Consider the following 66,494-nt stretch of genomic DNA (forward strand, 5'->3'; position numbering starts at 1 on the left):
TATATTGTTGAATTTTAGAGACTTGCAATAATGGTCATCGACCTCTCAATGGATCAAATGGTCATGTTGTTCATACAAGGGTTGTTAGAATCGTTGTGCGATTGGGTCAGATCCTACCAAACTGTGACCTTGCAATATGCAATTAGTAGGGCAAGGGCTATGTAAGATGTGTTACCCAAGGCTAGATTCCTACCCAAACCGACTATTCCTCAAAGGGGAAAGGAAGTCAAGTAGCAGCAAAGGGAGTCATCAGGGAAGGGAAATTTCGATGATGAAACTAGGAAATACCTTAGGAGGAGAAAGCTATGCTTATCTTGTCAGGAACCTTGGGCACCAAGGAATTGATGTGTGAAGGGAAATAACCACTATATTAAAGTATTATCTAAGAGTAAAGATGAAGAAAAGCAGCTAGAGTCGGATCAGGGAGAATCATAAGGTATGGGGGAAATACAGGAAGAGACCGAGGAATGTGTTGGTGCACTAAGATGTCTTTTTACAGGCAATCTTAATTCCTACATTAATTGTCAACCCAAGGTAAGTCTTTTTATCTCAAGAGTGTCAGTACAATATATGCAATGAATTCAGAGGTTATCTAATGATAAATTGTTGCAATCACTAATAACTATTTCTTCAACTCACTCCAAACAATTCTGAAAGAAATAAATATGAAGGAAAGAACTCTTAACACACTCTACAACTCTATTTAACTTATTCCGAAATCAAATGAATCTGAATGTAAGTGCAAAGAATCACGCTCAACAATCTTCAAATAGAATTAAGATTAACTCACTTAATCAAGAAAGAGAACTATAACAACTGAACAACAATGGTAATCTATAGCAAATCCAAATTGAATAGCAAATCCTAATTGAACAGCAATCCTAATTGATCTGCAATCTCAACTAAACGACAACTGACAATTGAATAGCAAGCGAGCATATAGTGATAAATGATCTCTAAACAGAAAATAATCTATATAAGAAAATTATGGAAATCGATTAATGCTATCTCTAATATCTATGATAACATAACTAAGAATGAACAGTGATCTACTATTGAAACTAATATAACCAATCCAATCAAAGCATCACTGAGATATGTCACATAGCTAAGTCTAAATCTAAATGAAAAACAGTATGAATCGAAATCGTCAATATTCACAATAAGCGAAATGATATTAACTAAACATTAACAATCAGTAAAGACTAAGTAGAAAATATTATAACACAAGAAAGCAGTAGAACTTCTCTTGACCGGGCCCAGAGTTGCTAGAAGTCTCCGCTAAGAAATACTAAGAATATAAGTATGGATCAAATGTAGTTTTTCTTCATTAATATATGTAGCAAGATTACAACATCACTAAGATAGTATTATTATATGTCTCAAAAGGAATAATTACAAATTATGAAAGTCTGAACTCTTTTTTCGTTTGCCTTCCGGCCTTATATATATTAACATTAAAAGAGTAAACTAGATAAAAGTGAATCCTCAGGATCAGGGCATCCTGAGGATTTTGCACTACATGATTTGATTATGTCATGAAATAGCATCGCTCTGCCTAGTCTCTTGATGTCTTGCCTACCTCAGACATTGTCTTTTTCCTTTTACGGCTTGATGTTGCTCGCCTAATCCTGAGGATTTCGCAATACATGATTTGATTTTATCATGAAATAGCATCGGTCTGCCTGGTCTCTTGCTGTCTTGCGTACCTCAGACGTCGTCTTTTTCCTTTTACGGCTTGATGTTTCTCTGTTGATTGAACAATTATTGACCAATCTATGTCTTCTACACACAAGGATAGTAAGAATTCAGTTTCTTGTACTAGATTTATCTAATTTGTTACCAAGTGATTTCATCCAACTTTAGTTGTTATTTCCTTTATATTGATCCATAAACAAAGATAATCATGTAAATATGAATGTGAAATAAAGAAATTACCAAGGAGAAAATATACCTTTTTCTTGACCCAACATACTCCCCAACTTACATTTTTGCATGTCCTCATGCAATTAAATAGTTGATATGTAGCTGAGTTAGGGAGTAGGAAGGATATACCTCCTCCTTATAATTTATGAAGCCATTTTTCTTCTTTAGTATAGAAAAATCTTGGGTAATTTCTTGATCCTTCAAGGTGTAGTCACATTGATACTTATCTGGAGGATACCATATGATTCAAGTCCTATAATGACATCCTATCCATGTAGGCCCCATGGTTAAGACCATGTTATTGTACTTGTGGAAATGAGAGGAGGAAGCTTTAAAGTTTCGGTATCCAAATGGTTCTCGATTTCTAACAGTAATGCTAGAGACTTCCCACCTTTGTCTGGCTACCGACAAGGCTTCCTTCTTAATCTCTTAGAAGTACTCCTCTCCAGCTTGTATAATATCCATGTGAAATGGCACTAGTTGACCCACAATGCCATCTCACTTCACGAATTGCTTGTTTCTGACCGGGAGATGCAAGAGTTTGGTTGGTTCCCCTCTCACCCATAGGTCAATTCTTCACACCTCCTAAGAGTATTGTGAGCCTTCGCCCACTTCAGTTGATTAGTAGCAAAAGAGAGAAATGCCTAGAGTTGTACATCCCCTATAAAGGGGCCAAGGTTGTTATCACTATCATCTTCCAGAAAGAAATTGTGCATATAAATTTCACAGAGGAGGCGATGTACCTACTCGTCCTATTCTCTAAAGCATTTGACAAAGTCCGGGGTAGTTTTGATTTCCACAAACTTCCCAACCTTAACAGCTTTGACTTTCAGCAGGAGGTATCTCTCCAGGAGGAATAAGTCATAATTTGTAGCAGGGACTCTGCATGACAGGGTGTCTAAATAAAGAGAGCAGACAGTGTCCAACTGCTCTTTAGCCCTCTGTCATTTGTCTTGTGCTTTCTCAATCTTTTTCTTTTCAACCTTGTACTGAGAAAAAGTCTCATCCTCAGTTACTATAAGTGCCTCAAACTTTTTCTTTAACTCTTGATGTATTCGTAGGGGAACTACCTCCTCCTTGTGTTGGGTTAATTCATACTGGAACCTTCAGTAGTTCATTCTATAGTCTGCTAAATAAATGCCTCTCTCGCTAGGGGAATATAAACAGGTGTCTCTTCTGTTTGGGTTTCTCTATCCTAGGTCTCCATGGGATGGTTTTGAACAGCAGCTTCAACCGCCTCTTGAATCATGCAATTACCAATTTGAATGTCCTCTTCAACATCTGTTTGAACAGCAGTATCCACGGTAGGGTAGTCTGTTTGGGTCTCTTGTGAGAAAACAAAGGGGTGCTCAGTCTGCATTTCAATGTCTGAGTTTCCTTCGGACAAGCCAAAGATCCTCAGTTTGGGTTCCAACATCCTTTCGAGAACAATGTTTTGTCTGTGTGCCTATGGTCTCTTTTTCTACTTTCAAATTCCTAGCTCTAATGGCTTCTTTTAACCACTGCCTTAGCTGCCCAATTATTTGCTTATGTTTTCTATACTTCTTAAGAATTTTTCTGAGCCTATCCTTATAGGACTTCTTTATTACATGACTTCCAACCAACGGTGGGTTGACTACATTGTCCTCTGGTTCCTGTATAGGTGGTATTGTGTCAGCATCAAGGAGGGTTCCAACTGGAACTATATCTCCCAATGGAGCTTCACCTTCTAGCTCCTCTTTGTCATGGATTTCTTTTTCAAGAGATCCCAATACAATGGTGTCTCCTGAAAAGATTTCATTCTCCTTGTTTTCTTCTGGGTAAGCCTCATCCTCAAGGTACACAGAAAAAATAGTATTACTTGGTTGATTTACATCTCCCAGGGTTTCATCTACAGGATTTTCTTCAGCTGGGGGGTCCACTGGACCGATGTCTACTGTCTGATTTTCTTCTCTACTGACTTCCTCTTCTTGTACCTCCGCTTTAAGGGGTTTCCCCAAAAAAAGGATTGGTTTCCTCTGTTCCTCCATGGAATCAGTGAATGGAAGGGTTTGCTCATGACCAGGGCTATCAGCAGGGGTAGACTGGTTGGGGGTACAATTATGTTCTTCAACATTCTCAGATTGTTCTCTACCGTCACCAAATATTCCCATGTTTTCCGATACCCTCACCACTTCCTCCTCATAGCTTTGCAAAGGGGAATTTTGCAGACTTAGAGATGGTGTGCAGGATGGTCCAGCCTCGTCTATTTGAATTGGGATACATTTCTAGGCTCTCACTTGCATAGAGCACCTACGTTTTGTTGGGTTCAGGGGCACAGAGGAATTATTTCTTTTCAATGTCCTTCTTGGCCCTGGGGTTCTGGGCCCTCGTTTCTCTGTTACTGTGTTTTCTGGAGGTGGAGCCAAAGTAGGATTTACAACATTGTCCCAAGTTAACTATTGTTGGGCCAGTCCATTCATGATAATCAATTTAATCAATCCATGATGACTTATTACTTTGTGTGGGTCCTTAGCTATCCTAACTTGACATGCAACATCATGTAATAGGGAATTCAAATAAAATGACAGATTAACTGAAATTTTCTATTTTAAAATAGCTAGAAGTTTCAGTTGGCAGGGCTTTACCACATTGTGTCAACCATAGTAGGTAATGCACCTTTTCACGATGATGGCTAATTCTTGCCATGGCTTCCTTAACGTCGAAGCATGAATCTCTTTTCCTGTGCGCTCGCCTGGATCCTGGAATACTTCAACCGCATTGTGCAGAAGGATGTCTTTTTCAGTCCATTTCATTCACTCTACTGGAAGTCCAGTGACTTCGGCTATGACCATTTCAGAAACGATTATAATTGTGCCTCTTACCACTGTGTTGTCGTTCTGCAAATTCTCCAGAAATTCCAATGTCAAATTCTTATGAAATACCTTCAATCTATTCAGATATTGCAACCATCATGTGTGCTCTTCCTCCCATGGTTGTTTTACCTGTGACTGGTTCACTTGTATGCAATTGTTTTACACTTCTAACATTCAAAACAGTAGCAGAGAACGTTACAGCAATTCACAAAGAAATGATGATGTTTTGAGAATTAATATCATATTTAGTTAAGCCATTTGTCCCATCAACCACACTTAACGCAGGATCATGATTTTGCATGCCAGCCATAATGGTTGTCATCCTTTCCCCAATTAGAAATACTTGTTAATTATTACGCATTCATAATCATCATGATGTCCTTACCCGGAAGTTAATTCAAATGATTATCACACAATTATCATGAACTGTCACACATGTCGTGCATATGCAGGCCATCCCCCTTCTGATGAGAAAAGGGCGTCCAAGTCCTTTAATCATGTGAAAAGCAATCGAAAGCATTGACAATACATAAATGGCAGAAACCAATCCCAAAAGCATCATGCTAATCGGTAAGGAAATTAAATCATTACACATCATCGCATGTCAAAAGGACGAAAAAATCAAAATAGAGATTTTAATTCATTATGTCAAAATATTTTCACCGTAAGCGGTATTAATAACAAAGTCATAATTAGTGGGATGTATTAATGACTGTCATAAAATGATTGGACAATTAGAATATAATGAAGATATAACATAAATTACTGTGTAGTTCAGATTGTAAGAGTGTTGTTCAAATGGAAAATTCCCTTTAGAAATAGATCCATAGGTGGTAAGATCTAGAGAACATTTGGCAGTGTAAGATTATACTCCAATACCACAAGCAGAGCTGCTGCTGTCAGCAGGCATTCATAGCCTCAATAGGGTTTCTTTTTAACCCCACAAATGAGCCAGAGTCCTCCTTTTAGTATGTATATGGTTCTTATTTTCTTATCATAAAGAGACCACTATGTTGGCATGGTGACCATATGACCATAGTGCCATTCACTAGGATATAACAAAGTGATCAGGCTGGCCTGTGATGAGACGCCTCGTCCTTCTGACAATTTTAAGCATCAAGAAGGCCATTACCTTGGTTTGGTGGCCAAATTGGAATGTCACCCATTACATCCTTATGATCATGGTAGGCTGGCTCGAGATGAGACCCCCTATCCTCTTTAAGACAATGCTTGATGCATTTTCATATCTCATTATTTCCAATTTTTTTTTTATTGTAAAAAGAGGGAGGCTCATTTGCTCCTTAAGATTCAGGGATGGTGTAAGAAGTAAAAAGATGCCAATGAAATTTTATACTCTTATCCCCATATCATCATGTCAGTAAGATTTATCCATTTGAAAGTATAAACATAAGCCAACATGGTTTGAAAATAATGAATCATTTTATGATGTGTCCAAAGAAGAGATGTTCAGCCAGTCATTATAAAGATACATCATATCAACTTTTGAATAAAGATAACCATCAAAAGGTTTCATAGGTCATAATGGTATTGTCATTATTGTTTTTCCTTATATTAGGCACAAATCCATTCAAATGGTGTTCATTCACAATATGAAGGAAAAAAAAGGAGATGGCATAATGGTTGTCCATTAAAGAATTCACAATTTATCCTATTTAAAAAGACAAAAAGTGTTGTTCAATGGATTGAACAGCAACCATTCAATGGATTGAACAGCAGAAATTAAAAGAAAATAAGAAAGGCACACACACAAGTGTTTTTCAATCGATTGAACAACAATTGTTCAATTATTTAAACAGCAAAAATCACAAACGTAAAACTGATTGTCAATCGATTGAACAACAATTGTTCAATTTTTTGAATAGAAAAAATTGCAAACAAAAAGTGGTGTTCAATTGATTGAACAACAATCGTTCAATCATTTGAACAACAAAAAATGCAATTGTAAAGGTGTTTTTCAATTGTTTGAACAAAAAAAATGCAAACATAAAAGTGTTTTTCAATCGTTTGAATAGCCAAAAATCGCAAAAATTTAAAAGTGTTGTTCAGTCGATTGAACAGAAATCGTTCAATCGTTTGAACATAAAAACAAAAACCGCAAAGTGTTATTCAATCGATTGATCAACAATCGTTCAATCGTTCGAATAGCCAAAGAAACAAAAACCCAAAAGTGTTGTTCAATCGATTGAACAATAATCGTTCAATCGTTTGAACAACGAAAACCAAAATGCAAAAGTGTTGTTCAATCGATTGAACAACAATCATTCAATTGTTTGAATAGTAAAATCTGTTGGAAATAACACTAAGAGGGGGGGTGAATTAGTATTATCAAATCAAACACTTTTTCATTTCCATACTCAGATTCATATACGCTACTTCAGTTAAGGGAAACTGCATGTATACGCAACTGTGTCTAATGCAGCCAGTGTATATCCAGTAAACTTATGATTCAGTTAATTCATTAAATGTTTATATTTAGTTAGTTCATCAGAACTTTATTAACCATATGAACAATAAACAGGTGTAGTAAAACAGAACAAATCATCACACACAAGAAGCACACATGAACACCATAATGTAAGGTGGAAACCCAATGTTGGTGAAAACCACCTGCTGCAAGTCCTCTCTATCTTCTTTTAATAAGAAACTTCTTTTTACCATATTTCTATACTGGTGCAGTCTTATACCAGTACACAGGCTTCTACCTACAGAAGGCTACAACCTTCTCTCGTTCTCCAGCTTCTCCTGGAAGAGAGCTACAACCCCCTTAGCTCTTATACTAGCCGATGTACTAGTACGTAGGTGCTAGCCTACTGAATGCTCCAACCTTCACTCATTTTCCAACTACTACTGGAAGGGAGCTACCACCCCCTTAGCTCTTGTACTAGCTGATGTACCAGCACGTAGGTGCCAACCTACAGAAGCCTACAACCTTCTGTTTCATCCTCAAGGTACCATGTTTCATAAATTTTCAAACTGGATACTCCTGAAGCACAACACCATAATCTGAAGGCCACATTTTATCCAATTTTCATACTGGACCCATCAATATCATTGAAGCACACAATCAATCAACACTAGCATCATAAATCTTTGAATCACCCAATACTGAATCACTGAAACCCTATCAACAAACTGTAATCACCAAAAATCATAGCAGAACATAGAACTCTGCAACAATGTTCAGATCTAGCTGTATCATCAAAAATCATGCATCATAGTGCATACGCTACTTGGAAGAGCTGAATTAGCATGTATATGCAACTTCACCAAAGATAACCAGCGTATATGTCATTAATTACTTACTTATGTCTTCGCTACACTCCCTGACTTCAGACATAACCAGATCATTACATATACAAGGATAATACGTATCTTAGCAACCAAATCTAGTCCATCACATAAAGATAAGTCATTAGGATCCTGATCCATTATAGATTTCATCCATCAAAACTGAAGCTAAACATAATCAACCAATATGAATATGTAGAATGCTAACACCAGTAAACAGTCATCAGAACTCAGACTTTGCTTCAACAACCAGAACCACCTGTAACTTCAAACATCATAGTTCATATTGTATACGCTACTTAGATGTATCTAACCTGCGTATGTACGTGCTTTTATCAAATTCAACCTGCGTATACATATGTAAATATTCATTCATGATTTGCAGCTATTTCAAACTTAAGTTATACCTAGATCAGAACATTACATGTGTTAGTATACAGATCTAGAACAAGCATGATCAAACAATATAGATATGATTCATTCCAAACTATTTGATCTCGATCTACCCTTAGATCTTGTTCTCCATCAACTGCTGAGATTCCTCCTTAGCTTAGATCAAGCAAAGCATCATGAACCCATAACATCCATACTGGATCTCATACTTCATCAGATATTCAAGACTTTCTAAGTGCCCTTGCCTAATGATCTTCTCCTCCTTTTATAGTCTTAGGCCTTACTCAATACCATGGTCCAAAACCATAAAGAATCAATACCATGGACCCAATACCTGGGTTCAACATTTTGGATGAGATACAATGGTCCAAAACCATAGGTTCAAATACCAAGGACTAAATATTACGGACCAAAAATAAGTCTTCCCGCATGTATGCGCTTTTCCTTGCATGAAAGTGCGTGCATACATATAAGCACCTTTTGAACGTCTATCCCGCATGTATATGCAACTTTATCAAGGGTAACTTGCATATATCCCTTTTTCTTCATTCTGTGAGCCTGAACTGTGATCTGTCATCTTAGTAAGTTGCCATCAAGGACAACACCTATATCATAATGCCAACAATCTCCCCCTTTGGATTTGATGGCAAAGTTAACTTTCCATACTGAGAACTGTCATCTACTAATTCCTTTGAGTCGCCTTGCATCACATGTATTCTGATCTCTCTTCTGTAGATTCATCTAGTTATATATAAGTGAGATGTTCAGCTACAAGTGGGTTGCCATCAAGTACAACACATGCATCATAATTCCAACAATCTCCCCCTTTGGACTTGTTGGCAACAACCATACCAAGTCACTTTCCCCCTTTGACATCAAAGGCAAAGGGTGGACCAAGATAATCTCTTCATTGATATACATTTTGTTGTCCATACTCCCCCTGAGTACCTGCTAAAATCTCTGATCTGCTGAAGTGTACTATTCATGCTCCCCCTGACTGTAATCAAGGTCTACAAAAAGATGTTCTACAAGAAGAACATGACTCTATACATCATAAATGACCTTCCTATCACCAAAAACTCATACATACATCCATCTGCCAACCAAGTGGCGATATACCAATATTGACTCATCCACCCAACCAAGTGGGGATATACCGGATACCAATTGTTTATACATGACTGAAATATTACATCATCCTTCCCATGCATACAGGGGGTACAAATTACATCATATGACCAAAAGGGATTCATCAAATGACTACAATAGACAGAGACAAACTATTACATCACGAGTCTTGATATGAACTTTAAATTGAATGATATACATGACATTTATAACATAAACCAACCATCTAAATAAGACCATGATAGTCATCAGCAACTATCATACACATTGTATGATCTGCTCCATAAACATTTATCAACAACATCTAGACCAGCAATCTGTATATGTCGATTAGTGTAGATAACATAAACCTGTGATAAAGTATGTCTGCATATAGATATCAACTCATCCTTTTGAACATTATCATATCCTTTCATGAATGAATTCTTCATATGACATACAATATCATTCACATTATATCATATGTGAAGAACACCATAGTCATCTCATCATCATCAATATATGCATGATCTTATATTATATCCATGTATCATCCTCGGGAACATCCCTCATCTGCATCAATCAACATATATAAGTATCAACCTATCATCATATAGGGAAGAACTCATCATCATCATGTCTCCAACAATGAAACTTTGAGTAATCATCCATGTATCCAGCATACTGTATATAGCACTATGTATCTTGAGCTCAAGATCTTTTGTCAAGACTTCTTGATATCATCAACAGCCACAATCCTCATCCATGTGAGCACCAAGAACTATAGGAATCCTGCATCTTAACTGTATTATATGTCGATAGCAGCATATGAGTGACTCATCATCAAGTAATGAAATTGTGTATTCAAGTTTTGTACTTCTCCTTATCCTTATGAAGATCACCATGTAAGCACCATATATGCATCATCAGAGGATCAAACACAAATCTGATCTGAACACCAACTATGTAACCCCAAGAATCATATGAGATTTTATCATGGACAACTCATAACCATATCATAGCAAGATGTATCATTTAGCCATATAAGCATCATTACCAAAGACTACTAACCATAATGCCAACAATGCATTATTAAAAATATATGCTCCCCCTGAACCTGTGCCATCTTGTTTACTGTCAGATCTGGTCATGCATATATCAGCAAGAAGTATAAAGGCATCATCATCATCAAGTTAGGATCAAAACACTTCTAAACATCTTACAAGTATCAAGACATTTCCACACATCATCAGCAAATTGTAACCATTATCAGACAGAGCAAATAATGGACTGAATCATCTCAGACCCTTTTCCTGAGCCTGTCCCACTACTTTTCTCAAACTAACATATACACGATTGTGCATTGTCTAACTCATGTATATATGCGACTTCTCTTTATGAAACTTGCTTATGAGATTGAGAACACTGAAGTTTTACATTTTCAGCTTCCTCTGAGTCTGTTATGTCTATACATTATGTCGTGCCACATCTTTCTGACTGAACTTCCTTCTTCTTCCATATCTTCAAGTGTGATGATGTTTTCTTCTTTTGGTATGGTGCCTGTACTTTGTTCCTACATTCCTTTGCTACATGTCCAAGCTTGTTTCATGCATAACATCTTACATGTTTCATATTCATTCTGTAGCAATCAACAACTTTGTGACCAAACATATTGCAAGAAAAACAATATCCATTAAAGCACCTAGAACGAGATGATATTTCTATGTGATGGTCTTGAACCATGCTACTTCTACATCTCGCTGCAACATGTCCAAGATTATGACATACATAACATTCAACATTATTCATCGGAGGAGTAAAAGATTTTCTTTGAAGAATTTCTTTCCTTGGTTGTTGATGAGATTGACCTCTCATCTCCTTATTGAGTATTTCAGATTGTGCATTAGAGTTCCTTGTCTTATTTTGTGAACTAAATTCACCTTCAACAGATTCATGAAAACCAAGACCAGTTTTGATATTAGGAGACCTTTGACTACTAAGGATATCATCCAAGATCTTAGTACTATCTTGAAATCGTAAGAGCTTGTCCTTTTCTTCTAAGTTATCTTTTAGAATATTTACCTCAACCTAAATTTGCTCCTCCTTTTCACGATACTACTCCTTCATGTCTTCTTCAGCTTTTCTTCCTTCTTCCAACTGATGTCTTAGTTCAAGAACTTCATTTTCTTGTTTTTCAAGAGCTTGGAGTAACTCTTTATTCTGCTTATTTGATTCTTTAAGATCTTCTTTTAGCGAGAGGATCGTAGCTTCAAGACTTTCATAGTAACTGGATCTTTCTCTGAGTTTCTTGATTGTTGTGCTCCTTTCGTTTACTTCATTTCTTAATGATGTCACTTCATCCTACAACTTTTGACATTGATCTTCCTTTTCCTTGAATAGCTTACTTACCTTGTTTCCTTCCTTTAGTTGAGTTTTTAGTTTGGTAACTACTTCTTTGGAGATACATTCCCTTTTGTGCAATAGATCTTGTTGATCTCTAATTTTGTCTGTAAGCCTTTTAAATTTTGCCTCTATTTGATATCTTTCTTTCTCACCCATAAGAGAAAATTCAGTTGTTTCACTATCACTTTCATCATCTTCAAATGGATAGATAAGTGTATCACCAGAGGATAACAAATTCATACCTGATAGTTCTTTTGCTTCTTCATCTTCATTCTGAAGTGATTCTAAATCTAAAGTGCTTCTTCCACATATTCCCCAATTGATTCTCCCACTGTCATAGTTCTTATGAGATGTCTTCTTCTTCTTAGGCGCTTTCTTCTTAAGCTTCTTTCCCATTGTTCTATGGATCTCCTTCAAGCGATCAAGCTTCTACCAAAGGACCGGGTCTGATACCAATTGCTGGAAATAATACTGAGGGGGGGAGTGAATTGGTATTATTAAATGAAACACTTTTTCATTTCCATACTCAGATTCATATACGCTACTTCAGTTAAGGGAACTACGTGTACACGCAACTGTGTCTAATGCAACCAACGTATATCCAGTAACCTTGTGACTCAGTTAATTCATTAAATGTTGATCTTTAGTTAGTTCATTAGAACTTTATTAACCATATGAGCAGTAAACAGATGAAATAAAATAGAACAAATCATCACACACAAGAAGCACACATGAACACAATGATGTAAGGTGGAAACCCAATGTGTGTGAAAACCACCTGCTGCAAGTCGTCTCTATCTTCTTTTAATAAGAAAATTCTTTTTACGATATTTCTGTACTAGTGCAGTCTATACTAGTACATAGGCTTCTACCTACAGAAGGCTACAACCTTCTCTCGTTCTCCAGATTCTACTGGAAGGGAGCTACAACCCCCTTAGTTCTTGTACTAGCTGATGTACTAGTACGTAGGTGCCAGCCTACTGAATGCTCCAACCTTCACTCATTTTCTAGCTGCTACTGGAAGGGAGCTACCACCCCTTAGCTGTTGTACTAGCTGATGTACTAGTACGTAGGTGTCAACCTACAGAAGGCTACAACCTTCTCTTTCATCCTCTAAGTACCATGTTTCATAAATTTTCAGACTGGATACTCCTGAATCACAACACCATTATTTGAAGGTCACGCTTCATCCAATTTTCATACTGGACCCATCAATATCATTGAAGCACACAATCAATCAACACTAGCATCATCAATCTCTGAATCACCCAATACTAAGTCACTCAAACCCTGTCAACAAATTGCAGTCACCAGAACACAGAACTCTGCAACAATGTTCAGATCTAACTGTATCATCAAAAATCATGCATCAGAGTGCATACGCTACTTGGAAGAGCCGAATCAGCGTGTATACGCAACTTCACCAAAGCTAACCAGCGTATATGTCATTAATTACTTACTTATGTCTTCGCTGCACTCCCTGACTTCGGACATAACCAGATCATTACATATACAAGGATAATACGTATGTTAGCAACCAAATCTAGTCCATCACATAAAGATAAGTCATTATGATCCTGATCCATTATAGATTTCATCCATCAAAACTGAAGCTAAACATAATCAACCAATCTGAATATGTAGAATGCTAACACAAGTAAACTGTCACCAGAACTCAGACTTTGCATCAACAACCAGAACCACCTGTAACTTCAAACATCATAGTTCATATTGTACATGCTACTTATATGTATCTAACTTGCATATGTACGCGCTTTTATCAAAGTCAACCAGCATATACATCTGTAAATATTCATTCATGATTTGCAACTATTTCAAACTTAAGTTATACCCAGATCAGAACATTACATGCGTTGGTATACATATCTAGAACAATCATGATCAAACCATATAGATATGATTCATTCCAAACCATTTGATCCCGATCTATCCTTAGATCTTGTTCTCCATCAACTACTGAGATTCCTCCTTAGCTCAGAGCAAGCAAAGCATCATGAACCCATAACCCACATACTGGATCTCATACTACATCAGATATTCAAGACTTTCTAAGTGCCCTTGCCTAATTATCTTCTCCTCCTTTTATAGTCTTAGGCCTTACTCAATACCACGGTCCAAAACCATAAAGAATCAATACCATGGACCTAATACCTAGGTTCAACATTTCGGACGAAATACAATGGTACAAAACCATAGGTCCAAATACCAAGGACTAAATGCCACGGACCAAAAATAATTCTTCCCACATGTACGCACTTTTCCTTGCATGAAAGTGTGTGCATACGTATACGCGCATTTTGAACATCTATCCCGCGTGTATACGCAACTTTATCAAGGGTCACCTGCGTATATCTCTTTTTCTTCATTATGTGAGCCTAAATTGTGATATGTCATCTTAGTAAGTTGCCATCAAGGACAACACTTGTATCATAATGCCAACAAAATCAATCAAACGAAAATGTGATGTTCAATCGATTGAACATCAATTGTTCAATCACTTCAACAACAAAATCAAGAGACACAAAAGCGTTGTTCAATCGATTGAACAACAATCGTTCAATCGTTTGAACAACAAAAATCAGAAAACATAAAAGTGTCTTTCAATCGATTGAACAACAATCATTCAATCATTTGAACAACAAAAATAAAAAAACGTAAAAGTGATGTTCAATCGATTGAACAACAAAAGAAACAAAACGTAAAAGTGTTGTTCAATCGATTGAACAACAATCGTTCAATCGTTCGAACAACAAAAATCAAAAACGCGAAAGTGTTGTTCAGTCAATTGAACAACAATCGTTCAATCGTTTGAACAGCAAAAACAAAAGACATGGAAGTGTTGTTTAATCGATTGAACAACAATTGTTCAATCGATTGAATAACACTTATCAAGCACACAAAGCAATAAAAATTCTCATATTTACATGGTAATGCCTATTCTTAATTGCAATCAATCAAAAAGAATATATACATTATTTACAATTTTAAAGAAATCTCAATTTTTTGAAAGAAAAGTTGTTGGGTCATCACTCCCTACAGCTAAGATTTGCATGGAGGGGTCCTCGCGTACCTGCTCGCAGAAAGACTCCTTGGTGAGCGGTTTGTGATAGAGGCACACTCAGTGCCCATTCACCTTAAAAGAATGGCCAAATCTGTCAATGGTAGTCAAGGTAAGAGTACCATTGTTATGCACTTCTTGAATCTCATAAGGGTCGAGCCATCTTGCTTGCAACTTTCCTAGGAAATCCTAGAATTTGGAGTCATAAAGGAGTTCCCAATCCCCTTTTTGAAATGTTTTCTTCTTGATAAGGCTGTCATGCCATTTTTCCCTTTGCCACCAAATAATTGTAGTCTGTTGCAAAGAAAGCAGTCGAGCCTCGTCTAGCTTGTTGATCTACTAGAGCCACTTGGTCTGAGCTTCTGTTAGATCCAACCCCACTTTTTGGGTAGTTCTTAGAGTATTTATTTTGAATTCGATTGGAAAAATAGGTTCTTTTCCGAACACAAGCTTGTATGGATAGTATTCTCCAAGTCGTACAATAGGCCCACAAGGCCTCTGGCAGTCTAGCAGCCCAGTCTCGCTGGTGTGTCGATATTGTCTTGGTCAAAATCGCTTCAATGACCTCATTGGTGCTTTCGACCTGCCCATTCACCTGTGGGTGATACAGGGAGTGATCCTTTGCATAATATGATGGTTTTTGAGAGTGGCAGTAATCTTGTGTCCTATGAATTTCCCTCCCCCATCTGTGATCACATCTCATGGTAAACCATACTGCACAAATAGTCCAAAAAGGAAGTTAACCATAACTTTCTCTTTGGCTTTTGGTAAATCTACTGTTTCCACCCATTTCATCACATAATCTGTGGCAACCAATATGTAGGTCTTCTAATTGGATGGTGGATGGAATGGGCCCACAAAGTCTAATGCCCAATTCTCGAAGGGTTCTATGACTAGTTGGGGTTGCAAAGGCATTTCATTAGATTGACCAAGCCTGCCCATCCTTTGGCAGCTATCACAAGCCTAGGCATATTTCTTAGCATCCTTAAAAATAGTGGGCCAATAATATCCCATCTGTAATACCTTATGCCCTGTCCTTCGATCTGTGAAATTTCCCCTGCAAGGCTTGTCATGGCAAGCCTTCAGGATGTCATAAATCTCATCCTTGTGGATGCATCTGTGTATACACATGTCAGCCCCTGTGTGAAAAAGATATCCGCCTATCCAAGAGAATCGAGCGCTGCGCTGAATGATCAGTTTCCTCTCTCTTGTCATCAAATGCCTAGGTAGCTTCCCTACTGAAAGATAATTTGCCATATTTGCGTACCATGGCATCTTGACTACCACGGCAAATAGATGTTCATCTGGAAATTGGTAATCTACCGCCAGTGGATCATTCACCTTCAGGGTTCGAGATAGAAAATCAACAACCGGGTTTTCCTTCCTGGACGATCCTTAATATTAATGTTGAACTCCTACAAAAGCAATAGCTACCATGTTACTCGACATTTGTGATAGGTTTATTAGCTAGATACTGAATGATAGAGACATCGGTGTATAGAAAGACTTGGTAGCTAGTTATGTAGTGTCTAAATTTGTTTATTGCATAAATAACTAAGAATTATTTTTCTGTCACTGTATAATTAAGTTTTTGCTAATATAATATATAGCATAAGGTTTCCTGTCCTCCTTGTTGTTATCAGGAAAGCTAGTGTCCATTCAAAGTTGTTATTCCCACTAAGACAAGTAGCTATCTTAGAAACAAACAAACTAAAGTTACTTGTGTTTTCCTTTATGAGAGATAGATGAGAGAGAAGCAAAGAGCACCAACCTCAGTCTTTCGCTAGTCTCCTTACTTGTTTCCTCTCTCCTTTGATAGATATTTCGCCACTCCTTTCTCATTTTTCCGGCTTCAAACAATACCTATAGAATCAAGGTAGCAAAATACCATCAAAGCATAGAGATCTATAACCATAAGCAATGTAGGATCAGATGTACATTAACCATATAAATCCATATACAAATACAAGATTCAGAGATATACAAGCATATGGAGGAAAACTCGAATAGCTTTATTGATAGAAGTAGTAGAAGAGAGGATTACAACGAAACTGTCTGATCCAGCATCATCCTCCCAGCATGAAAACCCTCTTCACCTCATACAAAGCAAGATCACCCAACAATACAATGTCTTCAAAGAGAAACCAACAACACTTCCTTACAAATTACAAAATTTCAACCTCTGGATCTCTAGGATGAGGGATCCATATATAGATGTTTGCAGGAGAGTGAGTCAGCGTCTGGGTTTTTTATTAGTGTCATTTCACTAATATTTCTTGGTTCCACTTGGAGATTTCATGATCTCTTACTCATCCCTGGGCGAATTCAGAGAGGTAAGTGTCATATGAGCAGTTTCTAGAAGATTCTTTGAGTTTCCACCTAGAAAACTACTTCTGCCATTTGTCTGCTCTCGCTCATCGCACCCTACAGAAGGGCTTTTCAGTATGCATCGCACCCCCCATGTGTAACAAGTGAGATGCATCGCACCCTTAGCATGGAGCAGTCTGTATGGTCCAGTTTTGACCAGTTCTGAGCAGTTTTTCAGGGCAAACTTCTGGGAAATGATGTAATCAGCTGACCTTGTTCCTTTAGGGTATGAAACAACACTTTTAGGGGTTTAGAAGCCCTTCATTTATGGACATATGTGATTGGGGTTGCAGTGCCCAAATATGTCTATAACACTTGTGGCCAAGGACAACACCTATAGCTACATATGATGTGTCCGTGGTTATGTGGAAAGGCATCTCCCAGTTTGCTCCACGTAATATTAGTGTTGTTGAGACTTGTTTCTTAAACCTTTAAAAGTTGTGTCACATTTGTCAGACCAATTGAAACCAACATTTCTAGTTAAATCATATAAAGGCATAGAAATTTGTGAAAAGTTTTTAATAAACCTACGATAATAGGTTGCATATCCCAGTAAGCTACGTACCTCTGTCTGAGTGAAGGGGGTAGATAGTAAAAGAATAACCTGTATTTTTGTTGTATCTACCTATATTCCTGCTGCAGAGATATAATGTCCCAATATTACGCCCTTGGTCATCATCATGTGACACTTGGCATTGCTTAAACATAACCTGGTAGCAATGCATCATTCTAAGACCTTTTCTAATGTTTGTAATTCTTGGTCGAAGTCATCCCCATGTGGAGTAAATTCATCCATGTACACCTCAAGTCCTTCATTTATTAAATTAGAAAAGATGCTCAGTATAGCTCTTTGGAATGTAGCTGTGGCATTACACAATCCAAATGGAAATACTTTATACACGAATGTACCCCAGGGACACGTGAAGGTTGTTTTGTTCTGGTCTTCAAGGGCAATCTGGATCTGATTGTAGCCGTTGAAACCGTCTAAGAAGGAAAATAATTGCTTCCCTACCAAATTAACAAGGACCTAATCAATGAATGGGAGGAGGGAGTGATCTTTCTGTGTTGCCTTATTCAACTCTTGGTAGTCTACATAGGTACGCCACTTCCCATTTTTCTTAGGGACGACCACCAATGTAGAAACCCATTTACTCTCTGAGATAGGATAAATGAAGTTTACATCCAGCAGCTTCTGTAACTCTTCTTTCACAATTTCCTTGAGATGTGGATTCAATCTCTGTAGAGGTTGCTGTATGGGTCGAGCATCCTTCTCCATATAGATTTGGTGTGTACATAGCTATGGGTCTATTCCTTTCATATCTGGATAATCCCAGGAAAAATCCCCTTTATATTTCTGCAAGACTTGTATGAGCTTTTGCTGCTGATTTGCATCTAGACTATCATTAATATTTAGAATTTTGCCTAGTTCGATCTCAACAGGTTTGTTGTATGAATAGTCATCTGAATATGCTCGTCGTCGGTATCCTTCAAAGGATCCTCCATGGCTTCATTATCAAGAATTTCTTTCAACATTTGACACTTTACATTGCTCACATTAGCTGGGTAATTTATAAAATTATTGATAATGTCATCTTCAACCTGGTCTTTAAATTCTAGTGCCTACACTACTGTGAGTGGTGAACAGATGCTTTCCTCCAGGTACACTGGTGGTTTTTTACATATCTTTATAATGGGAAGACTTGGCTTAGCGGGAGGATATAACACAAGAATTTTTATAGCATCCCCCTTGCAATAGTCATGCTGCCTTCTTGGTAGCCAATATAAGAATCAGTTGTCGCCAGCCAAGGTCAACCCAGAATCATAGTGTGCCCATCCAATCGATTCTTTGGGTTTATAACAAGAAAATCAACTGGATATTCCCACAAATCAATAGAAACTATAATATCCTGAAAGGTTACTTCTAGACTTACCACCGAATGATCAGCAAGTTCTAATAAAGTGGTGGTTAGTTCCAGGGCTGTAATACCAAGTGCTTGATAGGTTTCTGCTGTTAAAATATTAATGGTTGCACCCAGATAAACTAGTGCATTGGGAAAAGAGTGGCCATATATCTGAACTATCACTATGGGATTTCCAGGATCTTCATACTTTATTGGAGTTTCCCCTCCCAAGAGTAAATCAGATAATATCCCTACAACATGAATGGTGGGTGAGGTTTTTGCTTTCCTCGCAAGCTTCTTCACATAGCTCTTTAATTGTTTTCGCATAGATGGGAATGTCTTGAATGGTCTAGAGGAGAGGAATTTTAATATAGAGGTTTTTTAGTTCCCTACAAGATCGAAATTTTGGCAAACAATAGCTTTGGGTATCATTAACCTTTCAGGGAACGGGAGATAAGTGACTGTAAGTTTTTTAGGATCTTCATTCTGATTTGTCTCTTCTCCTTGGTTTAGTTCGGTGTTAATTACAGGTGGTGATATATGTACAGGTGGGGTTTCAATTTCGATTGAAGGTTGGTCCCTTTTTCCTTAGGGGTGATGATACGCCTTGACCTCAACCTGAGTTCATTACATTATTTATGCTCAATCCCATAATCTGAGCTTTCAATAATCTGCACCAACTGGACCGGTTTGTTATTAGGATTTGTATTTGACTGAGCTGGCAATTGAGGGCGCAGAAGAGGTTGAGGATTTTTTTGTAATGTATATGGAGCTGATAGTGCAGGTTGAGGCTGAGGACCTGTCCCCATAGGTGCATTGGATATCCCAAAGGTCGCTGCCAATTTGTAGACCAGTTCGGATTTTGAGAGGTGGAGGGAGGCCACTGGGATTGATAGAGATTGTCTTGCCAAACAAGAGTAAAAGGAGAATTTGTCCAACCATGACCCGGAAAGGATTGCATTGGCCAGGATGTCATATGGAATGGTTTGTTTTGCCAATTTGGGTAAGGTGATTGGCCTTGCCATGCTGCCCCAAGGTTCTGTTGTTGATTAAACTGTGAAGAAGGAAAGAACTGGGATTTGTCTTGTGAAATACCTGTAGGTTTAGCCTGCCACTATCGACACCGGTTCATCAGATATACATGCTATGTTTCTTCTTATTCTTCCTTGAATACTACTTTCAGCCTTGGCAATGATGGAAATTGTTCAGTGACTTGATCTTTAGTATAGATAGCACATGTCCGCACCATGTCTAATAAGAATTCCCGTTGGTTGTGCTTCTTTCGACAACGTGGACAGAAGATGGCCAAGTTTTTTTTTGCTAAGGCTTGTTTTTGTTTAGCATGTAGGATGTCCAACTTTGTTGTGAGAGTGCCCAGGATTTCCATCTTAAAATCTTCTAGGATGTTACCGATTTCCATCTGTGTTATGCCTCCACTATGTGGTTTACTTCCCATGCTCATGGCATCTCGGCTTCCTGCTCATGTGTGTGTGCTTCCTCGCAAACACCTGATACAAAAGCGAATGATTTCATCATATTCTTCCTGATAAATATCTCCTTTCCCCACTAAATTTAGAGATTCTTATAGTGTTTCATTATCTTTTGCAGTCATCTTAAATATTTCATCTTTTAGCTCCCTGGGATTGCAAAAGTCCTAGTATCTTGTGAGGAAGGAGGTTTTCATATCGTTCCAAGAATTAATAGTTCATCCGCCCAAACCCATGAACCATCTTATAGCTACTCCTTTCATAGTAGAAGGGAGCAACTGTAGCTTTTGGGGGTTAGTGGTGTAGTCATACCCTCTGTAGAGGAAATCAAACTCAAACAAGAAAGCATCGGGATCCTCTGTGATCATCCCATTACAATTTGGGATGCTCTATAGAGGAATAGCCTTCATGGGGGCATTAGCCACTTGGTCGACTATGGGATATTCCAATGTCAAGGTTTGACCTTGAGGTGGCTAGTTTTACATTTGGTCAACGATGTGCCAATAACCTTCAGGGATTTCAGGGGGTGCTTTTTTAGTAAGCGGAGGATTAGCAACCCGAGTTGGCTTTGTAGCATTGCCTAGATTTGGGATCACAGGAGACCCCTGTTCAGATAGTTGTGGTTCTACCTTAGCAGTCCCACTGGTTTCTCCTTCTCCTTCTCTTAAGTTATAAGATTTTCCCTCTTGTAGAGGATTAGAATGTAAATTTGTTGTGGCTTGAAGACTCTATTCAAATCCTCCAATTTGGATTTGAATCTCAGCGCAAGCTACAGATGGTGAGCCTACTACTTGAGGGATTATAGTAGGACCTTTTCCAGATACTGCCTGGAACCCTACTAACACTTGAGACTACTTTTCTTATGATTTCATCTATAAGGGTCGTTCTCCCAAGGTTCACTGCTCCTTTGGGTTTTGTGGATTTAGATGGGGGGTTTTGCTCTTTTTCTATCTATCTATTCCTAGTCATTCATAAAACCAATTCCTATTTAACCTCTAAGCTTTTGCTGAAAAGCGGGTTGGTAAGAAAGAACCTTATTTTATAGGTTGCAATTTCTTACCTTCCATTTTTAAAATCCAATTCTTTCACAGCAAGATAAAAAGGAAATCACTTTGAAACACTCTCCCCAGCAATGGTGCCAAAATGTTGGTGCACTAAGATGTCTTTTTACAGACAATCTTAATTCCTACATTAATTGTCAACCCAAGGTAAGTCTTTTTATCTCAAGAGTGTCAGCACAATATATGCAGTGAATTCAGAGGTTATCTAATGATAAATCATTGCAATCACTAATAACTATTTCTTCAACTCACTCCAAACAATTCTGAAAGAAATAACTATGGAGGAAATAACTCTTGAAAGAACTCTTAACACACTCTGCAACTCTATTTAACTTATTCTGAAATCAAATGAATCTGAATGTAAGTGAAAAGAATCACGCTCAACAATCTTCAAATAGAATTAAGACTAACTCACTTAATCAAGAAAGAGAACTATAACAACTAAACAACAATGGTAATCTATAGCAAATCCAAATTGAACAACAAATCCTAATTGAACGGAAATCCTAATTGAACGACAATCTCAACTGAACGGAAACTGACAATTGAACAACAAGTGAGCATATAACGATAAATGATTTCTAAACAACAAATAATATATATAAGAAAATAATGGAAATCGATTAATGCTATCTCTAAGATCTATGATAACATAAGTCATAATGAACAGTGAGCTACTATTCAAACTAATATAACCAATCCAATCAAAGCATTACTCAGATATGTTGCACGGTTAAGTCGGAATCTAAATGAACAGCAGTATGAATCAAAATCGTCAATCTTCACAATAAGTGAAATGATATTAGCTGAACATTTAAGATCAATAAAGACTTAGAAAATATTATAACACAAAAAAGCAGTGGAACTTCTCTTGACCGGGCCCAGAGTCACTAGAAGTCTCCACCAAGAAATACTTAGAATATAAGTATGGATCAAACATACTTTTTCTTCATTAATATAAGTAACAAGATTACAGCATCACTGAGATAGAAATATTATATGTCTCAAAAAGAATAATTACAAATTATGAAAGTCTGAACTCCTTTTTCATTTTCCTTTCGGCCTTATATATAACATTAAAAGAGTAAACTAGATAAAAGTGAATCCTCAGGATCAGGGGATCCTGAGGATTTCACAATACATGATCTGATTTTGTCATGAAATAGCATCGGTCTACTTGGTCTCTCGCTACCTTGCTTTCCTAAGACATTGTCTTTTTCCTTTTACGGCCTGATGTTGCTCTATCGATTGAACGACTATTGACCAATCTGCGTCTTCTGCACACAAGGATAGTAAAAAGTCAGTTTCTTGTACTATATTTATCTAATTTGTTACCAAGTGCTTTCATCCAACTTTAGCTGTTATTTCCTTTATTTTGATCCATAAATAGAGATAATCATTTAAGGATGAATGTGAAATAAAGCAATTACCAAGAATAAAACAAACCTTTTTCTTGACCCAACAGAATGGATTATTTCTTCTCTTACAGGGGTCCCAAGATACCACACTTTTCGGGTCAAGGGCACCATACAAGAAAGAAGGTGACTGTGATGATTGATGGTGAGGCCTCCCACAACATCATTGATGCATAATTTGTAGCTAGAAGACGATTTCCAACTAAAGAATTTGGAGGATATATAATTTTAATTCATGGAAAGACGGAGCACAATCACATACCCTGCACTAAAATAGTCCCTAATATGAGTTTAATAATCGAGAACTACACGGTTATAAATAACATTTTTGTTGTGGATTTTCCATACTCCCATATAGTGCTAGGGGTTCAATGGTTATATTAAATTGGGACTCATACAGTGAACTATCAAGATTTAATATGCATCCCTAAGGATGTGCATAAACTATTGGGCACTAAACAAAAAGACCATCAAAAATCAATATCTTATCCCCAGGATTGACGATCTAATGTATCAGCTAAAGTGGGCCAAATATTTCTCCAAGATTGACCTTCGCACAAGTTATCACTAGATCAAAGTTCGATATCAGGACATTCCAAAGATAGCTTTCAGATGCCGCTATGGACACTATGAATTCCTAATGATGCCTTTTAGATTGACCAACGCCTCTACGATGTTCTAGTCATGAATGGACCATGTGTTTAACAGGGATCTATGAAAATTTATGTTGGTATTCTTTGACGACATCTTGATTTACAGTCGAACATGGGAGGAGCATCTATAATATTTGGACAAATTTTTTAGAATATTTGAGGCACAACTATTCTATGCCAAATTCTCCAAATGCGAGTTTGGCATGACATAATTGTTATATCTCGGCCACATCATCTAAGGCGAAGGAGTCAAAGTGCACCAGGAGAAGATTGAAGCCATTCTCAATTGGCCCACTCCCAAAAATGTAACAGAATTAAGGAGCTTCTTTGGTATTTGTACTTATTATAGAAGATTTGTTAAGGGATATTAACAAATGGAAGTGACTCTTACTGACCCGACAAAAACTGGAACGTTTCTATGGAAAAAGATAGCAAATGAGACATTTGAGTGAATGAAGAAAGTGATGAGTTCATATTGCCAGACTTCTCCCAACAATTCATATTGGAGTGTGATTCTTCTGGGGAAGGAATTGGGGTTGTTTTAATACAAAATCATATTTGGTTTCTTTTGAGAGTAGGAATATCCAGGATTATGAGTACTCCTACTCCATTTATGACAAAGAAATGTTGGCATTTATGCATGCACTAGCCAAGTTTCAGCCATATCTAGTGGGAAACAAATTCAAGGTTAAAATTGATCATAATAGTCTTAGATACTTCCTGGATCATAAGGGATTGAATGAGAGGCAACAAAAATGGGTTAGCAAGATTCAAGCCTATGACTTCAAGATCGAATATGTCAAAGGAAAAAATAATGCAGTTGCAGATGCCTTTTACAAGAGACCAACTACTTTCTCCCTCATAGACATTATGAAAGACAAGAAGTCCCATATTTTGGTATAATACTCTAACAATCGATCATCCTGTGAGATTATTGATGGATAGTCATCAAAAAATAGGTATAGAGTTGTTAATGACATTATATATTATAAGGACCAAATATATTTAGTACCAGAGTCCCAGCTAAAGATGAAGATCATACAAGCAGCCCACGACTCCCCTCTAGCAATGCATCCAGGATTTTTGAAGACTTACGAGACCATTAGGGATCAGTTCACATGGAAGGGACTCAAAATGGACATTATCAAACATGTCTAGGAATGTGGAACCTATCAAAGTAATAAGGTTAAACATACACCAAGAAGTTTTGTTACAGTTGTTGCCCATTTCTCATACAAATGGGAGAGTGTGTCCATGGATTACATTATAGGGCTACCCTCATCCCATGGAAAAGATTGTATCTTTGTGGCCATAAATCGTCTGACCAAATATGCCCACTTCTTTGTGATTTCCTCCAGAAGCTTTGCATCTTAGATAGCGGAAATATTTTTCCGAGTATTCTGTCTACATGGTTTCCCCAGAACCATTGTAACTAACCATGATAACAGGTTCATGGGAGAATTCTGGCAAGATTTATTCACGCTAGCTAGCACAAAACTTACTCCTAGTACAAGTTACCACCCGCAAACAGATGGACAGATAGAAGTTGTAAATACATGGGTGGAAGGTTACCTATGAAACTATGTCACGGGGAAAAAAAGAGTATGGACCAAGTTGTTTTATTTAGGAGAATATTGCTATAACACCACTTATCACATGTCCATAGGGATGTCTCCTTTTCGAGCCTTATATAGATATTAGGTACTGTATTTTACAGACACAACATTTGGAGATAGTAAGGAACCATTAGCAAAGGATTGGATCCAGGGATGTCTGGATATTCTTTGGGCACTCAAATATAACCTACAGATAGCACAAAATCGAAAGAACTTATATGCAAATTGATAAAGGCCAGAAAGGTGTTTTGAAGTAGTATATGTAGTTTACCTCCAGTCACAACTATATAGATATTCTGTCTTGAACCAGAAAGGAGCGGAAAAGATAATCCACGGTTCTATGGGCCATATCGCGTTATCCAAAAATAGGAGAAGTGGCATATGAATTGGAGCTTCCAGCAGAGAGTAGAATTCATAACGTATTTCATGTTTCGTTTTTAAAGAAGGCGGTAGGGAAGACATCAAATCATCATCTGATTTACCCCCATTCGATGAGGAGGGACATCTTCAACTAATTCCATAGGAGGTTCGAGAAAGGAAACTTCAGAGCAGGACCATCCATGAGTATCTGGTACATTGTAAATATTTACACGTTGAAGATGCCCTTAGGAAAGAGTGCACATATTGCAACATCTAACATTGAAATTGCTTAAGGGTAAGCAGTTTTGGGTGGGGGGAACTATAATATCCCCAACCAATTGACCTAGTTAGACCAAGTAATATAGATATATAAGAAGTGGCATAGAGCCCATATTTTTGGCCCCATGTACCTCTCAACCGAGGTAATCGCCTGTGGTTTTCTTCAAGCAATTGAACTTTAAAAGGGACAGAGAGGGAAGGAGAGTAGGCATGGGATTTGGGTTTTCTTCATTGATATTTTGAGAGTTCAGTTGATTTTTCAAGTGATTTTTTTCGGGTGAGATCCTTAGCCTCTCTTCAGTGGGATTCAATCTCACCCTAGTGGGAAAACCTAACTTCACTTGTCTCTCTGATCAACCTAGATGTTTCAATTTACTTTATTTTAATTTGAAAGGGGTTTCGTGCATCTTTTATCTTCCATATTGAGAGTATGGGTATGATACTTTCTCTCTAGTTTTCTCTATAATTTATTGGAGCACACCAACAAGAAGGATAGATCCAATTTGCAAGGGGGCGTATACTATTAGTTGATTAAATCCAGAAGGAAAACATGAGTAGCAACCTCATCAGTGCATTGTCATAGCAGCGTCCTAGTTGTTTGGGAAGAGTTGAGCATCGTCTGGTTAATCGAAAACCTCCTAAAAATATTTGTAACCACGAGTATCAGCCTCGTTTCCAACAAGGGTTTAACATAGTAGCATCTCCCTAGGCACAAAGGATGACTTAACATTGCTTAAGGAAGTTGGTTGTAGTGAGGTGATGTCACAGGGTCTGCCACCTGCATTAACCAACAACCGCAAACCCATCACAATACGAAGAAATTGTGAGTTGGAGGTCATGGGGTGCACCATTAACCAAGAAGATGGAATGCAGGGATTGTGGAGTCTAGTGCAATGTAGAAGGAGCACCATTACGCCAAGCAAGGAGAATGAGATCACTACAGTAGGTCACATAGGTTAGGACGAGAGACCATGGCTTCTCCCAAGCCTGTAACAAAGTCTCCCTATTGCACATCAACCGAGTAGCTGAGGTTAATAGCTAAGACAACCTCATCACAGGATCTATTGCTGTAAATAGCACAATGCTACACAATAGTTAAGCACCAAGTTTGAAAACATCTGTGTGGAGAATTGGTGGGATTTGACCCATAAATACGGCTGACAGTTAAATCATTAGGAGCCTGCAAAATTTCAAACTATTGTGGAATAGTTGTAAATCCCCTCCTTAATACTTTGGGCCAAATACATTAATATAACTATACTTTGGTTGGATTCCATATGGGGTTGATATTGGTGGAATTTAATATTTTCAATGGTGTTATGGGTAATAGTTCAAAGGAGCTCGTGATATTCTCATGTGTGTATTTTGTGCTGGAAGAATTTTTAATATAAGTTTGTTACACCAAAGTGCATACATCTGCACAAAAAACATTTTCGTACAAGACCACAAACACAAAAAATATTCAAAACATTATTTACAATAAAAATATTAGCAATGATATGAACAAAAACTATGTTTATATTTGCATGACTTTTACTTAATTGACTACTATTATGCATTATTTATAACTAAAATATTATCAATAATATTAGCACTTAGTGCAAAATGCGTGCATCCACACAAAGAACAGTTCCACACAACCAAATGTTCGAAATATACAAAATATTAGCAATAACTTCATATACTGATTAATTGTTCACTAAAATAGTTATTCGGTATAGTGGAATCTCCACATATAGCATGTACGGAAAAAAATTGGGTGGACAAAGTAGTGCAGAAAATGTGGACTTCTCCACACAATAGAGTTATGTCTCTAAATATACCATGTATGGAAGAATTTGTGCAGTCATTGTTGTGCAGAGTAAGAAGTGTAGAACAAGCACGGGCTGAGACACAAATATGGATGAAATACATACCTCTCCACACAAAAGGATATGAAAGAAGTTGTGCATTCATAGTTGTACAGAGAAAGCGGCATGGAATAAGCATGGGTTGAGACAAAAATGTTGATGAAATATAGAAATATTCGCAGAAATATGAAAAGACATTCGAAAATATTAAGATAAGAAAAAATTACATTTAAAATACTAAAGTTGTGTAGTATTCATTGTGTGGAAAAAATAGTGCAGAACATGCATGGGCTGAGACACAAATGGGGATGAAATATGGACCTATCAGCAAAAATACAAAAACATATTTGGAAATAATGCAGAACAAATAGTACGAAGCAAGCATGGGCTAAGACACAAATGTGGATGAAATATGAACCTCTCTGCACAAATATAAAAAGATTCAGAAATACAAATATCATCAAAAATATCGTATATGTCATTTTCTTACTCATATATTAGCAATAAAAGCATTTAGTCAACAAAATGTGGACCTCTTAGTACAATAGAGTTACGTGTCCAAATATAGAACATATGTGAAAGTTGTGAAGTCGTCATTGTGTGGAGCAAGAAATGTGGAAAAAACAATATGGATGAAATACGGACCTCTCTGCACAAATGCAAAAAGATATTCAGAAATATGAATATCACCAATAATATTGTATACGTTAATTTCTTACTAAAATATTAGCAATAAAAGCCTTTAGTGGACGAAATAAATAGCAGTAGAGATGAGACAGAAATGTGAACAAAATGTGGACCTCTCTGCACAATAGAGTTACATATCCATATATAACATGTACAGAAGAATTTGTTCAGTCGTCATTTTGGGGAACAAGCATGGGATGAGACACAAATGTAGATGAAATATGGACCTCTCTACACAAATACAAAAAGATATTCAAAAATATGAATATCACCAATAATATCGTATATCTCAATTTCTTACTAAAACATTAGCCATAAAATCCTTTAGTATACGAAATGCATACCTCTTCGCATAATAGAGTTAAGTGTCTAGATATAGCTCGTACGAAAGAGTCATCATTGTGCAGAGCAAGCAGTGCAGAAAAAGAAATATGGATGAAATATAGACCTCTCCACACAAATACAAAAAGATATTCAAAAATATGAAAATCACCAATAATATCATATACGTCAACACATATACCTTCATCTCTATGAAAATATTTTTGCAAAAGAATTAGTTAAATAGTGATAGAGGCAAGGACTATGTTGCATCACCCCTATTCCCCATGTTAAATATAAAAAAAAAAACTAGTGAATTTGTTGACACTTCTATTAACAAAAGAATAATGCAAAGTAATACTTATGCATTTAGAAAAGGAACCACTTAATTAGAAATACTTCACAAAAACCTTCCAATTGAAATTATAGGGTTTCATCTATTGTAAAACTTATATAAATACACTTACCTTAAAGGTGATCCACTAATAACTAAATTAAAGGGGTTTGAAATTTTCCTCAAGCACAAGTTTTACTTTATTAGATATCAAAAGAACTAGTGAATTTGAAATACTTTTCACAAACTTAAAATTATATCTATTCTTAAATAACTATTTAGAAATAAATATAATAATTATGAAAACTATTATGAAAGGGTGGATCTAAAAAACCTAACATTATATTTATTCTTAATAACTATATAGAAATAAATATAAGAAGATGGTGGGAAACATAATCCTCTCCAACATTGGTAGATAAAATGGCAGAACAAAAAGTCAAAGATGAAGCAGGAGATGTTGTACATAATGAAGATAGGAATCCTCAAAATAACATGATTGGAGCTCTGACATCATTCATCCTTGAACAATGGTGTGGTGCAGAATCAGAAATATCAAATAAACACTCTCTAATATTAATGAATCTCAAATGTAAGAAAATTTCCCAATATGAAGACTTCATAGGGATTGGATTCAAAGAATCTATATATGAAGTAAAAGATAGCAAGAATATCTTATGGAAACAGGTGTATCTTGCAGCTCTACCTTCTAAATTTGTATATTACTTGAAAATTCAAGAATTATTCCAAAATCCCTATGAATCTTATACTTGGGGGAATATATAGTATTATAACAAAAGCCTTGGTTGGACTATGCACAAATATGAAGGTGAATAAATCTATGTGGAAATTGTCGAGCCTATCTGAAATTAGATCTATCTGAAACAAATATGGTCTATCTATAGATGATCCTATTGTACAAAAAAAAGGGTGAAGAAGGCCCTCAAGAAAATATCAAGAAGAAAAATGAACCATCCTGCAAAATTCCAAAGAATAAGAAATTTAAAAGGCTACTACAAAACAATTCCAAATTCCCACTATTATGGTCCTCAAGGTATTCATCTTAGGACTCACAAATAAGAAGCTTGGAACAAGCTCACCTGTTGGTTATGTGGAAAAAAAGGACATACTTCAAATAATTCTCCATGGGGAGGAGAATGAAAACTACACAGAGGGAAAAGGTCCCAATAAAATGTTAGAAAATACTAACACGATGGGCAAAAAAGAGAAGAAAGAAAACCCTTAGTCCTCATCCAGTGATATAAATTTGGATCCAAACTACATAAAACTAAAAATTGTCCCAATATCCATATCAAAGAAGAAATACATATTATGGGTAAAAATTGTTGTGATTCTAGAGAAACTTCTAGTTTTAGTAATTCTGACACGGAATATGAAGATGATCATGAAGCAATTTTTCTTGTTGACTGTTGTGACTATATAGATTTAGAAGAATTCCATTCCAAAGGCTCAGATTCACAATCAAAATATAGCACTGAAGATGAATCTGGCTTACAACATAAATTAAAAATATGCATGGCACATAGTTCAGACGATGAAGAAGCTAAAGTCCTGGCAGGCATTAAGATGCTCCCTGAAGGAGAAATGAAAGAAAATCTAATGGATATGTTTCTGTAGACTATGATAAAAAATCAAGGGTCTACTTCAACTCCTTCAAGCAAAGTTACTATCCCAAAGACCCTCTTTGTTGATGCTTCATATGAGAAAAAACACTATATCATTCCAAAGAAACCATAAGAAAGATAAGCAGAGAATACTCACATTAAATGAAGTCAGCCATGAAATAAAAAATTTGAAGAAAGAGATTATTGAACTTAGAACTCAGATTTCCAAAATATAAAAGTAAAGAAAAGAATGAATATTATATCTCAGAACGACAACCTATTTTAAAAAAGAATACCAATGTGGAAATTTATGAGGTCAAGACAGATGATTTCTCAAGATTAAGCAACATGAAAATCATGGTGGTCCAGTACCAACCATAACATGTCATGCTTTATTCAAAGGACTTTGTTAGACGTAGGAGTTCACCTAAATGTGTTAAATAAAAACTCAATTCCTACAAAATATTGGGTTAAGGAAAAAGGATAAGTCATGGGATTGGGAAAACAAGAATACAACTTCCAATAAGAAGTCCCTAAAGCCACCCTTTGCCCAGAAAATTTCTACACAAACATCAAATTTGCAGTAGGGGGTATTCCAGTAGACTATGTCTTGGAAACCCATTCCTTGCAGGCTTAGAATCCCATGGATCAACAAGACTAGATGATGGCAGATCTGGATATTTTATTTTTGTTCCAGATCAACAAGGATATTTGCAAGCTATCACACTGCCTTTTGTATCAACACCAAGAATCTCAACCATGGTCCAAGCTATGCAAGAATTAGGACAAACAGAAAAACGTCTAGAAGAGCTCAATGATCTAAAGTCCTATCTAAAGATTGAAAAAGGATTGAAGCAAGATGCAGTCATCAGAAAAATAGAATGATTAAAGGGACAGTTAGAGAAACAATGTTATGTAGAAGAACCAAATGCTTTTTTCCACAGGAAACAATACTTTTTAGAACTGCCCCACAAGCCAGATTATAAAGGAAAACCCTGTAAAAGTAGAGCCACACCCATGAATGAAGAATATAGAAAGCTCTGCCAAAAAGAGATACAAGATCTTTTGAAGAGAAAATTGATAAGAGAATCAAACAATCCCTAAAATTGTTATGACTTCTATGTAAATAAACTTTCTCAATAGATTATAAGGGTACCTAGATTGGTGATAAATTATAGGTCGTTAAATAATGTTTTGGTTGATGATACTTATCCAATCCCCCATAAGGGAAATCTTATATCAAAAATTGTAGGGGAAAAAATATTTTCAAATTTTGATATGAAATGAGGCTTTTGGTAAGTATCAATCAAAGAAGAAGATCAGTTCAAGAAAGCATTCAGTGTCCCCTCTGGACATTATGAATGGAAGATTATGCCATTCAGCCTCAAACATGCTCCTTCCAAATTCCAAAAACTTATGGATTTGGTATTCACACCATATTTTGATTCACTAATTGTATATATTGACGATATTTTGGTATTTTCCAAATCATTAGATGAACACTTCAACAATGTAAATAAATTCAAGCAGATACTCAAAAGTAGTGGGTTATTTTTTAGCAAGAAAAATATGGAAGTTTTCCAGATTAAGGTCAAATTCCTTGGACATATCATAGAAAATGGCCAAATTTCTCTTCAGCAGCATGCAGTAGAATTTGCAGACAAATTCTCGGACGAGATTAAAGACAAAACCCAACTTCAAATATTCTTGAGTTGTCTCAACTATGTCTGCAATTGCTACAAAGATTGCGCACAAGATAGAAAGATGTTAAATCAGAGATTTCAAAAGAATCCAGAACCATGAACTGTAGCACATCCAATTATTAAAAAGATTAAATAAAAGGTAAAAGCCTTCCCATTTTGTACATCTCTGATGAAAGTCTTTATAAAATTGTTGAAACTAATGACAGTGACATAGGATGGGGAGGAGTCCTTAAGAAAATCAAAGAAGATCAAGAACAAATTATCCAATTTGCCTCAGGTGTATGGAATCCTACAGAGAAAAACTATTCAACTATTGAGAAAGAAGTAAAGGTTACCTGGAATTGCATTGATAAATTTGATATACACCTAGTAAACAAAAGATTTATTCTCAGAACTGATGCTTCAGCCATGAAGGTGTTAACCAAAGACATCAAGAAACCAGGAGATTCAAAGTTTGTGCGATGGCAAGCTCTCTTCACAAACTTTGATTTTGAAATTGAACACATCAAGGGCAGTAAAAATTGTATTCCTGATTTTCTCAGTAGAGAAAATATTCAAGAACAATCCCATCTAATGGTTATAGTAACTGAATGGGATCCTGTTCTTAGTCATGAAACTCTCAGAGAAATTCCAGACCAGGGAAAATTTTAGGGGCTAATATTCGCGGGTGGGCTAATATTCCATGCTTTTTCAAAAAACGTGATTCGCCAATTTCCATTTTTCTAAAAGTGAATTCATCCAAATTTTATAGTACAAAATTATTTTAACTTTAAATCATCAATGTTATACATTGTCGAATATAAAATAATTATAAATCTAAACATTTTTGTAAAATTATCATCAAACATTTTAAAATTTAGAAATTAGGGACTATTAAGATTCGTCAAGGTTGCTAAAGTTTAAGATAAACTTTCATCCTTAATATTTTCCCTGTTCCAGACTCCATGAAGTGGGAAGATTATATAAATTCTTGGAAACCAACTTGGAAGCTTCGAAACACTAAGGTCTTAGATGCAAATCTCCAACCTCATGGAGGTCTAAAACATTTGGTCCCAGAATGAAAGGTTTATCCAAAATCCAACAAATGGATACATGATATGGTTTTTGACCATTTTAGACATGTAGAAAATCTGGCAGAAGATACCTTAAACCTTCATTTCAAAGACCGGAACATAATTTGGGGAGATAAAAATAACAAATTTAGTATTTTCCACAAATATTATGTGATAAATAGAGCTAGAGATAAAAAATTCCATAGACTCCTATGGCCTCAACACAATCCAAAACTTATTTTTCTTGATTTTGTTTATGATTTCTGTGGATATAAAAAGTTATGGTGGAATCTACTTTGCAGAGAAAAACCAGATGGTACCTATTATACTCTCTTAAAATTTGGATCACTATTTGTCACTCAGCTACTACATTGACCAGACTGGTTAAAAGAATGGTGGACATGGTTCGACATCAACAAAACTGCTATGGACCCCATTTATTTCCAATCAGATTACAGACAAGCATGTGAAGAATGTATGGATTGCTTTCACCAGCCTTGTAAAATTGTTGTAGATTTAAACAAATTCATAGATGATGGGATTCTTTAGGATTTTATGAAAATAAAGCATCAAATAGTACTTGGGAATCGCATGATAGTTCGACACATCTTTTCTAAAGCATGGGACACCAGTGGAAGATATGCCAAACAAAGATTCCCTGGCACAAATATGTTGGGAACATAACTATTGTACATATATTCATTTCTCGTGGGTTTTGCATGATAAAAGAATCCACTGTGTGAAATAATGTAAAAGTCTAGTCACCTGACGATGAGTGTAGTATCGTGGGATTTCAATAATATCTCCACTATGTAAATAAAGGTATTGTGGGATGCCTTACATCTCCACTTTGTATACTTTTAGGACGATTCCTTGTCCCAAAAAGTCATTATTATAAAACTTTACCGGACGATTCTCTGAGACTCGGAGAACTTCTACGATTATTGGTGCAGTTTGACCCACATCTCATATCATCTATGAAAAAGACACTAGTGAGTATCAATAGTAGCATAGGATTACTTTTGTCCCCACCCCATCCCCAACTTCTTATAAATAAGGGGAAGGAGAACCCTTTGGGGCATCGGGAGTTTAGGAGAGATTGAGAGAGCTTAGTGTGTAAGAGTCTAGGAGTCAAAAGTTTGAGAAGACTGCGCATCAGGACCTGTGAGCTTGGTGAGAACCTAAACTGGCCATACTTTCATAGGAAAAGAGTCCTTTGGTTTAGACTACTCTAGTTCAGAGACAGAGTCTGCAACGGGCCAGGAAGCCTCTAGTTTAGAGACAGAGTTTGCAACAGGCCAGGAAGCCTCTAGTTCCTAGCTTATAATGAGTTAGTATAACTGGTAAATTCCTTTGCATTCAATCTTTGGTTTCACCTAAGATAGTTTTGTGTCTTGTTGATCTTTGGATCTGTTTGTAATACCCATCTGCTATAATATCTAGTTTCTTTAATAAAAAGAAGAAGTTCCATTCCATGTTATATCTCTGCGCATAAACTTTATGTGATTGAGTGAAGTTCGTCTGAGGTCTGAGGTTCGCTTAGGATCTGCGAGTGCAATTTGCTTATATAGGGAAGACGTCATTGAAAAAAACGTGTTTGCATTGGATCTGTCTGAAGGTTCGTGTAGCTCAATCCAGAATAATTTTCATTTGCAAGCTTCATTCTCTGTCAGAGGAAGCCTCTGAGTGGGACAAATTGGTATTAGAGCCAAACTTTTGATTCTTTAGGTAATTCTATAACTTCTTCTCAGTTAAAAATGGAAGTTGGACACAAATCTATTTCTTTTCGTGAAATTCAAGAGAATAAACAAAAAAAACATAAAATCTTGATATGCAAAATCTATTTCATAATGCATCATCATCTATAATAAATTCAGCTGAGTTAGAAATCGTAGAAAAACAACTTTCATCCTACTAGGAACTTCCTAATATCAACCCCTTGTAAGTGTACTTGATCTTTGTATTATGAAAAATGGAATCATCCACTAGAATTCCATTCTTACAACATGGGTCATTAAATGTTTTCCTTTAGGCCAATTAATGCATGTCTCAAATAGAATAAGTACCTTATGCCCTTATCATCCTAGCTGGAAAAACTTATATTATACAATGGGGCACGTCACGCTATGGTTCCATAAGCAGCTAAACATTTAGAAAAATGTTTTATAAAGCGAAATTCAACACTTTTCCATTTGAAAGCAAACGTTGGTGTTTTATTTTCAAACTTGGCCACCTTAACCCGATAATGGTTTTCTTCGAAAATGTATAGGGAAGTACCTCAAAATTTTAATGGAAATCTTAAGGTCAGAAATTCAGTTCGAAATGATTTCATCAAATGTTCCAAAAGACTTTTGTGGCTACCACGCATTGTGGTGAAGCCTGACTTCAATATAGGTGGGTTACCTTCACTAGTTTATGTGACAGCTGTGTAATTATCGTGGTGATACTCTATTTAAGAATTAGCTGTCTTTTTCAAAATTTATATTATTATATGTCAAATTGATTATTTTTTTACGTGATTTATTCGATGTTCTTTTTAAATTATAAGAATATTGTATTGAAAATTTATACACAAAATTTAGTAATTTTTAAATTTTTAAAAAGTAAATCAAAATTTAGTGTGCGGTTCAGAAATGTTATGGTTTTATTTATCATTTTTTAAATAATATGCTTAGATGGGTTTGTTTTAAAATTGATAAAAAAAAATATTAAAATAATATATTTGAATTATTTCATCTACCTGTTTTGGGTTGTTTTAAAATTCTGAATTTGCTATGCATATTCAAAACTAAAAACGTAAAGCATGAAAAGTAGCTCAACGGTCAAGATTCAAAAGTAAAAGCATAAACAATGGGAGGTAGCGCAACTGTCAAGATTCACGGTGATAATGCCGCCCACGTCACTTCAGATTTGTGTTAACCTTATTTGATATGGAAAAGGTTATATGGTCTGTCGCTTAGGTTAATAATTTTTTTTCAAAGGGTTAATAAATTTTTTTTAAAGGGTTATATAGTTTAGTTTAAATATAGTATAATGAAACCAAAAAATATTTCATCACAAAAATAAAATAATTAATAAAATATTATATTGTTGAATAGTATAACTAATATTGTTTATATTAAAATATATATATCTGTTTTATTTTTATTTATATATAATTGTTTATAATTAAATTTATTAAAATATGTTTTTAATATAATAATAAGTCATATTAAATTGAAAATATTGTGAAAATTTTATAATTCATAAAAATAGAAATAATAGAAAAAATAAAAAAACTAAATAAAAAGAAATAAAACTAAAAATAAAAAATTAGTAACTAATAAATATGAAAATTACTAAACAACCCATAATAAAACTCCAATTAATCACCTTACAAATAAATATATTTTAATAATAATAAAAAATAAATTCTTAATGTTAAATTATAAAAAAACAAAACCCTATAACAAATATAATAACACCAATATTTATTTATTTTAATTACCAATTTTCAGCATATAAACAAAAAACAATTTATCTTCTTTTCTTCTTCTTCTTCTTTTTTCTTCTTCTTCTTTTTTTTTTTTTTTTTTTTGTTTTTTTTTTTCAGAAGAAAAAAACCAGGATAGATTTATATTAAGAAAAATATAAAAAGTCTTTTGTACATGAACCAGATGAAGGAGCTATGAAGAAACCCCCCAAATATGCTGAGGATCAATAGGCAGATAGTTCACAAAAACCTGTGACTGAGAACATAGAAAAACATAGGACTGATGAAAGAGCTTTATGAAATAACCCCCCACTATTGCTTGTTAACAAAAGACAACATAGAAAAACATAGGACTGATGAAAGAGCTTTATGAAATAACCCCCCACTATTGCTTGTTAACAAAAGACAGATAGATCTATCGACCAGAGACAAGGCCATGAAGCACAATTATAACAGCCCGCTTGTCCAAAAATGGTACAAATAACAAAACTGGAAGAACTGAATCATAGCAAATAAACCATGAACCACATCAATTAGCCTGCTTGTCCAATGATGCCACAGGTAACAAAACTGGAAAGAGACAGCCCTCAGCAGAACCATCGATGACGGAAGAAATGCAACCACAGAGTCAAGGAGCATGTATATTTTGCGAGAGGGCAGATTGGTGAGATGATTCATGGAAAGCCAAAATCTTATGAAGAACAGCATGTAGAGGATCCTTTGAATCTTGGAAAATATATGCATTTCGCCAGATCCACAAAGACCAACAGGTTGTAATAAACAGCGACCTCAAGGATGGAGACTGCCTGCTCCACCATAAAAAAGCAACCTGAACAGAAGAAAAAATCATGTAAGGAAACCCGAACAGTAATGACAAATCATACCAGATTTTAAGGGTCGAGGCGCATTTGAAGAACATATGCAGGTTTGATTCCACATCATTGTGGCACATAGGACACCTGCTCGGCCCCTGCCAATTCTTTCTCTGAAAGACTTCCCAAGAAAGATTTTTATTCCAGTATAACAGCCAGGAAAAGATGATCATTTTGAGAGGACAAGAAGCCTTCCAGAAGCGGGAAGGGAACAGCGGAAAAGAACCCCCACCCGTGACAGAGATCAGATCGGCATATATGAGCTTGACGCTTGCATGCTGATTGGATCTACTAATACACCAAACGAGACTGTCTTTTGTGCCCGATCGCTTGATACCAAGATTGCTGAGACTAGCTTTAGCCGAATTCCATAGTGGGACCATCGGAGGAGGCAGCAACAATTCGTCCCCTTCTTTCCACACCGGAAAAGATCCAGACCACTCCTTTATCAGGCAATCCCATGTAAAAAATCCCATCCTGTGAAGATAGAGGACCAGCGGCAGAGGAAAAGAGAAGTTCGGAGCACATGAACAAGAATCATAACCAATGAACATACAAGAGCCTGTGAAGAGATTCCAGCTTAAATACTTCATAAATAAATGCTAAACCTTCCTGAGGCTCTGCCAAATCGAGGATCCACATCTTATACCAATGGACTTCCTCCTGTACCAGTATTCGATGCCCCTTCCTCTTAGATATTTACCTTTTATGATTCTGCTCCACGGCCCATCCCCAAACAAGCCACGATGGAGAGACTTACATAGGAGAGCATTACCAAAGATGCGCATGTTGAGAAGACCCCATCCACCAGCAGATTTCGGTTTTGTGATAGCCACAAGCTTAACCGGTTTTGGCGCTGGTTAGTAATGCTAGGATGAAGATAAAAAACAATTTATCTTCATCCTAGCATTACTAACCAGCGCCAAAAAATACTCATTTTCCCTGGCTTACATAAACATTCTTTGATTTCATTGTCATATAGATTTTTTCTTTGTTTTCGAGATAATTGTGAACCGAAAATATAGGCTGTGGGTCAAACGTGAACGGGAAATATATTCCCGGTGAGTGAATATGTGATTGGCAATTGTTGAAGTCGCTTCCAAACGATATGAGGAAATATGTGGTTGGCAATTGTTGAAGCCCATTCTGAGTAATGTCATTTTTTTTTGTAGGGGCGGGGCAGGCGTGGATTTATTTGTCCTCTTTGTGGTCCATATGTGGGTAGGGATCAGGAAGTCGATATTTTGTTTCTTAATTTGTTTTTGGTTTAATAATTTTTTTTTAAATGAGGAGGAGTGGCCTTATATATATATATATATATATATATATATATAAATTAAATTAAATTAGATTAGATTAGATTAGGAAGTCCATATTTTGTTTGATGATTTTTTTTTTCTGTTTTATTTAAAATTTTGTGATGGATAAGTTTTCTTTTCCGCATTTGGTTGTTGTTTATAAAATTAGTTTATAATAGTTGGGGTAGTTTATAAATGTGTTTTTATTTATATAATTTAAAGAAAAGATTATTGGTTTTTAGAACTTTATATGGTTAAGATTGAGATGAGTGTAATATATGTAAATCAAAAAAAAGATAAATTGTGGTGAATAAATATAAAAAATAATATAATTTATTTTATTATGAATTAGAAAGAAAGATGATTAAAATAGATGAAAATGATCAAATTTACATTTTTATTAATAACAAATTGTTATATAATATAATTATTAAAAAAATGTTTTACATAATAAAAAAATTGTTATATAATATAATTATTAAAAGAATGTTTTATATAAATTTAATTAAGTATAAAATGGAAAATATAATATTATAAAGAAAATACAAAATACAATTTTAAGAACTTACATAGTGACTACTATCATTCACAAATTACTTTGCTAAGATACTTAAGTTTTTTTTAATGATAATAAGGAAAATTTTAGATACTCAAACTAAATGTAATAATTTTGATGAGTTTTATTGATTCATTATATATGTAATGATATTTTTGTAAAACTATTTGTAATTTTATGAATTTTGTAAGCTTTTTCTATTGATGATGTTTAATGTTTGTTGAAACCAATGACTTTCACTGAATTTTGAGAAGGAAAGAGGTTAATTGAAATCTTTTAATAAAATTTAGAATTTGGTTATTCAAATTGATTTTATTTTATAGAATTTGAGTAAATCATTTCTAAAATGAAATAGAAAATACAAAACTTAACCCTTATAGTTTTCCCACAGCCTTAATTTTTTCTATGTTATGTTATTTTGGATTATATTTAGATTTTTGAAAATAATAAAAGATTTTTTGAAATAATAATTGCACGATAAATTTTCAAACAACAATAGATCAAGTGGAAGCTAACAAGTTCTATTTTCTAGGTCTTGCTCATATTATTACAGATTCACCCATTACTATTAAGAAATAAATATTTATTTTCACATTGAATCTAGCCTTTTACCATTAAACATAATTAAAATACATGAAAAATTAAAAGACCTAAGAAAATATGTGAAAATTTTGACCCCACAATATTGGTATTAAATTATCACTATGGTTACAAAATCAAGGTAGTCACAATTTACACTAGTACAACCACATTAAAAATATTAATGTGGTTGATATAGCCTAAATCTTTATAAATATAACAAAAAAAACCATTGCAACAAAAAAAAACTTTTGCATCACGAATAATGTCTTAGCAATGCATACATTTACCTGATTAACTATGTATAAAAATGTTGTGTCAACTTTAACTTGAGAAAAAAAATAAAAAATTACACATCTTATTGTAAAATGACCATTTTGATAAATAGAATTTGTTTATATATTAATTTCCCCATCTAATTAGAATATGAACTTATTAGAATTAGATTAATCTCAAATCTCTAGGAAATTGGTGGGTGGGGAGCCACTGGCATGAATATAATTTAACTTAGAAAAAAAGGAATTACACATCTTATTGTAAAATAGACTATTTTGCTAATTAAAATCATCTTATATATTAATTTCCCCATCGAATTAGAATATGAACTTATTAGAATTGGAATAATCTCAGATCCATAGAAAATTGGTGGGCAAGAAGCCATAGGAATCTAATTTTTTAAATTTATTAAAAGTCAATGCAACCTAATAAACTTTGTAACACACTACAACAATAGATAAGCATTGAGATAAAGTATATGTTAAGCATATTCCCTTGAGAATCAATCTAAGTGGTCAATAAAAAAATAAAAAATAAAAAGTTAACAGATTCTCATCCATCTTAAGTTGAATAAAAAAACACCAAAACTCCCAATAAAAAAACTATAATCACTTATGTTGAATGAAATAAAAATGGTCAATGGAATAAGCACCTTAAAAACACTTAAAAAGTTAAGTGTGAAAAAGTATCTCATACTTATACGCCTACTTATTAATAACATCCTTAAAATAGCATTCTTAAATCTATCCCAAAGACAAAAGCTAACCACTTATTGGTAACGACTACTTAGAATAGTTTAATGATGATTCATAATACATAGACTTAATCCTGAACTCATTACTATCCATCTATATTAACATCCTTTTTATTTTTATTTTGTGTAATGATTTATTAAATAGTAAATTATTTTTTATATTCAATGGAAAATTTTTAATAAAAAAAAAAAATTAAAACCATATTTAATAAAGAAAAATGGAATTAAATAAAATTATTTACAGATTTATTCCAAAATTATATTAACAAAAAATAAGTTGTAGTCTAATCAGAGTGTTTTTTTTTGTCTTGAAAATCATAGAAACCCCATCATATTTTGATAAAATCTGGTAAAAAATTTCTAAATCTTAGTTATCGCTGTCAATCTTCAATATTTGGGGTGCCTCAAAGGTTTTTGATAGTGCTGAATCTATTTCCACCATCAAAAACATGATTCAAACACCACTACTCCATGATTTTTTGAAAAAAATTACCCAAATTCCAACCACTTTTGACCATCCAAGCAATTCCTCGACCTCTATAAAAAAAAACTCCAAAAAATAATTTATCCCCACCTAATACTATATTTAAAACTTCAAATACTTCACTAGAATTAATAACCCTTTCATATGGATATGGAGTATTGACACTAAAGGCCTTCACATATAAATATAATTAGCGAAACAAAAAGTAATTGCATTACTTATTAGAACCTTCTTTCCTCGTCTCCGCTTTAAAGAATACATTCAATGGTTTTGTTTCATTTTTCAAAGATCCAGTCTTTTCAGCAAAAAAAGTCGTTGCGTTTTTCCATATTAAGAATCCTGTTTACTATTCTCCTATTTAAAAAAATATATTCAACGCTTTCGTTTTATTGGTCAAAGCTCTTTTCCTATCACCAAACCCGGCGGCGGCTTTTGACTTGAAATATCACAATAATATATTTATTGTAATCTGTTCATTAATTTGCATTCGAGTTATAAATATTTCAAAAAATTAAAATGTATTTGTAAATTGCAGTAAAAATGGTATACTCGTATAGTCATGTAAATTAAATAGTTATAAATGTATAAATTAAATAGTTATAATCGTAGTAAAATGGTATACTCATATATTTATAATTAAATAGTTACTAAATGTAAATAGGTATTAACCTATAAAAAGTATTAAAGCACATTTTTTTAAAGCATCAAAACAGTACTCTCATATTTTTATGGAGATTTTTAATTTATTGAGAATTTTTATTATAATATCATAGTTCAATATCAAGTTCATCAATATTATATGTCCAAAAAAATCACAACTCACTTTATATGTGACTTGCTCATGTGAAATTATTTTTAATTTACCAATTTAATTAAAAGAACAAAATTTTTTATTTGTGTATATTACTATGAACATTATACAATATTATGTGGAGCTTACATCTCTACCATTTACATAATAATTATTGATTATTAAACTAAAATTCTAGAAACTTTATTTAAAAGATAATTATCTATCAAAAGATAATTAATGAGATTTTATGATTAAAATTTTCATTTCCGAGGGGATTGCATCGTGCCTTGGCCACACAAGCCCTTAACACCACTGGATTTTTGCCCAAAGAATTCTAGTGACCTTCACATCATAGAGTGAATTAGCAATGCACCTCATCCTTATTATTTTTCTTATTAAAATTATAAAAATTACATTACTTCTTTTCATTAATTTATTTTTAAATTTCAAAATTAAAATCACATTACTTATTTTGATGAATTACTTTTTATTACTTTTCTTTATAATTAATTTAGTATATATATAATTACATCTTGAAAATATTTTTAAAAAAATATAATTAAATTAATTTATAATTGTTATTTTTATTAAAAATATTAAAATAAATAATTACATTAATAAATGTCTCTATTTTAGGGTTTCCAAAATTTTAATATAATTATCAATAATTATTAAGTAGATAGTAAAGATTTAACTTCCCTAGAACATCATGGGATATTCTTAATGGTATAGACAAATCAAAGTTTCATATCTTCAAAGTAATTATATTATTTTTTCTTTTTAATTAAATTGTTTAATTAAAAAAACAATGATATGAAGCAGTGTTATGTAAAGTGAGTAGTGATTTTTTTCAACTTAAAGTGAGTTATGATTTTTGAAACATGTTGTATTAATAAGTTATAGTATTGGCTCATTTATAAATTGAAAATTTCCATAATAAAATAGAAAACAAAATTTTTTAATTAAAACACATATATAATGAATTAAAATACAATTGTAAATTAATTAATAATTATGATTAAGATGTATCATAAAATAAATATTTTAATATTTATTCTTAATTGATGTTTATCCATAACTACACTAATTTAAATTGCGTAATATATACCATGCAAACAAAATATATTAACAATCCCATCCAAAATTATATTTACCCATTGAAACTGAAAAAGTCAAAACCCACAGATGCAACAGTTCCACTTCCCACTTTGCTGTGATCTGAGTATTTTCTGCGAACTTGCGTTGTGTACGAATGGAAACAAAAAAGAGACGCGAACGCTCAGACGCCCATGTTTTAAGATACACACCATACCTTCTCGATGATGTGCCTGAAAAGACGTACACCAACCAACTTTGTCATTCAGACGTACTCACATGACAATGAAGTCAATGGGATGAGCGCACACTCCACCATAAAATGGTACCCCCTGCCCGCCGCCGTAGCTCTGTGGCGAGCCAATTCTAATTCGGAGCCGAACGAGGTTGGACACGGTTCTACTACCCTGGAAAAGCTTATGCAACTGGAAGACAAAGCGCGGGCATATAGGTTGAGAATGGCGGAACGGCTGAGCGTGAGCAAAGGCTCATCCAAGATAACCAAGAAGTCCACGCCCCGCCCGGCTCCCAAGGTTTACCACATTCACCGATCGTGCTTTCGAGAGCGGGTACAGGAACTCACAGGGAACGGTTTCGAACCCGCAACGCCAGCACCTCCCGCAGCTTCCAACGGCCGCTTGAAGAAATTCGCTCCGCCTCCGCTCGGCCCTACCTCCGCCCAACGTTTAAATTCCGATCTGTTCCCCCTGTCCCCAGTCCCGATCCTGTTCTCGCCCTTGATGGACTTCACTCCGATGGATTGGACATGGGCGGACTACAGATCTGCGTCTCCCATTAGCCTGGCGTACAGACACATGGCGGAGAGCCTCGCTGAGCAGGCGGAAAGGAGGACCCAGGTGGAGAAGCCCGCCGCTTCGCCCCTCTCGCCAACGTTCCTTTTGCAGTCGAAGAAGAATTCGCGGGATTCGACGTCAAGTTCTCCCAACGCTATATAGTCTGTACTGCGTGCAACCTAGTCCCAGGTGTCGGAACCTGTCGTCCGCGACGTTTGGCCTCGGCAACCCCGGAAGCTTTGCTTGTTTGGACGTCGGGACCATCTAGTAGCCACAGGCAAGCTTTCACGTGAATACATGTGAACTGATAACCCAACTGTCTATGTATTCGTTTGTATAGTTATCGCTGGACATGATCGAAGTCCCTGATCAGTTGGTCCCCTCAACATAAACTTTGCATAAATCCGTTAATTTTTTCGCACTTATCTCAAAGAAGATTAAATTTACAGATTTTGATTAAATATATTTATTTTTTATTTTTTATTTTTTTTTGGAAAAAATTGAATAAAACATTTTTTAATTTCAAGTTCAGAGATAATTGTGATTTATATACGGATATTAGATGATGATTAATGTCTACTAAGATTTATATGGCCCTAAAGAAAGTAAGAGAATAATGAGATTTTTTTAACATTTTTATTTCTATTCTAAAAATGATATAAGAGAAGGGTTCCCAAATCATCATAGTTTAACTAGCTTAAAATGTCAAGAAGGTTAGTATTGTGACAAATATTTTGAAAATTTACACTGAAATGAGTATAAGATGGACAATCTAAGTGATATAAGATGGACAATCTAAGTGATTTTCATCTTCAACGCTTTTAGAATAGCATAAGTGACAAACTCTTTCATCTCATGTTCTTTTGGGAATTGGCCAATGCCCAATTTCATTCTGAAGCTCATAAGAATTAGTTCTTATATTGGCAATGTTCATTTCTAATGGGCAATTTCACTTTCAAACTTATGAGAATTAGTTCTTGTCTTGGAAATGTTCATTTTCTTCTTAACACTAGTCAAGATAGAAAAATATAGAAAAATAATTTTGGCTGTTGAGATTGGGCTTGTTTGCCTCTTTATAATATAATAGTTCCCTTTCTCACTCGGGCTCTTTATTGCCCCACATTTTTTCCTTAAATTTGGGAATAATAATATTTTTAATATCATCTAGAGTCTACAAAATGATGATATTCTACTTTATTCTCCAATGGTCCAACCAAGACTCAACATTCTAGTGCCACCCTTGCTTCAGTCGAAAGTGGGGGTTTTGGCTAGAGTTAGAAGAAATTTAAGGAAACCTTTTGAGGTCCATGTTGTATAACCTCTTCTTATACATAAAGCACCTAGTCATAGCCATGATTTCAATGAAGAAATTGTTTATTTCAGTCAAGAGGATAGGGTAGGGAGTATTTCCTTTAATCTTGAGGTTGCAGATTATAAATCGTTTTACGATTTGTTGAATCTTCTTCCATCGTCTCTTTAGATATATTGCAAAATCAAACCTCATATCCATATAAAATAACAATACTGATGAGAGTCTTAAGTAGGGGCTCTTCTTTTAAAACCCAAATCCAAAGATGTGTTAACTTACAATTGTTTTCAAGCCCATAGTAAGCTTTCCAACCTCCATTTATCATTTTCTTAATGTTATAACTTCAATTGATCTTATGATTGATGTAGATTCCCATACATTCGTATGAAGGAACTTTCTCCAAGGAGATGTTGTCATAAATGAAACCATCATAAGTGGTCTTTTTGAATTTAATTATCATGACTTCAATTTTGTTGGTATTAACAATCATATTCATCTTGAAGTAGAAATCTTGAGGAATTGTGAGTTGCTTTCTGAGATGAGATCATAATGGCTCCTTGCGAAAAGAATAATGTTGTCAGCATAAAGGAAAAGATTTATGACCATACCAATGAGCAAGACAAACAACAACTGTATCTCTAAACACTCATGTAGCTTATCAATATATATGCCAAAAAAAGTAGGGGATAAGGGACAACCTTGTTTGACTCTGATTTTCTTCGGATGAACCCTCCTTCATCCTAAGCTTTGCAATAACATTATCATACAACCTTTTCATAGCAACCCCCAACCAGTGGAACGATTATCTCTTCTATCCTCTTCCTTAACTTTGTTCTAGGAATTGTGTCAAAAACTTTTCTCAAGTCAACAAAAAAAATGGTTAATTTTATTATTACAAAATATTAAGAGTAACAAGATGGTTCACTGGTGAATGATATCTCTTGGCTTTTAGCTCTTTTACCATAGCTTTCAAACCAAATAATAATCTTCTTTAAAAAAAAAATCAATACAACTACAACTAGGCTAAAATATGACTAACCATAATGTTCATATAAATATATGTAATGCTTTTATTCCACTCTTTAAAATAGGCTCAATAAAACTCTTTATACAAAACTTAGGGAAACTATGTTTCACTACCCAATCAAAAAGCTTATGTATATACATGTTGATAATAATTTCTTCCCTTCTATAAATTCTATAGCATTTTAAGGCAAGGTATTGGGCAGTACGCTTTGTCACAGTCATCCTCATCCCCTGGGTTCCCCGCCTCGTCAGCAAACACACTTTCACCTGAATTTGAGTTCCCTAAACCCACTCGCGTCTTGAAGATTGTCAGTTCAGATACCAGGTAGTGGGAACTGGGAAGTACACTTAGCCCACACCCTACAACACATGGCGTTGTTGAAGATTGTCAGCTCCGATACGAGGTACTGTGCAGTACGAATCATCAATGCAGTGTTTACCTGCCCCAGGTATTGTTTGAAAGAGCTTATAAGTACCTACTCTGGGCAGATGGAACTTCTTCCTTCCATTTTCTTCTTGTCAGTTGGTTGGAGGAAGAGGCAACTGGGCAGGCTTATCACAGGGGTAGATTCGACCATTGTCACATGGGGGTTGATTCCATCATTGTTACTATAATTCAGTATAATTTGTAAGCGAACCACACTGCCCAAACACCGGACCAAAGTAAAATATAAAATTTTGAACCTGCAATCATTAGACTTCAGTATAGCATTAGCCAATTTAGCTGCCCAGAGACTCTAGATCGATGGAACCATTTATAAGGCCCTTTGTAGAAGAAATATGTTGCATGATCTACATACTTCACATCTACTGTAACCCAAATCAATCCTCATGAGTTGTGCTCATTGTCGTCATCTACCCTTGCTAAGCTGTATACAGCGTCTTTATGGATAAATCCCTAGAGCTTTTGTTAGGAATAACCAGAGGAATACACTGTTCAAACGCAATAAAACAAATAGGTGACCCAGAGAATATTTCATTTTGAAGATTTTGTATCATATTTTTTCATAAAATAAAAATATGAAGTACACACTGCACTTCAAGTGAAGAAGAATGTAGTTATTGTTAGATTTCCTCTAAAAATACATACATGAATACTTCCTATTAGCAAAAAGCAATCCAACAGCTGTCTCTGTCTGTTTCTTCTCCCCGAGAAACGAAATAAATATATCATCCCAGGAAGGTACGCTCAATGATAAATTCCCATTTGTATTTTGGATTGAATACAACCTCAATGATAAAATAATTTCAGCCAAATTACGACTGAGATTGAAAGTCCTTTTATGCATGATGTCTTGTTGAATGTTCTACTTTATTTCATCAATCCTCTCAAGTCTCCCATTGTTAAAAACTCTCAAACTCCCTGGTTCACAGTTATGGTTAAAATCTTTCAAAATCCGCAGTTCAGATTCATTTTGTACGATCTGTGTTGGTTCAATGGATTTAGCCACACAATCGTCCCATTGACTTTTGTGTTATTTAGAAAAGCAGCTGTTTTACCATTGGTTCTCTCAATTCTCCTAATGAAACACATCGAATCTTTTTGTAGAAATTCACCTCGTGTCATAATGAAACGATCTTTGATAATCCATACTTCTATAATCTTTCTTTTATCCTTCATTTCCTCCTCGATGTCGTTGGCACAAATACCTTTCCATATTTTGATTTAGATTTTATTGAAATAGCATTGTTACATTGTATTGTAACTGATTTTTTGTACAGGTAAATTTTTATTTTTCGGTCGAGTAAATGGCCAACTAAATAGCTTCACCGTGTAAAACGAACGGTCTAATGAGCCTCTATCCAAGTAACTCTCCATTTTCTGTCAGTAAATCTCAGCTATATAGCTTCACCTTGTAAAAGGTTTAATTAGAATTTGTTTTTATTAAAATTATATTATTTTCTTTTGGTAGGTAAGCACCCACGGGGATTTGAACCAGTGACCAATCGCAAGGAGTGCCTTAACATTGCACCCATTCACTGTCAATCCAAAGCCCCATGGACATTAAAATTTATATTATATAATTTAGTGCATGAACTAATAAAATGTAATTAAAATTATAATTGGATAATACGTTGTAAGGCGTTTTCCTCTAAAATCAACTTCCCTCTCACTGTACATGTACATTCATGGGCTCTTGATTTAGGTGTTAGATGATTAAAATAGTTTCACCCATCCTATTGATTTGACTTGTATTAAGTTAGTTAGAAATTTAATTACAAATTATAGTCACACGGATCAACCTCGCCATTAATCGACACTACCTGGATTACCCTTGCTAGACACTACTTCCAGGTGCTTCTTCCTTTGGAACCCATTTCCCTCCTATGAGATATACCACACTCGGTGCGTGAAGAGATTCTGAGGGGTCTACTCAATGTTGATCTGATTGGGTTCCATAGATTCGATTATGCGAGGTACTTTCTTTCTTATTGCAGTAGGATGTTGGGATTGGAGTATGAGTCCAAGAGAGGGTATATAGGGCTGCAGTATTATGGGTGCACTGTGGGGATCAAGATTATGCATGTGGGCATACATATGAGTCAGCTTGAGGGTGTATTGAGGCTTGCTGATACCGATTGACGGATTAGTGAGTTGAAGGCAAAGTATGAGGGCAAGATTCTGCTTTTGGGATTGATGACATGCAAATTTTCAAGGGCATAGGGTTGAAACTTTTGGCAATGGAAAAACTTCTGTATCAGCACCCATAATTGGTTGGTAAATTGGCCATGGTGCAAATTCTCAACCCTACACGCGAGCGAGGTAGAGATGTTTTGGAGATCCAGTTGGAGATATCTGTCACCTTAGAAAGGATAAATGAGTAATTCGGAACTGAAAGATATCAACCTGTTGAATTGGTGTAGAGACATGTTTTGTTGCATGAAAGGGTTGCATATTATGCAATTGCAGAATGTTCGGGATGGTATGAATTTGATCCCATATGAATACATTGTTTGCAGGCAAGGTATTATAGAACTAGATGCCAGATTTGGAATCACATTTGATAACCTATAGAAAGTATGTTGGTAGTTTCCGAGTTTGTTGGATGCTACCCCCCTCTAAGTGGAGCTATTCGTGTAAATCCCTGGAATATTGAAGCTTTATCTGATGCTATGAATATTGCCATTACAATGCCAGATGCTGAGAAGCAAATGAGACATGAAAAGCATTTTAGGTATGTCAACACTCATGATGTCGCCTTTTGGGCCCAGAGTTTCATAAGACACTTGTAAAGAACTTGTAGAGAGCACTCTCGAAGCCGATTCTATAGCTTAGGATTTGGATTGGGATTCAGAGTGGTGCGTCTTGATTCATACAAATCTCTTATCTACAAAGGTACAAACTTACATAGAACTTTGTCTTTGTATAATTGTGTGTATCATGTTCTTTTTTGTTACAAATTTAAATGAGTTAATATGCGTCTGCTTCTTTTCCATCTACGTCTTCTTGGCTTCCCAGAAATATCAAGTAGAAGGCCGAAGGTTTAGACCAAGAAAGCCTAGCCCATCAATGCATTTGGGAATAGATTTTGTACTTAAGGCAGCAAATTTGAATAGTCCAAGGAGTACACATCAACATTGAACCTAGAGAATGCTACTGAATTTAAACCTAGAGTGACCTCAAGTCTCGATCACAGCTTGACTTTTAAGGCAGCAGACATCAAATTGTTTTCATAGCTTTTGAGGCTAGCAACCCTCTATTAAAGGCTTAAGTTGTTTAATATGGAAACAAAGTTCATTTTCAATAGGGAGGTTGTCAAAAAACCATTTTTTTTGAAACACAAATTTGTTGAGATAGTTGATTTGTGAGAGACAAAGGCAGTGAAAAATCCAGTTACCATTATCTTCAATGTTGTGTCAGGAATACAATTCTATATCCCATTCCTAAACCTAGAAATAATATGATCCATATTGTTTCCATTAGAAAATTGGCTACCTAGGATGAATCCTATGCCCTCCCAATGTTATCAGTTGTAGGAGTAAATTCATATGCTACCCAACTAGATTTGGGGAAAAATAACTTCAATTCTAATTTCCAATGTAGGTATGGCATTTTATTCTTTGAAAAGCTTCAGATTAGTAAGCTTTGATCTCTTATAAAAAATCCAAATTTAAGTAACCAAAACATATCCCTATATATATACATTAAATTCTTAAATTTTGTAATCAAAGCTCTTATCGATACATTTAATTCATTGCCCCATATGCCTTTGCTTCTTCTCCATCTATGTCTTCTTGGATTCCCAAAAATATCAAGCAGGAGGCCGAAGGTGTAAACCAAGAAAGCCTAGCCCATCATTTACAGGTCTATTTGGGTACATCACTCCTGACGATCAGATTAGTGTAAATAGGGTCTATCAAACCCTAATTCAGTTGCTACATGCACTAGACATGGCACCTCATTGGGTGCTTTCATCCATGAGAGTTCCTTGACTTCAAACCCCGCTGAAGTGCTTCCTTGGGTCACCAGTGCACCCCTGGTCAGGGGTAAGTGCTCTGCAGAGTAGGTAGCCCCATTCAAGGCTGCGTTGTAGAGCACTTAAGCCCACTCAAGCCTGCACTGGGCGAGAATCCTTGAAATGTTCATTGGATCCTAAGTATATTCCTCCTTTCTAGAGCCTTCTAGAAGGAACCCAACTCCTATCCTATCAAGATGAGCTCGACTTAGGATAGCCTTGGATCATCTAATCCTCTATCCTCTCATCCCTTTGAACATGGAAACTAATCATCCAATTATGGAAAACCATTCAATGCCATATTAATGACAAAACCACTTGCATTCATCTATAAATTGGCCTCCCATCATAGAGCCTAGGGGATTGGATATTATAGAGAAGTATTGTTGGTTTAGAGACTTAAAATCATTGTCAAAGTGATGTTATGCTGCTAGATTGATGTTGCTATTGGTGTGATGAGGGCTTGGACTAAGCTGGCTGAGTAACATGAGATCGAACCACATTGGGTGTAACTTCTCCTTCCATCAATCAATAATGTTGTTTGTTCCTTTTCCAATACTTTTGTCTATATATATATGATGAATGTATGTTGAAATGTTGTTGATTCCATTTGTTTACGATAAATAGATCATATGATTTGATTGTTGTCGTCTTCTATTTATGTTGGCAGGTGCCAATTGAGCGAATTCCATTTGAGCGGGAGAGACGGGAGAAACTCAAAGGAGATCAAAAGAAGCGAAGGATCACTAGTAGGTTCTTTTATCTTATATGTTTATTGTAGGAAAAGGTTAAACATCGTTACTTCAGTTGTGCTAAGTGTAACTACCCACTTAGGGGAGATATAATTATCCATAGGTATAAATTCTTTATAACAAATTAGCGACCATACTGGGGAACGACCATCATTCCTAGTAGTTATCCCTTGTCTTAGCAGCACCAATAGACTTTGCCTGAGTTCATTTACCTATATTCAGTCATTTTGAAGCTTGTTTGGTCAAAATGTGTGCTTATTTGTGTGTTGATAGTGCTCTCTGGTATCAACACATTGTTGTTCTTAAAACAGTGCGTTGCAGAGAAGCCTTAACCTAGAGAACTGTCTCCCACTCAGGGCTGCGTTGGTCCCTGTCAAGCCAAAAGCCCATCTTTTTGCTTGATTTTTTCCGAATTTTTTCACATCTTGTTTGCTGAATGGTCAACGTTTCTCTGTCCCTAAAGTCCAAATTAGCATTTCTTTTCCATGCCCACTTTGGCTTTGTTTGTTCAATGTTTCTTTATGTTTTCTTTATCATTGTCGAATCAATCCCAAGGTTAGTTTACATTGATTAGTCTTTATTTTTCTGAAAAAGAAACTGTCGTAAAGTCTTCGTTTCTTGTGAAAAGCATTTATTGATCATTTGTGTATTTAGTTTCTTTATCTTCATCTAAAAATTAAAGGAATGAAAAGAAAAACATGCATAATGAATTTAGAAGTTTGTGTGTGCATGTAGGAATGGTATAGGGAAAGTTGCATTAGATGTCCTCTATGTTATTTGTTTAAAGATTATGATTGCTCTATCCCTTTTAGTTACGGTTTTCATTGTTTAAATCAAATGAAAAGAATGTTTCCCATCTTAGTTGCATTCTACGAGTTTCAGAAACATCACGCGGTGAACCTGAAAGGCAAACTTTTAAACAAGATCAACTAAAATTTATCTCAATTAACCTAATGGAGCATTGTAACTTAACGAATAATATTTAGAGGTCTAGGCTAGAGACATGTTTCGGCTTCGTTAAACATAGTAGTTGTCACTAACGGTCTGTGATACATTCCAAGTGTGATACCTCATTCCACATACGTAAGTATCTCATATCTCATCCACGTACTTTCGGGTATATCGAGCGGTGTTATAGTACAAAATGTATAAGGGAATGCTCTCACTGTGCGGTTTCACACTAGACAACGCTAATACGAATTGGGCCTCCACATACTTTTGGGTATATTTGGGAGGACTACATTAGGTTGCTATCCATCCATAGGTAACTGAGTCGGCCACCTTGTATATTGTGATACACCGAAAATAACATTCGAGGAGATTACCTACACATATGTTAAGTCCTAGGCTCCTCTGAGGCGGTATATTACAGTTCATAGTTACTTGGTAATTATTTTTCCTAGATTACCCTCCTTTTGTTTATTTATTTTTATAATAAAATCAATCAGCAATCATGGAAGAAAATCAACCTTTACCCCATCGTTCGTGTAGGACAGCGAATAAACCGCCTTTACTGGCTGAAACTACACCTAGTCGGCGAAAGCGATCTCATTTAACTGAGTCCAATACATCACAAACTTTTGGTTCTTCATCTGATTTACCAGAGTCACCTATACTAGTACGTACTGCGATTCAAGTTACTCCTACTATTACTGGTTTATCTCTTACTGAAGTGGAACCTCTATAATTACCTGAGGACACTGAAAGTGAACTTAGTGAAATGGTAACTGAAGTTGTCCAACAAAATGTTGATCCTTAACTAGAAGTTGTTCAAGAAATTCATCCTGAACTTGTTGTTCTTTTACCAAAACACTTGGATCCTAAATTTGAACAACCAAAAGTTGTTCCCGTACTGGAAAAAGATCGAACAGTTTATCTTCAGACATCTGTAACTATTGAGACTTCTCCTTTCCGCAGAGTCAAACACCATAAATTTCTTATGAACCTGATGGTGAAATCCTTCCACCCGGTTTGATTGCTATTGAAGTATTTATCCTTCTTTTCCTCGGTTAACTTATACTACTCGTCTTGATCTTGTTTACTTTCAAACTCTCGTAGATTCATTAGGACATTTATTGGGTCATTTGATTATGGTTGAAATAACATCCCAGACTGTATCATCTGTTACAACTGTGACAACATCTACTGTTGCTACATCTTTGATGTTTACCACAACACCTGAGTCACATCTGTATGGTGGTCCATCCATCCCACTGGGTTACCAATCATTATCTGGAACTCACTTCGGTGTTTCTTCTAGTCCATGGTCTTTACCCATGTCGTCCACAAGAATTTTACCTATTTCTTCACTTACGGATACTCAACAGTTTGATCCATCAAGTCAATATCAAGCTGCTCCATCTGGTTACCATCCAATGTATCCACTTAACACCAGATTACCTCCATATGGAGAAAAATATGCCCAATCTGCTTATTCTCCATACTCTGGAGGGTCACCATATGGCAATATACCATCATCTTTAGGTCCAACTTATTCTGGAATGATTGTTTGTCAATGGCAGCCTACCATGCCTGTTCAACCAAGGCTTGTGTATTCATCAAAACCAATACGACTTGTTTCATCCATACCTACTACGCTTGTTGTTAAGACTTTACCACAGTCGCAATCCCAGTTGATTGTATCTCAACCTTTGTAAGCTAATCCTTCAACCTCTTACCCTCAAGTTTCAAGTCTACAGACTCAGTCTTCTCAGACCATTTTACAACAACCATTTGTGTATGAAATCCAACAACCTTAGGACAGTTTACTATTAACTAGGATGACTCAGACTTATACTGGTCCAATTTATCCACAACCTGGTCAAACTTATAATGGTGGGAAACAACCATTGTATCAACAACCGTGGCAGCCACAATACCAACAACATCAATTCCAATAGTACCAAACTTATCCTAGACTTGGTCGACAACCCTATGCTAGGTTTGGTCAACAACAAGCTTACCGAGGTTCTAGTCAACAAGTCTATGATGGTTTTGGTCAATAGCAAATCTATTCTGGTTCCTAACAACAACCTTATACTAGATATTTCAACAAACCTACCCCTATCAAGGTTACCGATAGCAATTTCCTTATGCTGGTATGCAAAGGCCTATTTCCCAGGCAGTTCCATCTTACCCTGGTTACGCTCAACCCGACCTAAATCGACAGTTGCCTTTTGTCGCAACACTTGAATTACCGAATTTAAATCGGCTTACTAATGATCCCATTCTTTATTAAGCTTGGTGGCTGGTCATTCCACACAAATTGCCTTATGAGATTCTTAAGTTCAATGGAAACCATGGAGAAGATCTGTCCAATCATGGTATGAATTTTCATTTATGGTATTCATCCAACTCCCTAAATGATGATTCTGTAAGACTACATCTTTTCCAGTGAATGCTCACTAGTCCGACTGCAAAGTGGTATATTGAATTGCCACGAGCTTCATTTGACAACTTCATAGCCTTAGCCACTACATTTTTAACCCATTTCCAGTTACCCATCAGATATGAAACTGGAACGGAACTGTTGACCAACTTTAAATAGACCACTGCTACTCACATTTCTGATCATATTCATGAGTGGCGTTGTCGTCATCGAATGGTCAAAACTTTTGTTCCTAGTCAGATTTTAGCTGAGTGGTTTATTAAATACTTATTGCCATATATCACCGAGGATGTGGTTAAAGGAGGAGTTGTTACTGAAGAGCAAGTAATTTTTCCTGCCTAATACTTAGACTTGATTTACACCTAGTATGGCATGCTCTATGATAAGATTCCAAATGCACCTAGACCAGCATTTACTGTTCCACCACCTCCATCCAGTAAGGACTCTCATGGCGGTGACAGTGTGACATGTTCTTCAAGCACTCAAACAGCAAGTAGACCATCTAGTCAAACACTTGCTATTTCAAATCAAACCTCTAATACACCTAATAATACACTCACTTCCGAAATAAATGTCATGTCATCTGAAAAAGGTAAAAATGAAAAGAAACTTGGAAGCAAGAAAAGGGGGAAAACCAAAAAGAAACAAAATCCTCCCCCTCAAGAGAAATCATCTGATTCCTATTCTCTGGCAAGGAAACCTTGTTACCCATGTTTAATTTGTAATGAGGAGCACTTTATGTGAGATTGTCCTCACTGCTCTGAAGTCTCAAAACTTCTTAAGGCTTGTAGTACATTCGTTGTGTTAACAGACCCTTTTCCTAACCCAAAGACTCATTTGGTTGCTACAGATCATGCTTCCACTTCACAAGTTCTTATGCTATCTGCCACTAAGCGTAAGACTAATGTTTTGGTGACTACACCAAGTAAATATTATGGTAATCCACTGTCATCGTCGAATAACTAGGCTATAGATCAACCCAATACTTCGACTTCGACTTCGTCTGACTCCATTCCACCACCCATTGCACCAGAGTTAACAATAAAACCACCGAAGGGAGTTGTTCATAAATCTACATTCAATCCTCAATCTCAAGCAGCACAAAATTATAACATAGTAGAAGATTTGTCTCAGTTACCTTCTCTATGTCGAAGATTGAGGTGCTTCAAAATTGTCCCTCCCAAAAGCATGCTTTATTGTCAACAATTGGTGGAATTGATCCAACGGATTCCAATCTCGTATTTTTTAACCATGCGGGTTACATGCCACAAGTACCAGCACAATTAGCCTTCTTGATCCAAGTAAATGCTTTGAATCACCTCATTCACTGAACCATTATTGACGACGACACATCTACTTGTATCATGTCAATGAATTGCTGGAAAACACGTGCCTCACCACCATTGTCACAATCACCTACAATGTTAAAATTTTTTGACGATCTCATTTATACACCTTGTGGAATTTTAAGTAACATGCAAATAGAACTAAGGGGAAAAACTGTAACTGTTGAAGTTGAGGTCGTTGATGGACCCCTTGACTACAATATTTTACTAGGAAGACTATGGGTTTATGCTATGGCTGCTGTGGTTTCGACATACTTTCGTATGATCGCTTTCCCTCATAAAGGTGGAATCGCAGTAATAAAACAACTTGCCTTCTTCGCCTCTAGTTCACAGGCAACTGGGAGCGTTCTGTTAGTTCACGGACCTCCGCTATCTCTTTAGAACATTGGAGTAGGTCTCTTCAGAGATTCTTCCCTAATGGGCACTTTTTCACTACTGTCACCATCACAAACAGCGGAAGTTGCAAAAGTTGAGATTTGCAACATGATATCTTCCAATTCATCTAATTCATGGAATATTTCCAATAATTCTGAAGTTGATATGCATAATGAAACCATGCCGCTAAGCCCAATTGATCTTGCATAGCAATCAATATTTTTGTCTTGCGCAACAAATCCAAATCCATCATCACCGATTGTATGGGTTGATCATTCGTTAGAATATGGTACTTCCTCTGATCCTTTTTCATGTACATTTTCTACTGATGAAGGAATCATCCAATCAATGATGACAGAAGAAGAACCATGGGTAGATTATCATCATCGATCCCATCTTCTAGATCACATAAAAGATATTCCAAATGAACTAAATTGACCTTCAATCGTTGATTTCCTTTCAAATTTTGTATTTATAGACACATTCGATTCCAAACGAAACTTATCGAATATTGAAGAAACCATTTCTATCAATATTTTGACCAAACCTGAAATTGTAGAAAACATCGATGTTGGAAAATCTTGTTCTCCATCGGAACTTGAAACTGACCATGCTCCTTTTCATGAATTCCATGATATATTTGCTTGGTCATATGAGGAAATGCCAGGTATTGATTCTAGTATAGTTGAACATGATATTAAAATGTATCCTGATGTCAAGCCCGTACGACAATGCCTCCATCTTGTTCATCCGAAGAAGGCTGCTGCCATAAAAGAAGAAGTTGAAAAACTTTTGCATGCTGGTTTCATATACCCCTTTCCTCTTACCAATTGGGTTTCCAATATTGTTCCAGTCATGAAGAAACAAGGAACAATACGAGTGTGTGTTGATTATAGGGATGTTAATCGTGCTTGTCCAAAAGAAAACTATCCCACTCCCTTTATCAACCAGATAATTGATGAATGCATCGGACATGAAATATTTTCATTTATGGATGGATTTTCCTGCTATAATCAGATCAATATCTGCCCAGAAGACCAATATAAAATTGCCTTTATTTGTCCCTATGGCACATTCACATATAGTAAACTCCCTTTTCGTTTGAAGAACACTAGGGAAAATTTTCAGAGAGTAATGAATTATGCCTTCCATGAAATCAAACACATCATTCAACCCTATCTAGATGACTTACCTACCCATTCACGGAAATGGGTTGATCACCCGCAACATTTGAGAGCCATCTTTTTACGGTTCTGACACTAGAAAATTCAACTCAATCCACATAAATGTCTGTTTTGTGTTGGTTCTGGTCGTTTGCTTGGTTTCCTAGTGTCGAAAGAAGGAATTTGACTCGACCCCCTGAAGGTTAAGGAAATTCTTGATCTGCCTCCACCTTCCAATTTACTTCAGTTACAGAGACTCCAAGGGAAGGCTAACTTTCTAAGGAGATTCATTCCCAACTATGCTGAAATGGCTAAAGGATTCACTCGTCTTTTGAAAAACAGAATTCCCTTCCATTGGGACCAGGTTGCGCAAGCTTCCTTGGATGCTCTCAAAGATACCCTGATCCGAGCACCATTAATGTATTCCCCTAATTATCAGAATGACTATTTCATGTGTCTCGCTGCTACAGATACAACCATTGCTATGATTTTAGTCCAAGAAGAAGATCGGATTGAACATCCGATCTATTATTTGATTCGTAATCTCAATGATATGAAAGTTAAGTATTCTTATGTTGAGAAGCTAGCTTTGGCTTCTGTTCAAGTTGTACAGAGATTTCACCATTATATCCTGCTTTGAAAGACCACTGTCATTTTGGATTGCATCCCTGTGACATACATCTTGTCACGTCAATTGCTGGGGGAAAATATTCAAAATGGATCGTCATTTTTCAAGAATTTGATTTGGAATTCATCAAATCCAAGTCAAATAAATCTATAGTTTTTTCCGAGCTTCTTTTTTACCTTCCCTCTACCTCCATCGACTCAACAACGGAACCATTAATTCTGGATGAGTCTTTGTTTCTGATCTCATCATCCGACCCTTGGTATGTGTTATCACCCAGTAATTTCCCAAGTTTAAATAAGGAGATCATCGGGGTAACCACTAACCACTTTTAGAGATCAGGATCTAGCCTTCCTGATGCTCAGAGAGGGCTCTCTCTATATGATTTAGCTTTGCTTGTTTGGATATTAGGCTAGCTCTTAAGGTTTCGGGGGATTTTTATTTGTATTGAAGATTGGGTGGTGGAATCCTTGAAACAAATGGATAGAATGATGTCTCTAGACCATTGGGCATATGGTGTCAAAAGAAGGGCAACAGAACTAGATCAACTCATTAAAGGGAATGTTCAAAGGGCAAGATAGCAGAGTAGAGTGCAGGTCTTTAGGCCATAGGGGTGGAAAAGGTTTTAACCAGGGTGAGAGAGCAATTAAGAATTCTCAGACTAGGATTGAAACAAGGAACGGGGGGTAGTCAGAAACAAAGGGCAATTAAGAATCCTTTTATAGATTAAAAGAAACAACCTGAACTAAGGAGAAATTAAGAATTCCTTAATTTAGATCATTTGTAGAAAACATATATTTGCCTAACTGTTATAGTAGAGTGTAATTAAACAAATTATGATATAATACTTCCAGTTATGGCATCCAGATTTAGATCAACAATATGAAAATTTTAAGAGATAACAACAATGTGAGAAAATACTTGTTTGCACTTCCCTTTGCACATGAATCCTTTGAAATATCTTGTCTTTATTCACTAATCCAGCTTGCTGGCTCAGTTAATGCTCCAATAGCTTTTATTGTCTTTCAATCAAGCAGTCTATAGAAATGTCTAAGAATCCACCCCACATGCTTCAGATTGTGAAGTATTTATACTAACGTGTTATTACAAATATCTCAAACTAACTTGAGATTTAATCTAGGAATTACAAATATCTTATCGCAGGAAGATAGAGGTAGCTAATGAACTGATTTCATGTTGTCCCTTTTATTGTGGTGTTGCTGGCTATTATGGTTTGTTTCTAGCTCTTTATGCTCTTTACTGTTGAATTCATTTGTGTTGGAGGTTTTATTCACTTCTGTCTTTCATCTGATACTCTTTCACTCTTATGACCTGTCTTTATCCTTTCTGTGTTTCTTCCTTTCACTGTTACAATTTAACTTTTACTGTGTTTTTCAACAGTAAATTCTTATGTTTTTTCATGTCTCAGCATCGAAAGTGGATATCGATCAAGTTTCAGTGTGTTTGTTTACTTGTCTTCTAACTGCATCTCTGGTCTGGTTACTTTGTTCTAAACTGTCACTGCTCTATTCCTTGTCTTCTTCTTGGCTCTGTGTGTAAGGGTCTTCATCTTTTGTTCCTCGTATAATTGGTCTTCTCCTTCTGAATTTGGTCTTTTAATAGGTTTCTGGTCCGAGTCTTGGAGTAAACAGGTTCTTTGACTAGTATCAGAACTGTTTATCCAAGCTCGATCTTAGTCTGATAACCTGAAAAATTCAATAATTTTTAAGAAAACACCAGTCTGCAATGAAGGGCTCTTGATGGCTTTCTAGCACAGGGATGCTTGGGTAAGGTCTCAGGTCAGTCTTATAGGCATAAATGGAGGTGAAATCGCATTGCAGAGGGACAGGGTGGTGCTGAAGGGTTTCATAGGTTTACACAGTAAAACAGGCGAAAAGTGAGAAAACATGGGTTTTTCTAGGTTTAAACTTTAACGGGAAAACTTATTAAATATGGCACGAAATTCATATTTTTGAATGATGGGTGATTTATAGGAATGATGGAGAAGTGTTATTGGAGGGTCCTCGCACCGCTTTAGAGGCGTGGGCGGTTTTGAGGAGGGGTCACCTGATGTGCTTTAGGGCGTGACACGTAGCCATCGAGGGTCGGGGGAAAATCGTCTTATCAGGGGGGTAAAGTTAGGTGATCGGGTTCGACCGATATGAATGTAGGTTGTTAGATCTGCGGGATTGAGATCTGATGGTAGTTTGGTGGGAGAGCTGCGCGGGGGGAAATAAAAGGGAGTTGAGGGGGGCCCAAGGGTTTAATCAGGGTGGTTTGGGAATTATTTTAGGCTTAAACCCTGGGTTAAGTGATCGACTGCCGCTTAATGATAGGATTAGGCGATGGGGTACGGTTAACTACCAGGATTACTTACTCATGTCGGGATATGGGTAGTTTATATAGTTTTTATTTAAAACTAAGGGGTTGGGGTATTTTATATAGGGTTTTAATTTATTTATGAGAAAAGGGTTATAGGGGAGTTATATAATAAAATTAATTAATTAATATGAAAAGCGATGGCAAGGGTTTTTTTTCCTAAGTTAAAAGGGCAAAAGGCATGCAATTGTGCATTTTAGCTTTATACTTAGGAAAAATGCTTTTTTGTGGGTTTTTTGTGCGAAAGGGATTTACATGGGGGGGGGGGGGTATTACTTTTCTTAGGTAAATTGGGGTTAAACCTTAGGAAAAGGGGTTTTTTAGGGTAATAAGCGGAAATGGATTTTTTTGAAGGGGTAATGTGTTTATGAAGGGGATTCTAGCACTTGAGTCCATAAGTCATTAAGTTGAGGGTCTGGTCCCTCCAAAAGTCAGAGAAATGCTCTGAGCGTCTTTTACTGTAGGGTTAAAAGTATTTAGAACATAATTGTTGATAGGAAATTAGTAAGTAAAGGGGATAAGTGAATGAGGGGAAGTTAATCACATGAACTAGTAAACCTTTGTATTTGCCTTCATAGTTGACCATACATGTTGAAAGATGTATATAAGCATGATGCATGTTCTTTGACCCAAGTAACTTTGTAGTTCAGTAACCTTTATTCTACTTACCCATTTCTCACCTCTAACATATTTTTTTCATTTCTTAAGGTGCATTTAAGCTAGCAAACCCTTATTCATCTATTTTTCTTACATAAAGAAAACTCTCTAACTCTAACCTTATATCATCTAAGGGCTCAGATTAAGCTATGAGCTCCTTTTATTTTCTCTACCTAACTATGATCTGCCAAGATTAAACTGTTTGGTCAGATTTTATTCTCTAATCTATAAACATGAAATTCAAATCATGGAATAGCCAATATTAAATTATTTGATTACCATGGATTGTAGTTGTTGAGCCCTGAAACTACATCTCTTCTACACACTTTTCTAGACTTTTTCCCCTCACTAGTGCCCCACAAGCTATCAAAAATCATTACATATTGATTCTAAAAGAGCATTTAAGTGGTTTTCTAACTATATTTTTGTGTTTGCTATTTAACTTCGATTCTGCTCATCAGCTGCGGAATGCAGCCACTTTCCGCAGCTGACTTGAATTTCCGCAGTTGTTTTTGTTTATCTCTAGGTTACAGGTGTCATCAAGCAAAATGAGGCACGTGGGCAGTTTAGGAATGATCTGGACATGGATCAGGTCCTATTGGTTCAGCTAAATTCGTATAGGAAAGCCTTGGTCAAACAATAGTCAAACGAGGAGTTCTATGGCAAACAGGTCTCTGTTTTCAACACGTGAAGGTTCCAAGGCCATTCCTAGATCCATGGCTACACTTTGACAGCTGTAGACTACCCCCACAATGTAAATCCAACAGCCACCTTTTGGTAGATTGAATGATCTTGGCAACCATCATGTTAAGCTCACGGATGTTGTTTTTTACGTGTCCTTTGTTGAAGGTGTTTCATAGGAAAACTGTTATGTAATTTCCTTTATAAATAACGCATTTGCAAACACATGTAGCTAGTTAGTTTTTGGAGGTAATCTTGTTGTTAGTTCATGCACTGTGCCGTGACATTGGCCCTGCTATTGTAACAAGAGGATCCTTCCTCTGTTTTGCAATATAACAAGACTTTGTTTTACATGACTGTGTGAGCGTAATTCCAGACTGACAGTGTGTTAACCAAGGCTGTGCAGAGGGCCCCTGCTGGCTGAGGTTTTGTTTCTTTATTTTTGTAAAGTTTTTATATGTTGTTGTCTTATTTCCATTGTAGATATTTCATAGTTTATTCACCTATGTATATTTCATAAGTTAGTTATGATGTTAATGTTTCATTCATGTACATGATTTTTCAAGCATTGTATATTTTTGCTAACACTGATCAGTGTGTGTTTTAGGATAGGCTAGGTCCGGGCATTTTCATACAATTTTTGCAATAACTAGTGACATGAGATTTGCCTCTTTGATGACTTTGTTTTCTCAGCTTTTCAATTCCAGTTATGCTTTGATCTCAGTCTTATTCAATTTCTTTGTTAGTTAGTTTAAATATAAAATTCTTCATGTCATTGACGTTATCTCCAAAGCCATAGCTTAACCCCGAAAAGACTACTTGGCGAGCTATCGGACTATGAGTGATGTGATTTGATATTACTTTTATTTTTCTGCAATTAAATATTAGGTTCTTAATGTTATTAACATTATCTCCAGAGCCATAACTTAACCCCGAAAAGACTACTTGGCGAGATATCAGACTATAAGTGAAGTGACTTGATTTTATTTTCATTTGCTTTGTTAGTTAGTTTAGATATCAATTCCTCATGTTATTGAAGTTATCTTTAGAGCCATAGCTTAACCCCGAAAAGACTACTTGGCGAGCTATCAGACTATAAGTGAAGTGAATTGATTTTACTTTTACTAGTTTGCAGTTTTTGATTTGTTTGAGTGTAGTAGCTTAACTTATTTTTCTGTATTTAGATGAGCAGCAGAGATAGTGATTTCATGATCAATAGTTCATTATTCATTTGATTTGAATAGCTGCACGTTTACATTCTTGTCCAAGTATTAATTTCATCACTAATATGTTTTGAGATCCTCTGAAGTGTTAAGCTCTGGAAATCATCATAAATGACATAATTGCCTTAATATCTACATCCATACTTGCCTTATAAAGTATTCTCAAAACTCAGGAATAGGATTTCCCATTCACATTAGGCGATAAACAAAGATAAAAACTCCAAAACAAAATAAAAATTGAAAACAATAAAAAGTAAGAAGGAGTTTGTCTTGCACATATAGTGTGCCACACTTCATTAGTTTATGACTCCCGGATTGATAATTAATGTAGCAATTTAGGACATACTAAATTGACTAAACAGTTTGGCGCCATTGCCGGGGAAGTGTAACTAGGTAGCCGATCTCTTAAAAAAAAAGAAGAAGGGAAAATTGATAACTTCTTGAAGTATGCTCTCCTCTTGCACCTAGTGTGATCTGAAGGATTAGAAAAGAGAGTTATTAGTTCAATAATTTCTTGATTATGCTCTATTCTTGCACCTAGTGTGACCTGGAAGATTAGAAAGAGAATTATTAGCCCAAATTAAAAAATAAAAATAAATAAAACAAATAAAAAATGACATGCATAGGGCAAGAGATTCTAGGGGAAGGTTTATAGCTAGGGCCAAAAGTTTGATTTTCACAACTCCAGCTAATTCAAGGCATAAACAAGATACACCTCCATCATCTCCAACTCATACTCCTAGCCTTAGGATTCTTGGAATTCAAGGGGCAACAGCCGAATTAGGAGATTCTCCCACACTATCTACTAAATCTAATCTAGGAGAAGAACCTTTCTTCACTTCTATAGGGGAACATATTGTAATCAAAGAAGTAGAATCACCTGAAGAAGAGGGAAAGGGAGAAACTCTCCCTCGTTCACCATTAATAGAATAACCAGAAGACTCTGAGGAAACTATCATGATAGAGGAAGTAGTAGATGGATTTGGAGGAAGGGGGTAGAGGTAGAGGAAGAGGAAATAATGGAGGAGGTAGAGGTAACAATGGGGGAAATAGGGAAGGAGATAACTCATTTGGATTCCCTATAGTTAATGAGAAAAAAAATACAACAATGAAAAACATTTCACCATCTGTCCTCCCAAACTTTTATGGGTTGCGAAGTGAGGATCCTGAAACATTTCTATTTGAGTTTGAAGTCTTGTGCCGAACCTATGACTATATGGAAGACTCTCAAAAACTCAAACTGTTTCCTTCAACATTGAAAGGAGCTGCTTTGAAATGGTTCATGGGATTAGTCACTCAATCTATTAGGACTTGGAATGATACGAAACAAACATTTTTGGATAGATACCTGGATTATTGTATGCCCACCAATCATAAGGATGAGGTATTCAAGATGATGCAAAGAGAAGATGAAAACTTGGAGGATTTACTTGAAAGATTTCAATACAACTTAAAGAGAGCAAAAATGAGTAATTTAGATGAGGAAACCTTGAAAGCCCTATTATTGAAAGCCATTAGAGATGAATGGATAGATATTTTAAACATGATGGGGAAAGGAGACATTTCTCAACTTCCACTTCGTGATATAGCAGAACTATGTGTCCGTCTCTCAAGGGGAAAATATAAAACTAAAAAAGGGCCGAGAGATCCTTCTCTTATTAGAGCAAACAAATCTTCAACTGGATCAATAAGTAGGGCAGAGATTGGCAATATGCTTGATGAGTTTAAAACTGATATTCTAGGGAGCCTTAGTGAACAACTAGACACCCTTAAAATACAAAACAAGCAGAAAGTAGAAGCTGATACCTTGGCCATCTTTTGTCCAAAATTTAGAAAGAAACATGCTCCAAGGGAATGTCCCTTGGATGCAAAAGTTGCAGAAACATGTATGATTTGCTCAGAAATTCATGAGACCAAGGATTGTCCTTCAATCCCTGGGCTCAAAGCTGTCTTTTAGGGAGATCCAAATTCAGTAGAGTCCCTTTGTTTTGTTTCAAGAAGACCGTGGCAGGGGCAACAAAATCAGGGATTTAACAATCCTATGAACTTTCAGCTCCCACCAAATTGGAATTCTTGGCAACAACCTTGGCCCCAACCTCAAAATCCATACCAATCATGGGCACAAGGGATGCAAAATCCTTATGGGAGATTTGCTCAATTTTATCAATATCCTCCATCTTTTCAAAATCAACAAAATCCACAAATTCCAAATCAAAACCCACAACTTTCATTGCCATTCCCACAACAATAACCTTCTCAACAAAATCCAAATTCTCAACTCTTGCTTCCATTTCAACAAAAGACAAATCAACTACCAGCCCAGCCATTGCCAAATCCCAACAACAAGAATCCTTAGAATGCTTATATGGTAGAAGGAC

At 35.8% G+C, this 66,494-nt stretch overlaps 1 protein-coding gene and 1 pseudogene across 1 annotated transcript; both read left to right on the forward strand.

The window, feature by feature from the left end:
• The first annotated feature begins 44,168 nt into the window (after window positions 1–44,168).
• Window positions 44,169–45,174, forward strand: LOC149162826 (uncharacterized). Its single transcript, XM_089435290.1, has one exon. It carries the CDS (start codon window positions 44,169–44,171, stop codon window positions 44,895–44,897), a length of 729 nt encoding a protein of 242 aa, XP_089291416.1. The 3' UTR covers window positions 44,898–45,174.
• A 2,265-nt stretch (window positions 45,175–47,439) lies between these two features.
• On the forward strand, window positions 47,440–50,481 carry LOC149162827 (alpha,alpha-trehalose-phosphate synthase [UDP-forming] 5 pseudogene; annotated as a pseudogene).
• Window positions 50,482–66,494: the final 16,013 nt, after the last annotated feature.

Source organism: Pinus tabuliformis, chromosome 5_2, assembly GCF_031772625.1.
Source record: "Pinus tabuliformis cultivar Carrire ecotype Pingquan chromosome 5_2, CPIR1, whole genome shotgun sequence".
Taxonomy (NCBI): Eukaryota; Viridiplantae; Streptophyta; class Pinopsida; order Pinales; family Pinaceae; genus Pinus; species Pinus tabuliformis.

What these genes read in the sequence shown, in the direction of transcription:
- LOC149162826 (XM_089435290.1), top strand. Translation starts at nt 44,169, where the DNA reads ATGTGCCTGAAAAGACGTACACCAACCAACTTTGTCATTCAGACGTAC.